At 37.8% G+C, this 72,089-nt stretch overlaps 1 long non-coding RNA gene across 1 annotated transcript; it reads left to right on the forward strand.

The window, feature by feature from the left end:
* The first annotated feature begins 2,485 nt into the window (after window positions 1-2,485).
* Window positions 2,486-30,812, forward strand: LOC118152830 (uncharacterized). The gene is made up of 3 exons (XR_004741734.2): window positions 2,486-2,584; window positions 27,627-27,786; window positions 29,498-30,812. It is a non-coding gene; the product is annotated as an uncharacterized LOC118152830 (long non-coding RNA).
* The last annotated feature ends 41,277 nt before the right edge of the window (window positions 30,813-72,089 follow it).

The following is a 72,089-nucleotide window of genomic DNA, read 5'->3' on the forward strand; positions in this document are numbered from 1 at the left end:
CAGGGATTTAAAAACTTGCCAAAGATAAAAGCTAGGAAGAGCTAGAATTGTTATTTAAACAGAGATCTGTCTGACTTCAAAACACTGACTTTTTTGTAGTTGACCATTCTCTCACAGTTGTAATGATTTTCTCGTATTCTCATTTATCACAGTTCAGAGGCAGATAATGGTAAATAAAAAACAAAATGGACTCAAATGCATCACGTATGAAAGGTTATCAAGAAACTAGTTCATCAGAGGAGTTTGTATGTTCCTTTTTTCTCTAGATCTTGAGAAAGAGCTAAAAGAATCATTTTTCTTTCTTGGATTTATGAGGTCTAAGTCCAAGAATAGAGCAGCGCTTTCTCAGATCCCTTCAGCTCTGTACTTCCGTGTTGACTACCTCTTCTAGCTGCATATTCCATAAAGCGCAGCTAGGACAATTACTTGAAGGAATAAAAGTGAGTGATGATAGTTAATATGCAACCTTCTATACAAAACCATTTTTCCCCTAAAATTTCCAATGACAGTTGTCTTAAAATTAGGGGATATAATGGGATGAGAATCAGCTGGCTATTAGAGAACTGCATGTTCTTATTGGTTTAGTTCTATTAGTTTCCTCAACTTTCAATATATCCTGAAATGGCCCGATTGCCCTAACTTGTTGCCCTAAATGACTAGCCACACTCGCTGGGGTTGTCAGGAGTTAGTAATGTTTCTGTATTGCCTTATGTCAGATTTGTATATGTTATCCTTGTGCTTTATGTAAATCATGTTTCAAACAAAATATTATTAAATATCTTGGCCTTTTTCCTGAACTGGTAATGAAACACTCAAGTATGCTTGCCTACAGTTATTGAGTTAGATGAACCCATATCAGTATATATACATGTTTTTATTGCAGGATATTTTTACAAATATGAAACCAATCTATTTAAGTTTTTCCCTTTATGTAAATTTTCTTTTGCATCATTTCAAGGCTGAGCTATAATCTAAAACTTCAGTCCAAGATTGCACACGGCTCTGACCCTACAGCAAAGCAATGGGCTTAAAATGTAGGCTTTAGCCAGGTGCGGTGGCTCTTATCTATAATCCCAGCACTTTGGGATGATGAGCCAGGCAAAGTATGAGGTCAGGAGATCGAGTTCATCCTGGCAAACATGGTGAAAACCCATCTCTACTAAAACTACAAAAAATTAGCTGGGCATTGCAGTGCACACCTGCAATCTCAGCTACTCAGGAGGCTGAGGCAGGAGAACTGCTTGAACTTGGAGTTGGAGGTCGCAGCAGAGATTGCGCCACTGCACTGCAGCCTGGTGACAGTGCAAGACTCTGTCTCAAAAAAAAAATGTGCTTTGGGAAGAGTGGGGCTAGTATTTGCTAAGTTCCTTGGTCATTCCCTACTTCATCTAATTCCTTCCTGCAGCAAACAGTGTCCAGAAGACCTCCCTCATGGAATCATCCAAATTTGTGGAGAAAATATTCACATTTATCATTAAGAGTTAGCTTAGAAGCCTGCCTTTGGAAGGAAGAAAATAGAGCAAAGAGGAAAAGCCATCCTTTTCATTCCAGGGGATTTGGGGAAGAGAAGGAGAAGAAACATTAGCTCTCGAAAATGTATTTGCTTTCCCTAATGTTTTGGTTTCAAATAGCATCTTGTCTTCCCTGGTGAAAAGGTACTGTTTGAGAAGCAGTTAATAGGCAAGAGCTGAGCTGGTTCCATTTCCTACTTCATGGGGCATAAAAATAACAATGTGAAGAAAGGATAAACACTCATGGAAAGCTAGCACAGTATGGACACCTAGCATTCACAGTGTTGCTTTTAAATTCTTAGAGTTTAGATTCTCTGTGGGAGTCATTCACCCAGCCATTAGCAGGTACTGACAGACTTTAGGGAGGTTCTGGGGTTCACCCTCCAAACCTCAGTCACTCAGAGGAAACGGTTAAGACTAGTGTACCAAGGGAATTCCTGAAACTGCTTTATTTAATTAGCTAATTACCAGCATGAGGCCCAGTCTAAGCCCTCAACTGAATTTCTAAATCTATGGGCATTGCAGTGGTGCCCACAGGCTAGATTCAGTGGTCCTCCACCCTGGCTGTATGTTAAAACAACCTGGTAAGTTCCAAAGACACTCAAGCTCAAGCCGAAACTAAGACCATTTAAACCAGCATCTCCAAGGGTTGGGGCCCTGGCACCACTGCTTTTCAGAATCTCCCCAGGTAATCACAATGTGTAGCTAGGGCTGAGAATGACTTTGTTAGCTGCAGATTACTATTATTCCAACAGTGGCGAGCAATTTTCACTCACTGACCTCATGTCTGACTCAGAGATTCTTAATTTTCACTCAGGAAGATCATATTTTAAGCACAGAAGAATCTTTTATACACAGAAGTATACATGGCATATTTATTTCATGTTTAAAGGAGTTAAATTATGACAAGAGCACAAATTGAGGCATTCTATTACATCACAAAATAAGAATTGTTCTTAGTTCACACACATGCTCTGCTCTTTGCAAGGTGAGGCTTAAATCAAGATCCTCAACCTTGGCGCTATTGAGATGCTAGTCTTTTTGCGGAAGGCTACCCTGCACATCGTAAGATGGTTAGTATTTTTCTTGACTTCCTCTTGCTTGGTTCCATTAGCATCCCCCTCCCAGTTGTGAAACCACATCCAGGCAATAGAACAACATCATAGTGATCCAGACATTTGCTTAAACCGGGGAAAGGGTAGGAAAAGGCGAAAGTAGGCAAACACTAATCCTGGAGGTTAATCCATTACAGTCAAAACTGCTGTCAAGATAAGTAAAATTTCCAGTCTAGCCATCCTTGACAGCTACTTCCTCCTGAGAATATTTTCTCTTTCATTGTGACTGTCATTGGTTTTCAGGAATGCAACTGTTGGTAACTCAAGAAAGTGAGGTGTCAGATTGAGGGCTGTTTAGAACTCCAGGTATGGTCTGGAAAGAAGACATTACGATGCGGATTAACAGGAGCTTTGAGTTTTCATAATTTTGCGTAACTCCTTTTCTCTCTCTCTTTTTTTCTCACTCTTTTTTTAGATGTCAAGCATGTACGTAATTAAAACCAGCCAGGCTCTAGTTAATTCTGTGACACCGCAGAACATATTTTATCATTAGTGATTATTCAGTGTAAGAAATTAAGCTGGCAAAGCTCAATTTATGAGAAATGCATCAGAATCATGAAAAGAATCTTGTGATACAAATTTCTGTAAATATGTTGTAAGGAAGACAGTCTCTTTTTAACATAGATGAGTTCTATCTTTGAATATTATTAAAATTCCAAATTGAGGCCGAGTGTGGTGGCTCACGTCTGTAATTCCAGCACTTTGGGAGGCTGAGGGGGGTGAGTAACAGGGTCAGGAGTTTGAGACCAGCCTGGCCAACATGGTGAAACCCTGTCTCCACTAAACATACAAAATTAGCTTGGCGTGACGGTGCATACCTGTAGGCCCAGCTACTTGGGAGATTGAGGCAGGAGAATAGCTTGAACGCGGTAGGCAGAAATTGGAGTGAGCTGAGATTGTGCCACTGCACTACAGCCTGAGCAACAGAGCGAGACTCCATCTCAAAGACAAAATCAAAACCAAAAGGAAGAACCTTGGTCTAATGGCCACAGAGGCTCAGTTTGCAGTTACTATCTAGCACAATTTGGGGCCAATCATACTTTCTATCCTGGGAATAATTAGCCTGGGAATCAGAAGTAGAGTAAATCTCTATTGCGGCTGCACTTGAGTGGTGTAAAATGGGTTGGTCATGTACACAGCATATCCCACATGTCAGAGATTCCTTTTCAGTGCCTAGCTAAGTACTTGATATACAATAGGATACAATAGGAGCATCTTTTTTTTTTTCTTCTTCAGAGAGTACTAGGTGCTAGGCAGTGCTAGAAGACTTTTATATGTATTAACTCATTTAGTTCTCACAGAACACTGTGAGAGATAGGTTTCACAGATGAACAAACTCAATTACAGAGAACTTAAATACCTTGCCCAAGACTAAGCAGCTAACTGGTAAGAGGTAGGCAAGCATCAGACAGCCTGGCTCCAAAGTCCAAGTTCTCAGCCACTATCCAGTTGCTTCTACCTTTCAGAAGGGTAAGAAGAGAGGAAGACAGAAACGGGAGGAAGGAGAGGGAAAACTCATCCAAGTTTTTTTTAAGCCCCCCTACATCCACAGAGTTAACAATAGTGGATTCCACTACTTGCAAGCAACACTGATGGTTCATCACCCTCTGCAATGACTGAAACTTTGCTAAGGCCCATCTGAATGATGTCATGTGGCAGTGCTAAGCACCCAGAGCAAGGAAGGGGCATGACCCCTATTTCTACCTAAAAGCACCTCTTTGGTCCTTCAGTTGTCAGGACTATAACACATTTTTTCTTTGTGTAATGACCACCAGCACAGAGAGAAATGTTGGAAAATGTTTGAAAGGAGGCTACTTTTGTGATGTAAGGATAGACATAAAAAACATGTTACTGTGAATGAAAATGTGATTCAGCAGAAATCCAGGAAGACTTGTGCCCAAACATTTTAGTATTTGGAAATTTGGTAACTGATTTCCAGACGTATTTCTGGAATGTCAAGGGTCTTACGAAGATATGTCTTATTAGTCAATTAGCTTTGAATGCTTAGCATTTAGAATTCTTTCCTCCCATATGAGACTCTGCTTTTAACTGAGAGTCTGGCAAACTTTGTAGGTGGAAAACTCAAATTACATTTTTACTCATTTTACATTTGAAATTTTTCATTCAAAAAGGAAATAGTAAATGGTACAAAAATCAGATCCAAGTAGCTTAAGATTAAATCGAAATAATTTTAGAGAAATGATAAAATTTTAATAAAATGTATTTCTTTGTTTAGATATTGTTTTATTATACTCAGTCATTTTATGGCTTTGTGGGGACACTCTAATGTTACAAAGAAACACACATGCTTTTTAATAGCAACAAGTAACAAATCTGTAAACTGAGAAATGTTTAACCATGAACCCCCCCGCCCACCACTGTCTCTCCCTTAGTCTCCTCTCAACAGACCCCAGTGTGTGATGCTCCCCTCCCTGTGTCCATGCATTCTCATTGAGCAATACCTACCTATGAGTGAGAACAAACAGTGTTTGATTTTCTGTTGTTGTGTCAGTTTGCTGAGAATGATGGTTTCCATATTCATCCCTGTCCCTACAAAGGACACGAACTCATCGTTTTTGATTGCTGCATAATATTCCATGGTGTATATGTGCCACAGTTTCCCTGTCTAGTCTATCATCAATGGGCACTTGGGTTGGTTTCAGGTCTTTGCTATTGTAAACAGTGCTGCAATGAACATTCATGTGCATGTGTCCTTACAGTAGAATGATTTATATTCCTTTGGATATATACCCAGTAATGGGTTTGCTGGGTCAAATGAAATTTCTATTAAGTCCTTGAGGAGTTGCCACACTGTCTTTCACAATGGTTGAACTAATTTACACTCCCACTAACAGTGTAAAATTGTTCCTATTTCTCCACATCCTCTCCAGCATCTGTTGTCTCCAGATTTTTTAATGATCGCTATTCTAACTGGCTTGAGATGGTATCTCAATGTAGTTTTGATTTGCATTTCTCTAATGACCAGTGATGATGAGCATTTTTTCATGATTGTTGGCCTCATGTATGTCTTCTTTTGTAAAGTATCTGTTCTTATCCTTTGCCCATTTTTGAATGGGCTCGTTTGTTTTTTCTTGTAAATCTGTTTGTGTTCTTTGTAAATTCTGGATATCAGCCCTTTGTCAGATGGGTAAACTGCAAAAATGTTTTCCCATTCTGTTGGTTGCCGATTCACTCTAGTGACTGTTTCTTTTGCTGTGCAGAAGCTGTGGAGTTTCATTAGGTCCCGTTTGTCTATTATGGCTTTTGTTGCCAATGCTTTTGGTGTTTTGTTCATGAAGTCCTTGCCTACTCCTATGTCCTGAATGGTTTTGCCTAGATTTTCTTCTAGGGTTTTTATGGTGCCAGGTCTTATGTTTAAGTCTTTAATCCATCTGGAGTTGATTTTAGTGTAAGGTGTCAGGAAGGGGTCCAGTTTCTGCTTTCTGCACATGGCTAGCCAGTGCACCATTTATTTCCTTTCCCCATTGCTTGTTTTTGTCAGGTTTATCCAAGATTGTATGGTAGTAGATATGTTGTGTTGCTTCCGATGCCTCTGTTCTGTTCCATTGGTCTATATCTCTGTTTTGGTACCAGTACCATGCTGTTTTGATTACTGTAGCCTTGTAGTATAGTTTGAAGTCTGGTAGTGTGATGCCTCCTGCTGTGTTCTTTTTGCTTAGAATTGACTTGGCTATGCGGGCTCTCTTTTGGTTCCATGTGAAGTTCAAGGTGTTTTTTTTTTTCCAGTTCTGTGAAGAAAGTCAATGGTAGCTAGATGGGGTAGCATTGATTCTGTAAATTACTTTAAGCAGTATGGCCATTTTCACAATATTGATTCTATTTAATCATGACCATGGAATGTTTCTCCATCTGTTTGTGTCCTCTTATTCCCTTGAGTGGTGGTTTGTAGTTCCCCTTGAAGAGGTCCTTTACTTTCCTTGTTAGTTGTATTCCTAGGTATTTTATTCTTTTTGTAGCAATTCTGAATGGCAGTTCGTTCTTGATTTGGCTTTCTTTCAGTCTGTTATTAGTGTATAGGAATGCTTGTGATTTTTGCACATTGATTTTGTATCCTGAGACTTTGCTAAAGTTGCTTATCAGTTTCAGGAGATTTTGGGCTGAGATGATGGGATCTTCTAGATATACAATCATGTCATCTGAAAATAGAGACAATTTGACTTCCTCCTTTCCTAGTTGAATACCCTTTTCTTTTTCTTGCCTGATTGCTCTGGCTAGAACTTTCAGTACTATATTGAATAGGAGTGATGAGAGAGGGCATCCTTGTCTAGTGCCAGATTGCAGAGGGAATGCTTCCAGTTTTTGCCCATTCAGTATGATATTGGCTGTTGGTTTGTCATAAATAGCTTTTATTGTTTTGAGAAACGTTCCATCAATACCGAGTTTATTGAGGGTTTTTAGCATAAAGGGCTATTGAATTTTGTCAAAGGCCTTCTCTGCACCTATTGAGATAATCATGTGGTTTTTGTTTTTAGTTCTGTTTATGTGGTGAATTATGTTTATAGACTTGCGTGTGTTGAACCAGTCTTGCATCCCTGGGATGTTTCCTACTTGATCATGGTGGATAAGCTTTTTGATGTGCTGTTGCAATCAGCTTGCCAGTATTTTATTGAAGATTTTTGCATCTATGTTCATCATGGATATTGGCCTGAAATTTTATTTTCTTGTTGAGTCTCTGCCGGGTTTTGGTATAAGGATGATGTTGGTCTCATAAAATGATTTGGGAAGGATTCCCTCTTTTTGGATTGTTTGAAATAGTTTTAGAAGGAATGGTACCAGCTCCTCCTTGTGTGTCTGGTAGAATTCGGCTGTGAACCCATCTGGACCTGGGCTTTTTTTGTGAGGTAGGCTCTTAATTGCTGCCTCAACTTCAGACCTTGTTATTGGTCTATTCATAGTTTTGGCTTCCTCCTGGTTTAGGCTTGGGAGGACACAAGTGTCCAGGAATTTATCCATTTCTTCCAGGTTTACTAGTTTATGTGCATACAGTTGTTTGTAATATTCTCTGATGATGGTTTGAATTTCTATGGAATCTGTGGTGATGTCCCCTTTATCGTTTTTTATTGCATCTAGTTGGTTATTCTTTCTTTTCTTTTTTATCAGTCTGGCTAGTGGTCTGTCTATTTTGTTGATCTTTTCAAAAAACGAGCTCTTGGATTTATTGATTTTTTGAAGGGTTTTCCGTGTCTCTGTCTCCTTCAGTTCTGCTCTGATCTTCGTTATTTCTTGTCTTCTGCTAGGTTTTGAGTATTTTTGATCTTGCTCCTCTGGCTCTTTCAATTTTGACAATAGAATGTCAGTTCGGGATCTCTCCACTCTTTCCATGTGGGCACTTATTGCTATATATTTTTCTCTAGAGACTGCTTTAAATGTGTCCCAGAGATTCTGTTATGTTGTGTCTTCATTCTCATTGGTGTCAAAGAACTTCTTTATTTCTGCCTTCATTTCATGTTTATCCAGTCAACATTCAACAGCCAGTTGTTCAGTTTTTATGAAGCTGTGTGGTTCTAAGTTAGTTTCTGAATTCTGAGTTCTAACTTGATTGCACTATGGTCTGAGAGACTGTTTGTTATGATTTCCGTTGTTTTGTATTTGCTGAGGGGTGATTTACTTCCAATTATGTGGTCAATTTTAGAGTAGGTGTGATGTGGTGCTGAGAAGAATGTATATTCTGTGGATTTGGGGTGGAGAGTTTTGTAAATGTCTATCAGGTTTGCTTGTTCCAGGTCTGAGTTCAAGTCCTGGATATCCTTGTTAATTTTCTGTCTGGTTGATCTGTCTAATATTGACAGTGGAGTGTTAAAGTCTCCCACTATTATTGTGTGGGAGTCTAAGTCTCTTTGTAAGTCATTAAGAACTTGCCTTATATATCTGGGTGCTCCTGTATGGGGTCCATATATATTTAGGATTGTTAGCTCTTCTTGTTGTATTGATCCTTTTACCATTATGTAATGGCCTTCTTTGTCTCTTTTGAACTTTGTTGCTTTAAAGTCTATTTTATCAGAGATGAGAATTGCAACTTCTGCTTTTTTTTGCTCTCCATTGCTTGGTAAATCTTCCTCCATCCCTTTATTTTGAGCCTTTGTGTATCCTTGCATGTGAGATGGGTTTCCTGGATACAGCACACCAATGGGTTTTGGATTTTTATCCAATTTGCCAGTCTGTGTTTTTTGAGTGGTGCATTTAGCCTATCTACATTTAGGATTAATACTGTTATGTGTGAATTTGATCCTGCCATTTTGATGCTAGCTGGCTGTTTTGCCATTAGTTGATGCAGATTCTTCATTTTGTTGATGCTCTCTAGCATTTGGTATGTTTTTGGAATGGCTGGTACTGGTTGTTCCTTTCTGTGTGTAGTGCCTCTTTCAGGAGCTCTTGTAAAGTAGGCCTGGTGGTGACAAAATCTCTGAGTACTTGCTTCGCAAAGGATTTTATTTTTTCTTCACTCATGAAGCTCTGTTTGGCTGGATATGAGATTCTGGGTTGAAAGTTCTTTTCTTTAAGAATGTTGAATATTGGCCCCCACTCTCTTCTGGCCTGTAGGGTTTCCACCGAGAAATCTGCTGTGAGTCTGATGGGCTTCCCTTTGTGGGTGACCCGACCTTTCTCTCTGGCTGCCCTTAGCATTTTCTCCTTCATTTCAACCCTGGTGAATCTGATGATTATGTACCTTGGGGTTGCTCTTCTTGCGGAATATCTTTGTGGTGTTCTCTGAATTTCCTGGACTTGAATATTGGCCTGCCTTGCTAGGTTGGGGAAGTGTTCCTGGATAATATCCTGAAGAGTATTTTCCAGCTTGGATTCATTCTCTTCGTCACATTCAGGTACCCCTATCAAACATAGATTAGGTCTCTTCACATAGTCCCACATTTCTTGGAGACTTTTTTCTTTCCTTTTTGTGCTTTTTTCTCTAATCTTGGTTTCTTGTTTTACTTCATTGAGTTGATCTTCGACTTCTGATATTCTTTCTTCTGCTTGGTCAATTCAGCTGTTGAAACTTGTGCATGCTTTGCAAAGTTCTCGTGTTGTGTTTTTAAGCTCCTTCAATTCACTTATATTCCTCTCTAAGTTGTCCATTCTTGTTATCATTTTTTAAAATCTTTTTTCAAGTTTCTTAGTTTTTTTGTATTGTGTTAGAACATGTTCTCTTAGCTCATGGAAGTTTCTCATTACCCACCTTCTGAAGTCTGATTCTGTCATTTCATCACACTCATTCTCCATTCAGCTTTGTTCCCTTGCTGGTGAGGGATTGTGGTCCCTTGTAGGACGCGAGGTGTTCCGGTTTTGGGTGTTTTCCTTCTTTTTGTGCTGGTTTCTTTTCATCTTTGTGGATTAATCCACCTGTCATCTGAATAGTTGCTGCCTTTCCAATTGGGTTTCTTACAGGACGTCCAGAATGTTGATGATGAAGTATTTCTGTGTCTTAGTTTTCCTTCTAACAGTCTAGCCCCTCTGCTGTAGGACTGCTGAGGTTCACTCCAGGCCTTGCTTGTCTGGGGAACACCTGTAGCAGCTGCGGAACAGTGAGGGTTGCTACCAGTTTCTTCTTCTGCTATCTTTGTCCCAGAATGATGCCCACCAAATGTCAGCCTGATCAGTCCTTTTTGAGGTGACTCTTTGGATATACGGGTGTCAGGGTGCTGCTTGAGGAGACAGTCAGTACTTTATTGGAGCTCAGGTGCTGAGCTGTAAGCACCATTGTTCATTCAGGGCTGCTAGGAAGATACGTTTAAGTCTGCTGCAGCAGAACTCATAAAGCCCCGTTTTTTCCTCAGGTGCTCTGTTCCGGGGAGTTAGGGCTTTATTTATGAGTATCCGTTGCACTGCCTTGCCCAGCAAGGAAGCAGTCTAGTCACTGCCTGCCTGCTGAGGCTATGCTGAGCTGCTGTGGGCTCCGCCCTGTTGCCGTGTGTAATTCCCTGTAGTCCTGTTTATATGGGTGTGGTTAGAACTGCTGTGGCAATGGTGGCCTGCCTCTGTAATGGCGGACTCTGTCTGTTATGGTGGGTTGCCTTGGTAAATGGCAGGCTGCATCAGCAATGGCAGAGTACTTCCATAGGGGTCAAGTGCCTTGGTAATGGCTGACACTCCTCCCCCACCGGGCTGCACCATCCCGGGCTCAGCTGTGCTTGCTGTGAAAGTCTCAACCCTGAGTGTTTCCAATTGCTGTTTTGTTTGTTTTTGTAGGGGGGACCCGCTGAGCCTGATCACCTGGCTCCCTGCCTCAGAGCCCTTTTTTTTTTTTTAAGTTGAACAGTTGACTCTCTCCCAGGTGTTTCAGTCACCTGCTGAAAGGGCACCAGGATCTGTGTGATTTCCTGTGCACTGACCCACTGTGCCGGCTGAAACAGCATCACTGCCCAGGAATCTCCTGGCCTGGCGTGTTTAAGTCCCGTTTAGTCAGATGAATGTGCTAATCTGCCTTCCCAAATCTCAAATTGCCAGTTTAACAGGGCAATCAGACCAGTGTATTTTGTACAGAGTGCCGCTGCACTGTGGCGCCAGCTGAAACGGCCGTACTGGCCAAAAGGGCCGTGCCAGCTGAAACAGCCACGCTGGCAGCCCATGGGGTTCCTACACCTGGGAATCTCCTGGTCTATGGGCAATAAAGATCCATCTGGAAATGTGGCATCCACTCACCCACTGCACTTTCACTGGGAGCTGCAATCCTGAGTTGCTCCTATAATGATCGCTATTCTAACTGGCATGAGGTGGTATCTCAATGTGGTTTTGATTTGCATTTTTCTAATAACCAGTAATGATGAGCATTTTTTCATGTTTGTTGAAAAAATGTCTCTTTTGTTTCATATGTCTTCTTTTTGAAAGAAAATAAAAATGTCTTTGAAAAGAAATGAAGAGAAAATGAATATCTTCTTTTGAAAAATGTCTCTTTTGTCTCATATATGTCTATTTTTAAAAAGTATCTGTTCATATCTTTCTTCCACTTTTGGATGTGTTTCTTTGTTTTTGTTTCATAAACCTGTTTTAGTTCTATGTAGATTTCAAATATTAGCCCTTTGTCAGATGGGTAGGTTGCAAAAGATTTTTCCCATTATGTTGGTTGCCGGTTCACTCTAATGATTGTTTCTTTTGCTGTACAGAAGATCTGGAGTTTAATTAGATCCCATTTGTCTATTTTGGCCTTTGTTGACAATGGTTTTGCTGTTTTAGTCATGAAGTTCTGGCCTATGCCTGTGTCCTGAATGGTTTTGCCTAGGTTTTCTTCTAGGGTTTTTATGGTGTTTGGTCTTACGTTTAAGTCTTTAATTCAACTGGAATTAATTTTAGTGTAAGGGGTCCAGCTTCTGCTTTCTGCACACTGCTAGCCAGTTTTCCCAACACCACTTATTAAACAGGGAATCCTTTTCCCATTGGTTGTTTTTGTATGGTTTGTCAGAGATCAGATGATTGTAGATGTGTGGCATTGCCTTCATGGTCTCTTTTCTGTTCCATTGGTCTATATGTCTGTTTTGGTACTAGTACCATGCTGTTTTGATTATGTATCTTTGTAGTATAGTTTGAAATCAGGTAGCATGATGGCTCTGGTTTTCTTCTTTTTGCTTAGGATTGTCTTGGCTATGCAGGCTCTCTTTTGGTTCCATATGAAGTTGAAGGTGTTTTTTTCCAGTTCTGTGAAGAAGGCCATTGGTAGCTTGATGGGGATAGAGTTGAATCTATAAATTACTTTGGGCAGTATGGCAATTTCACAATATTGATTATTCCTAACCATGTGCATGGAATGTTTCTCCATCTAGTTTGTGTCCTCTCATTTCTTTGAGCAGTGGTTTGTAGTTTTCCTTGAAGAGGTCCTTTACATCCTTTGTTAGTTGTATTCCTAGGTATTTTATTCTCTTTGTAGCAATTGTGAATGGGAGTTCACTCTTGATTTGGCTCTCTGTTAGTCTGTCATTGGTGTATGAAGTGCTTGTGATTTTTGCACATTGATTTTGTATCCTGAGACTTTGCTGAACGTGCTCATGAGTTTGAGGGGATTTTTGGTCTAAGATGATAGGGTCTTCTAAATATACAATCATGTCGTCTGCAAACAGAGGCAATTCGACTTTCTCTTTTTTAATTGAGTACTCTTTATTTATTTATTTTTCTTGCCTAACTTCTCTGGCTAGAACTTCCAATACTATATTGAATAAGAGTGGTGAGAGAGGGCATGCTTGTCTAGTGCTGGATTTCAAAGGGAATGCTTCCAGTTTTTGCCCATTCAGTATGATATTGGCTGTAGGTCTGTTGTAAATTGCTTTTATTATTTTGAGATATGTTTCTTTGAAACCTTGTTTATTGAGGGTTTTTAGCAAAAAGGAATATTGAATTTTGTTGAAGGCCTTCTTTGCATCTATTGAGATAATCATGTGGTTTTTGTCTTTGGTTCTGTTTATGTGGTGGATTACATTTATAGATTTGCTTATGTTGAACCAGCCTTGCATCCCAGGAATGATTGTGATGGATAAGTTTTTGATGTGCCATTGCAGTTAGTTTGCCAGTATTTTATTAAGGATTTTTGCATCTATCTTCATCATGGATATTGGCCTGAAGTTTTTTTTTTTGTTGGGTCTCTCCCGGGTTTTGGTATCAGGGTGATGTTGGTCTTATAAAATGATTTCAGAAGGATTCCCTCTTTTGGTATTGCTTAGAATAGTTTCAGAAGGAATGGTACCAGCTCCTCTTTGTATGTCTGGTAGAATTCAGATGTGAACCTGTCTGGACCTGGACTTTTTTTGGTTGGTAGGTTATTAATTGCTGCCTCAACTTCAGACCTTGTTATTGGTCTATTCAAGGTTTCACCTTTTTCCTGGTTTAGGCTTGGGAGATTGCAAGTGTCCAGGAATTTATCCATTTCTTCCAGGTTAACCGGTTTATGTGCATAGAGTTGTTTGTAGTAATCTCTGATTGTAATTTGTATTTCTTTGGAGTCAATGGTGATATTCCCTTTATCATTTTTTGTTGCATCTACTTGATTCTTCTCCCTTTTCTTTTTTATTAATCTGGCTAGCAGTCTGTCTATTGTGTTGATCTTTTCAAAAAACCAGTGCCTGGATATACTGATTTTTTGTAGGGTTTTTGTGTCACTATCTCCTTCAGTTCTGCTCTGATCTTAGTTATTTCTTGTCTTCTGCTACTTTTGAGTTTTTTTGATGTTGCTCCCCTAGCTCTTTCAATTTTGACGATAAGGGTGTTGATTTTAGATCTTTCCTCTCTTCTCTGGTGGGCATTTATTGCTATAAATTTCCTTCTAGACACTGCTTTAAATGTGTCCCAGAGATTCTGGTATGTTGTCTTCATTCTCATTGGTTTCAAAGAACATCTTCATTTCTGGCTTCATTTCATTGTTTATTCAGTCGACATTTGGGAGCCAGTTGTTCATTTTCCATAAAGTTGTGCAGTTCTGAGTTAGTTTCTTAATTCTGAGTTCTAATTTGATTTCCCTGTGATCTGAAAGACTGTTTGTTAGGATTTCTGTTCCTTTGCATTTGCCTGGAGTGATTTACTTCCAATTATGTGGTCAATTTTAGAGCAGGTGCCATGAGGTGCTGAGGAGAATGTATATTCTGTAGATTTGGGGTGGAATGTTCTGTCGAACTATTAGATCCATGTGGTCAGATCCTAGTTCAAGTCCTGGAAATCCTTGTTAACTTTCTGTCTCATTGATTTAATATTGACAGTGGAGTGTTAAAGTCTCCCACTCTTATTGTTTTGGAGTCTAAGTCTCTCTGTAGGTCATTAAGAACTTGCTTTATGTACCTGGTTGCTCCTGTATTGGGTGTGTATATATTTAGGATTATTAACTCTTCTTGATGCATTGATCCTTTTACCATTATATAATGCCCTTCTTTGTCTTTTTTTTTATCTTTGTTGGTTTAAAGTCCATTTTATCAGAGACTAGAATTGCAACTCCTGCTTTTGTTTTGCTCTCCATTTGCTTGATAAATATTCCTCCACCTCTTTATTTTTAGCCTATGAGTGTCCTTGCATGTGAGATGGGTTTCCTGAATACAGCACACTGATGGGATTTGACATTTTATCCAATTTGCCAGTCTGTGTCTTTTGATTGGGGCATTTAGTCCATTTATATTTAATGTTTATATTGTTATGTGTGAATTTGATCCTGCCATTTTGATGCTAGCTGGATGTTTTGCCCATTAGTTAACACATTTTCTTTATTGTATCATTGGTCTTGATTATTTGGTATGTTTTTGGAGTAGCTGGTACTAGTTGTTCCTTTCCTTGTTAGTGCTTCTTTCAGGAGCTCTTGTAAGGCCGAGCTGCTGGTGACAATCTCTCAGCAACTCCTTTTCCATAAAGGATTTTATTTCTCCTTCGCTTATGAAGCTTAGTTTGGCTGGATATGAAATTCTAGTTTGAACATTCTTTTCTTTAAGGATGTTGAATATTGACCCCCACTCTCTTCTGGATTGTAGGGTTTTTGCTGAGAGATCCTCTGTGAGTCTGAAGGGCTTCCCTTTGTGGGTAACCCGACCTTTCTCTCTTGCTGCCCTTAGCATTTTTTCCTTCATTTCAATGCTGGTGAATCTGATGATTATGTGCCTTGAGGTTGCTCTTCTTGAGGAATATCTTTGTGGTGTTCTTTGTATGTCATGGTCTTGAATGTTGGCCTGACTTTGTAGGTTGGTGAAGTTCTCCTGGATAATATCCTGAAGTTATTGGATTCATTATCTCCATCACATTCAGGTACACTGATCAAGCATAGATTAGGTCTTTTCACATGATCCCATGTTTCTTGGAGGCTTTGTTATTCCTTTTCACTCTTTCTTCTCTATTTTTGCCTTCTTGTTTTATTTCATTGAGTTGATCTTCAATATCTGATATACTTGATTCTGCTTGATCTATTTGTCTATTGAAATTTCTGTATGCTTCATGAAGTTCTCATGTTGTGTTTTTCCACTCCATTAAGTCATTTATATTCTTCTCTAAGCCATTTCTTCTAGTTAGCATCCCATCTAACCTTAGTTCTAGGTTCTTAGTTTCTTTTTATTGGGTTACAACATGTTCTTTTAGCTCTGAGAAGTTTGTTATTACCCACTTTCTGAAGCCTGTTACAGTTAATTCATCAGATTCCTTCTCCATCCATCTTTGATCTCTAGCTGGTGAGGAGTTGTGATCCCTTGGAGGAGGAGAGGCATTCTAGTTTTTGGTGTTTTCATACATTTTGTGCTGGTTTCTTCCCATTTTAGTGGTTTTATCTACCTGTAGTCTTTGTAATTGGTGACTTTTGGATCAGGTCTCTCAATGGACTTCCTTTTTTATTGATTTATTTTCTCCTGCTTCTTAGTTTTCCTTCTTACAGTCAGGCCCCTCTGCTGCAGGACCACTGGAGGTCTACGCCAGACCCCGCTTGCCTGGGGATTGCCTGCAGGGGCTGCAGAACAGCAAGAGTTGCTGCCAAATTATTCCTCTGCTATCCTTGTCCCAGAAGGGTACCTGCCAGATGTCGGCCTGAGCTCTCCTTTATGAGGTATCTCTGGGTATATGGGGGTCAGAGAGTTGCTTGAGGAGACAGTCTGTCCCTTCTAGGAGTTCAAGTGCTGTGCTGGGAGCTCCATTGTTCTGTGAAGAGCTGCTGGGCAGGTACCTTTAAGTCTGCAGCAGCTGAAGTCATAACTGCCTGTTTTCCCAGGTGCTATGTCCTAGGAAGGTTGGATTTATTTGTAAGTTCCTGTTATTGCTGCTGCCTTTTTTCATAGGTGCCCTGCCCCATAGAGAGTAGTCTAGTCACAGTCTGCCAGCAGAGGCACTGCTGAGTTGCCACAGGCTCTGCCCAGCTGCTGTGTGAACTGCCTTGGTAGTGGGGGACGCCCTTCCCCCGCTGAGCTGGATGGTCCTTGGTCTAGCTGTATTTGCTGTGAAATTCTCAATCCAGAGCCGTTCAGATTGCTTGTTTTGTGGGGGTGATACCCGCTGAGCCAGATTGCCTGGCTCCCTGTCTCAGCCCCCTCCCTTTCAGTTGAATGGGTGGTTCTGTATCCCAGGGGTCCTGGGCACCAGTTGAAACAGCTGCCCAGATTTGTGTGAGTTTTAGTGTGCTGACCTGGCACCAGTTGAAACTGCCATGCTGAAAACTCATGACACTTTTCAGCCCAGGAATCTCCTGGTCTGTGGGCAGTGAAAACTTGTTGGGAAATGTGGTGGGCACTCACCCTCTGCGCTATTCTTGCTGGGAACTGTACTCTGGAGCTGTTCCTATTCAGCCATCTTGGATCTCCCCCAGTGGCACAATCTTAGGTCACTGCAGCCTCTGCCTCCTGGGTTCTAGTGATTCTCCTGCCTTAGCCTCCTGAGTAGCTGGGATTACAGGGACATGCCATCACACCCAGCTAAGTTTTTGTATTTTTATTTAGGCGGGGTTTCACCATGTTGGTCAGGGTGGTCACAAACTCCTGACCTCATGATTCACCTGCCTCAGCCTCCCAAAGTGCTGGGATTACAGACATGAGGCACCATGCCTAGCCTAAACCAAGGTTCTTTAGTGCAGCAGTCCCATCCCTTTTGGCCTCAGGGACCAGTTTCGTAGAAGACAAGTGTTTTACCCAAAAATAAAAATCTACATGTCTTTATCATGTTGGGAAAGATGTCCATTCTCCAAGGCATTAGTTTTCCTTGAATAGAATGAAATCTCACTTAAGCAACAAATAAGACAAATGTCATTAATTTAGATAGACAGTTGTGCTAAAAGAGTCCAAATGAGTAAATTTTAAATTCCTATAAAAGTTTTTTCTTCTTTGGAAATTTTTTGTTTCCTTCAAACCATAATTGATAGTGTCTCCTTGGAAACAATCCTAAGAGATGAGTTCAATTATTGGGAACCATGCAGTTTAAAGTTAAAGTAATATGTTGGCTGTTCCTATTAATTAATGCCAGCCAGTCTTACTAGTGAAGAAATCTTGAGGCTGGGCCCAGTGGCTTATGCCTGCAATCCAAACGCTTTGGGAGTTCAAGGTGGGAAGATTGCCTGAGTTTGAGGCATTATAGAGAGACTCTGTATCTAAAAAAAAAACAACAATTAGCTGAGAGTGGTGGCATGTGACTATAGTCCCAGCTACTTAGGAGGCTGAGTTGGGAGGATTGCTTAAGCCCAGGAGTATGAAGCTGCAGTGAGCCATGATTGCACCACTGCACTCCAGTTTTGGCAACAGTGACACCCTGATTAAAGAAAATAAAAAAAAAGAAAAAAGAAAACTTGAGTACCTTTTTACTTTTCTACCCTGTTGTAGCTGAATCTAATAGAAAGACATTCTAAGAACTGTGAGCTGAGATGTTTGTTTCTCAGTGTAAGGTAATATATTGACATTTTAATTTTATTTATTGGTTTCTTGAGCTAGGTTAATGTAGCTTCACACCCAAAAGAGACGGTCAGCTTACTAAGCCTGCAAAGGTTTGTGCAAAATTCTTTAAAGTTGCATTATGAGCTCACGTCTCCCTCACAATATCCCAACAATATATTGACAACTTCTTAAAACAGGATCAATAGTATGCAGTTCTACTACTCTCTTTTACTCACAAGATGCAAGGCACTGCCCTAATGGTCTTCAAAATGAGAAAGTGAAATAGACTTGGCTCCCAATGGATTCACAATTCAGTTAGGGAAATTTAAATTGACTTCACTACTCACCACAATGTAACATATTACACTGTAGATACAGCAACCATTTGGGAGCACAGGAGGAAACAAACGTTTACAAGACAGAGGGGTGCAGGTACAGCAAAGTGACCACTGAATGGCCAAGGCTCTGTCTCAGCACAGTGGCCACAACAGCAGGGGAGCAGGGGAGGTGGCTTTCCACCAAAGCCTGTTAGTGACTTGGGGATGCACAAATGGGAGGAAGGGGGCAAAATATTCAGCTACCATTTCCCTGGAAGTCTGTATTAATCCTGCTGATAACAAAAAAAATTTACTTAATTTTACTATTTTTTTACTACTGAGAGGCCAATATGTTTGAAAGTAAAGAGACTTGGCTTCCTGGTCCCACTCTAAGATGGGAGCTTAAACCTATAGAATGTGACACCACTCTAGGCAAAACAGAATTCTTAGCAAAGAAATAATTGATGCTAAGGTAAATTTATTGATTGTGAGTTTATCTACTTAGATAATTAAGGCATTGCTTATGGTGAACAAGCTAATTTACTAGCATGTGTTTACTTTATGATATTGCATTATGCATGTAACTGAACATGAATGGCTGAACTTTTTTGGCACAATTTCTAGAAATTAGCATTTAAATCCTTGTTTTTTTTTTTTGTTTTGTTTTTAATTGACAAAGCAGGTTTTCTATAGAGCGTATTTTATGTTGAAATTTAGATATCAAGTCTTCATTGCATTAATAATAATTTTACTTTTCGGAAAGTGCCTACAACTTTCAGATTCACTCATCACTATGATTTGAATTAGAAACTCAGAAAATAGAGATGATACCTTTACAGAATCATGGTAATAGAGTAACAGCTACCTAAACTTGGCCTTAATACTGGATGATCATTTATTATTATTATTATTATTTTAATTTATTAATTTACCTTCAGGTACATACTATATCTGGCATTTCTCCCCATGTTATTCCTCCCCACCCCCCCATCCCCTGCTGTCTCTCCCCTACCCCGCCCCAACTGCCCCCAGTTTGTGATGCTCCTCTCCCTGAGTCCACGTGTTTTTGTTGTTCAACACCCACCTATGAATGAGAACATGTGGTGTTTGGCTTTCTGTTCTTGTGTCAGTTTGCTGAGAATGATGGTTTCCAGACTCATCCAAGTCCTTACAAAGGACACATCATTTTTTATCACTGCATAGTATTCCATGGTGTATATGTACCTACAAAAACTCATCTTTTTTATGGTTGTATAATATTTCATGGTGGGTATGTACCACATTTTCCCTGTCCAAATGTCGATGGGCATTTGGGTTGGTTCCAGGTCTTTGCTATTGTAGACAGGGCTATAATGAACATATGTGTGCATGTGTCTTTATAGTAGAATGATTTATAATTCTTTGTATATACACCCAGCAATCGGATTACTGGGTCAAATGGAATTTCTATTTCTAGATTCTTGAGAAATCGCCACACTGTCTCCACAATGGTTGAACTAATTTACACTCCCACCAACTGTGTAAGAGTGTTCCTATTTCTCCATTTCCTCTCCAGCATCTGTTGTCTTCAGATTTTTTAATGGTTGCTATTCTAACTGGTGTGAGATGATATCTCAGTGTGGTTTTAATTTGCATTTCTCTAATGACCAGTGATGAGCATTTTTTCCTATGTTTGTTGTCATATATATTTTCTTTTGAAAAGTGTCTGTTCATATCCTTCACTCACTTTTGAATGGAGTTGTTTGTTTCTTTTTCTTATAAATCTGTTTTAGTTCTTTGTAGATTCTGGATATTAGTCCTTTGTCAGATGGGTAGATTGCAAAAATTTTTTCCCATTCTGTTGGTTGCCAATTTGCTCTAAAGATGGTTTCTTTTGCTGTACAGAAGCTCTGGCATTTAATTAGATCCCGTTTGTCTATCTTGGCTTTTGTTGCCATTGCTTTTGGTGTTTTAGTCATGAAGTCCTTGCCTATGTCCTGGATGGTTTTGCCTACGTTTTCTTCTAGGGTTTTTATGGTGTTAGGTTTTATGTTTAAATCTCTGATCCATCTGGACTTAATTTTAGTGTAAGGTAACAGGTAGAGGTTCAGTTTCTGCTTTCTGCACATTGCTAGCCAGTTTTCCCAACACCATTTATTAAACATGGAGTCCTTTCCCCAATTGCTTGTGTTTGCCGGGTTTGTCAAGATCAGATGGTTATAGATGTGTGGTGTTCCTTCTGGGGTCTCTGTTCTGTTCCATTGGTCTATGTCTCTGTTTTGGTACCAATACCATGCTGTTTTGATTACTGTAGCCTTGTAGTATAGTTTGAAGTCCGGTAGTGTGATGCCTCCTACTGTGTTCTTTTTGCTTAGAAATGACTTGGCTATGAGAGGACTTTTGTGATTCCATATGAAGTTATGAAGTTTAAGGTAGTTTTTTCCAGTTCTATGAAGAAGGTCATTTGTAGCTTGATGGGGATAGCATTGAATCTATAGATTATTTTGGGCAGTATGGCCATTTTCATGATATTGATTCTTCCTAACCATGACCATGGAATGTTTCTCTATCTGTTTGTGTCCTGTTTTATTTTGTTGAGCAGTGGTTTGTTGTTCTCCTTGAAGAGGTCCTTTACATCCTTTGTTAGTTTTATTCCTAGGTATTTTATTCTCTTTATAGCAATTGTGAATGGGAGTTCACTCTTGATTTGGCTATCTGTCTGTTATTGGTGTATAGGAATGCTTGTGATTTCTGCACATTGATTTTGTATCCTGAGACTTTGCTGAAGTTGCTTATCAGTTTGAGGAGATTTTGGGCTGAGACAATGGGGTCTTCTAGATATACAATCATGTCATCTGCAAATAGAGACAATTTGACTTCTTCCTTTCCTAATTGAATACCCTTTACTTCTTTTTCTTGCCTGATTGCTCTGGCTAGAACTTCCAATACTACATTGAATAGGAGTGGTGAAAAAGGGCGTCCTTCTCTAGTGCCTGATTTCAAAGGGAATTCTTCCAGCTTTTGCCCATTCAGTATGATACTGGCTGTAGGTTTGTCATATATAGCTTTTATCATTTTATAATACATTCCATCAATACCTAGTTTATTGAGAGTTTTTAGCATGAAGGGCTGTTGAATTCTGTCGAAGGCCTTCTCTGCATCTATTGAGATAATCATGTGGTTTTTGTCTTTGGTTCTGTTTATGTGATGGATTATGTTTATAGACTTGCATATGTTTATAGACTTGAACCAGCCTTGCATCCCCAGGATGACGTCTACTTGATCATGATGGATAAGTTTCTTGATGTGCTGTTGTAACCTGTTTGTCAGTATTTTATTGAAGATTTTTGCATCAATGTTCATCATGGATATTGGCCTGAAGTCTTCTTTTTCAGTTGAGTCTCTGCCTGGTTTTGGTATCAGGATGATGTTGGTCTCATAAAATGAGTTAGGGAGGATTCTCTCCTTTTGTATTGTTTGATACAGTTTCAGAATGAATGGAACCAGCTCCTCTCTGTATGTCTGGTAGAATTCAGGTGTGAACACATCTGGACCTGGAATTTTTTTTGGTTGGTAGGCTATTGATTGCTGCTTCTACTTCAGCCCTTGTTATTGGTCTATTCAGAGTTTCAACTTCCTCCTGGTTTAGTCTTGGTAGAGTACAAGTGTCTAGGAATTTATCCATTTCTTCCTGGTTCACTGGTTTCTGTGCATAGCATTGCTTGTAGTAATCTCTGATGGTAGTTTGTATTTCTGTAGGGTCAGTGATGATATTCCCTTTATTGTTTTTTATTGCATCTATTTGATTCTTCATCCTTTTATTTTTAATTAATCTGGCTAGCAGTCTATTTTGTTATCTTTTCAAAAAACCAGCTCCTGGATTTATTAATATTTTGAACGGTTTTTGTTTCTCTATCTCCTTCAGTTCTGCTCTGATCTTAGCTAGTTCTTGTCTTCTGCTAGCTTTTGAGTTTTTTTGATCTTGCTCCTCTAGCTCTTTCAATTTTGATGATAGGGTGTTGATTTTAGATCTTTCCTCTCTTCTCTGGTGGGCATTTATTGCTATAAATTTCCCTTTCAACACTGCTTTAAAGGTGTCCCAGAGATTCTGGTAATTTGTGTCTTCATTCGGGTTGGTTTCAAAGAACATCTTTATTTCTGCCTTCATTTAATTGTTTATCCACTCAGAAGCAAGTTGTTCAGTTTCTAAGTGGTTGTGCGGGTTTGAGTGTTTCTCAAACTAGATCCTGAGTTCTAGTCTGATTGTGCTGTGGTCTGATAGACTGTTTGTTATGATTTCTTTTCTTTTGCATTTGCTGAAGAGTGATTTGCTTCCAATGATGTGGTCAATTTTAGAGTAAGTGCAATGTGGTGCTGAGAAAAATGTATATTCTGTGGGTCTGGGGTGGAGCGTCCTGTATATGTCTATTAGGTCTGCTTGGTCCAGCTCTGCATTCAAGTCCTGGATATCCTTGTTAATTTTCGGTCTCACTGATCTGTCTAATACTAACAGTGGAGTGTTGAAGTCTTCCACTATTATTGTTTGGGAGTCTAAATCTCGTTTTAGGTCATTAAGAACTTGCTTTATGTATCTGGGCGCTCCTGTGTTGGGGGCGTATATATTTAGGATAGTTAGCTCTTCTTGTTGCTTTGATCCTTTTACCATTATCCAGTGACCTTCTTTGTCTCTTTTGATCTTTGTTGGTTTGAAGTCAATTTTATTAGAGACTAGGATAGCAACCCCCACTTTTTTTTGTTCTCTATTTGCTTGGTACATCTTCTTCCATTCCTTTGAGTCTATGTGTGTCTTTGTACGTGAGATGGGTTTCCTGAATATAGTACACTGATGGGTTCTGACTTTTTATCCAGTTTGCCAGTTTGTGTCTTTTGACTGGGGCGTTTAGGTCATTTACATTCAATGTTAATATTGTTATGTGTGAATTTGATCCTGACATTTTGTTACTGACTGGTTTTCTTTCCCATTAGTTAACTCATTTTCTTCATTGCATTTTTGGTCTTTGCCAACTGCTTTGCTTTTGCAGTGACTGGTACTTGCTCCTTTCCGTGCTTAGTGTTTCTTTCAGGAGTTCTTGTCGGGCAGGTCTGGTGGTGACAGAATCTCTCAATAATTGCTTGTCCATAAAGGATTTTATTTCTCCTTCACTTATAAAGCTTAGTTTGGCTGGATATGAGATTCTGGGTTGAAAGTTCTTTTCTTTAAAGATGTTGAATATTGGCCCCCACTCTCTTCTGGCTTGTAGGGTTTCTGCTGAGATCTGCTGTGAGTCTGATGGGCTTTCCTCTGTGGGTGAACTGACCTTTCTCTCTGGCTGCTCTTAGCATTTTTTTCCTTCATTTCAGTGCTGGTGAATCTGATGATTATGTGCCTTGGGGTTGCTCCTCTTGAGGAATATCTTTGTGGTGTTCTCTGTATTTCCTGGACTTGAATGTTGGCCTGACTTTCTAGGTTGGAGAAGTTCTCCTGGATAATATCCTGAAAAGTGTTTTCCAGCTTGGATTCCTTCGCTCTATCACATTCAGGTACACTGATCAAGCATAGATTAGGTCTTTTCACATAATCCCATATTTCTTGGAGGCTTTGTTCATTTCTTTTCACTTTTTTATCTTGTCTCGTCTTCTCTTTTTATTTCATTGAGTTGATCTTTAATCTCTGATATTTTCTTCTGCTTGATCGATTTGGCTATTAAAACTTGTCTTTGCTTCACGTAGTTCTCATGCTGTGCTTTTCAACTCCATCAAGTCACTTATGTTCTTCTCTAAGCTGGTTACTCTAGTTAGCATTATGTCTAATTGTTTTTCAAGGTTTTTGGTTTCTTTGCATTGATTTAGAACATGTACCTTTAGCTCAGAAAAGTTTATTATCCACTTCTGAAACCTGTTTCTGCCAATTCATTGCACTCCTTGGTCAAGTTGTGATCCTGTGTTGTTGAGGAGTTGTGATCCCTTGAAGGAGAAGAGGTGTTCTGGTCTTTGATGGTTTGATCTTTTTTGTGCTTCCCCCCCCCCCATCTTTGTGGATTTACCTGGCTGTGGTGTCAGGAAGCTGCTTGATGAGGTTGCATGTCTGCTTGTGGAGGCACTACTGGGTTTCTAGGGACTCCTTCAGTTTACTCGGGAAGCTTCCGTGCCTGTTTTTGTTTATACTCGGAGATTAGACCTGCCTCTTCCGCTGACCTGTCGGCACTGCTGGGTTGTCAAGAACACCATCCCATTGCTACGTAGGCTTTCTGTTTTTTTGTTAAAACATGTAGCCCAGTCCCACCCCTCTAGTGGTGGGTTGTACCCTTCCTCCACTGGGCTGGATCATTCAGGGTTCATCTCAGACTGTGGCACTGGCTGCGCAACCCACTAGAGTCGGAGCTTCAACCCTCTGGGGTTTGTGGTGGAGGGTAGGGACCCACCCAGCCGCACCAGACAGTTTTCCCCTTTCAGCTTCCTCTCTCTCCAGTCATGGGGTAGGGACCTGCCCAGCTGTTCCTGCTTACAGCTCCCTCTCTCTCTGGGTTGGGGAAGGGGGTGATGGCTCAGTCCGAGGGCTCTTATTTAACTCCATGCTTGTAATTCCCGGTGCTTGACTGGCAAAGATCCCCTGTTCTTTATATTGCTGAGGCTTTGTGGGAGGTGCTATATCTGGACCAGAGTGCCAGAAGGCAGCCTCCGACTTGCCAGTCAGATGTACTTTCTGGGTGAAACAGTACCCCTCCCGACATCGGTCTGCCCTGAGTGGGCTTTGCTCACCATCAGACCAGACCCATTGAAATGCACCTGGTACCTTGGTTGGAGCTAGGAGATCTCTGGATTTCTGGGTCTCTCTCGCTGGGTGTTGTGCACTGGAGTTGTGTCTAATCAGCCATCCTGGATCTTCTGATCATTCATTATTACTTAGAATGTAAATACTTGGTGGTAAGATGGTAGACTATCTATTGAGAAATGAAATAAAGATAGATCCAAAGTTACAACTCCTTCAAGTTACCATGTCTGTCCCAACAGTGACTCAGACACCATGTGAAGAGAGAAATTAAAACCTTATTCTGAACTAATTTCTCAGTCTGTTCACCAAAAGAGATTTGGCTCTTGACTACTGACCTTCAGGCTTTATTCTTCCATTTTTTTCCCTTACTTTGTCATGCAGTCTCAAAGTTGATTTGTCCAGCTATTATCTGGGTTCCTTTGAGAAGAATTCTGCTAAGAATTTTCTACTAAACATTGCTTTAGGAAACATCTCAAATTGCTGCAGTACAAAGAAATTACTAACCAATAAACATGACTTCAATATTTTTAAGTTATGTTAAGAGATAGATAGCTTCCTCTCATACTAGGTTTTGAATTGTCCAGTTTCTGATTCAGTTTAGAACAGTAAATTTGAAAACACCAAGCTTATACATTTAGTCTGTTCTCATGTTGTTACCTGAGACTGGGTAATTTATAAAGAAAAGAGGTAATTAGCTCATGGTTCTGCAGGATAACCTAGAAGCATGGCTGGAGAGGCCTCAGAATATTACAATTAATATTTTATAAATTATTAACAAATATTACAAAATATTAACAAATGAGAATGACAGATAAAGTGTCTTTGAGGAAGGCAAAGAAGGCAGCACCTCTTACACGGCTGGTGCAGGAGGTATAGAGAGCAAGCGGAGGTGCTACATGCTTTTAAACAACCATATCTTGGGAGAGCTCACTCACTTGCATGAGAACAGCAAGCAGGAGATCTGCCCCCACAGTCCAGTCACTTCCCACGAGGCCCCTCCTCCAACACTGGAGTTTACAATTTGTCATGCAATTTGGATGGGGACACAAATCCAAACCATGTTAATAACCAAATACATTATTTCTATGTTGAGAACACTGTGCCTCTAAAGTTGAAAGCAATATTAAAAAAAAATTTTTTTAAATAGCTTTTATTGGATTTTCAGCTACATACAAATAGGATTTGAAATGCATGCAATTCCATTTTAAAAACCATAAAAAATAAATTCCACATGATTTCTTAATCACTTTCTACTTTTGCCTGTAGTTATAAGAGAGTATAAAATAGTTGAAAATTAGTGAGGATGATAATGATCATGATGACGATTTAGTGTCATGTAGAAATAGAAAACCTAATGTGCCAGTTGTAGACATTTGACACCCTGACTTTGACCAACACATTTGGATGGTGTCAAAGGATGTTTTTGGATACCCCACAAAGAAAAATCAGCAAAATGTCTATGAATGCTAAACTTAGTTCCCCTAACATGGGGAACTTTAGGGCATGATATATATCTGATTCATCTTGGAATACCTCCATAACGCCTATTCCAGAAGTCAACAAATAAGAATGACAAAGTTTTAAACTTATATCAGCATTCCAGAATTAATATTGACAAATTCATATTGGCGTGTAACAGATTTTGGAAACAAAGTACTATGCATGTGGGTGTCAAAAAGAATAATGCACATTTCTGAATGACTGAAGGATAGCAGATGACTTCAAAGCCACTAGCAGACTGTTTACTTTTTCTGGGATCAAGGACCCTGCATGGATAAAAGGCAAAGGAAGTCATCCACCTTGAAAAAAATTTTTTTCTTAAAATAGAGGTTTGCTATCTAAAGCTCCTTTAATTCCTAGGTTTAGCTCTATGAAATCATTCTCTTTGATGTTTAATCATCCCAAATCCTATAATAATAATTTGGGGAAAAATAGGTTGCCATGGAAAACAGAGTGGGGTAGGGTTATGAGTCTAGCATTAGGAAGATTTGACCTGGTTATAAAATTCATTCATGGAAGCACTGTGGTTAGAATTCATGGGAAACCACCCAGCATTATGCTTGCTTAAAGGAAGTAACAGGATATAGAGAGAGGTGCCTTCAAACAAAGCTGTTATAAATCTGCAACAGACAGTCTTAACACCTAAATTACTTAAACTAAAGCAGATGTTTTATGTATATTAAATTTGATGTTGATTTTTGTTTGTTTATATGTTTAGGTTAACAAAAGAAAGCAGAGACATTGGAGGAAAGTATACAAATAGTTCTAGATATGCTTTTCTTAAGAAAGAAATATTGTAATATAGGTGAAGGGCAGAAATACTCAACTGCTAATGAATGTAATTCCTCCACATTCTCTCATTTTACTCACCTTGTCTCTCTCATTTGCCTCAGATTTCGCAGTTGTAACAGGGATTGTGGTTTACATGAAAAAGTAGATTTTTTTTTCCTTTTAAATGGACATATATATCTTCAGATGTAAAACTTTAGAATTTCAAAATATGATAAAAATTTTGTCACTTTATAGGTTTTGATTTAATTTATTTTAAAAGTTTCACTATTCTTTTGATAGTAGCTGACAGATCCAATCCTGTTCCCATATGCTTTCTGCTATTTTAAAAGAAACAGTACACAATTGCCTCAGAGAAGCACCATGTGTTTCCAAAGTGTGAATCTGAAAACCATCCATCTGGGCATGTTGGCATCTTCCTGAGTTGTATGTGATTGAAAGAAATGTATTCAACATTTTGCAACTCTTTGGCTGCATGAGAAAGAGAATAAGGTAAGGAGATCTTTTCCCATTTCCAGTTGTTGAGAATCAAGTCTGCTCCTTTAGATTGGAATACCTTGCCCACTCTTCTGCCTGGATAGCCCCAAGCGTTCATCAAGATTCACAGCACCAGTTGCCTCCTTAGTGAATTCCTCTGTCACCCTAGCTCTGTATTTGTCACATAACTAACTCTATGCATACTCATATGAAAATGATTATTTACTTTGATTAAAATTATTTCTTCAGCTGTTGCTTCTCCTATAATCTATGAACTCCTAAAATGGAAGGCAGTTGGTCTTTAATGCAATTCAATTCAACGAATAATATTACAATGTTCCAGATACTAATCTAGAGGCTGCAGAAACAATTCTGAATAAGAAGAGAGCATTTTTGCCTTCTAGAATTCACAGTCTAGCTGGGGAGATAGAAATTGAGCAAGTAATTAGAATTAAAGATGATGCTTGGTAAGGAGTTAAGATAACTGCATCTGAAATCTCACGTAGATGAAAACAAAAAGTTTAAAGTTTAAACTTAACTTGAATATTGTTTGTATTCATGGTAGTTTTTGTCTTGCATGGCTTAGACATTTAGATTAATTTTCTAGATTGTTAAAATTATTGTATATATTTCTTGTGAAGGTATAGAACAGTCACTAAATTATGGGCCAGGCATATTGTTAGGTTTATGTGTGTATATACACACATAAGTTATATTATATATAACTTATAAATAATATTCACTTATAGTGAATTTATAAGCCCTCTATACCTGTTACTTTGTTTTATTTTGAAACTTAATCCTAAAAGTAAAGGTTTTTCTCAAATCACTTAAAAAGCAGATAAATTATATGGAATGAGTATAGCTTCAAATATATGATATCAAAATATGGCCACATATTCATCAAATAAAACCAATAACTTTATGATAAACTAAGAAACTGAGAAATATTGCCACAAAACATTAAAGGCAGAGTGAATTCCGATATTTTGATCATGTTAGAGTTGACTTGTCATTTTAGGCTGGCCTAACAGAATACCATAGACTGGATCACTTAAACAGCAGAAATGTATTTCTTACAGTTAAGAAGACTGGAAAGTCTAAGATCAAGGTGCTGCCAGATCCAATGTCTGGTGAGGGCACTTTTCCCTGTGGTGAGGGTTTGTAGATGACTGACTTCTCATTGTATTTTTACATGGTGGACAGCAGAGAGGGAAGAAGCTAGCTCTCTTGTGTCTTTTATAAAGATATTAATCCCATTCAGAGAGGCTCCACCCTTTTGACCTAAGTATCTCCCAAAGGTGCATCCTCCTAATACCAATATTTTAGAGGTTAATATATCAACATGTGAATTCTGGAGAGACATAAACATTCAGTCCATGGCAGAGTGTGTAACTGGTTCCATTGATAAAAGAACAATTCAGTAAAAACAAAAAAATAATAATTCCATCAGATTTTGGTTAAGTTGATTATCATAGAATTTGGCTCATTAATAAAATAACCTGTTTCTACCCTAAATGGGAATACTTTGATTAATGTTTCTACTTATTAGTGACCAAATTCCTCAAGAGAAAGCACTGTCTCTACTTTTTTCAAACCTCATTCATAGTATCTGGATTAGGATTCTACACAATATGAGAGCTTCGTCAAAGTTGAGTAAATCAACTTGGACCTCATTATTAAAATGCAACAACTTTAATTAATAGACACCCTTTTATTGATACAGGTGTCTCCTGCTATGGAAATTTTCTCTTTTAATGGAAATTATTTTGCTATCAAAACTCTAGAATTGAATTGAAGCACTACTCTTCAGACCAGAAAAATGTTGCAGAATATGCATTTCAGCACTTTTTGGAGGGCCGTAAGTCTGTACGCTGTTGGTAGGAAGAAACTCTCTTCTCTCCAGCAGAAATGAGAAAAAAGGGGAATTGTTACAAAATTAACATGGGACCAGCTTAAGAGATGTACTGAGAGGAAAAGAGAGATTAGAATATCAGCCAGGAGGCAATAATATAGAAAAAGTAAAGTTTTCATATCTTGACAAAAGAAAATGTTTACTTTGTCAAAAAGTTTTTTACATTGTATATTATGAATAAATTTGAAATTCAAATTATTGTCCAACCATGATGAATATATTTGCTACTCTGACCAGTTTTTAGAATGCTGTGATGAGAGTTGTGTGATCTCCAAGTTTGTATAATAAAGAGAAAACCCTGAAAATCTTTCACTTTGTCATGCCTGCGCTGAGGGCAGATGACTCACTGTATGAATTCAAGTTAAATCACTTAACCTTTTTCTCTTATTCAACCCATCTGGGAAGCTGAATACAAGCACTTCACCATGAAACAGATGGCGAGTGAGTCTAAGCTACATTTTCCCAGATTAAAAAAAGAAGAAAAATGTGTTATAAGGACTAAACGAACCAAATGTGGAAAAAAATCCAAGGATTACATGGAAGAGAGCTATAAGCTGGATCAGACCTTTTCACCTGTAAAAAAACAGTATAATGCTCACAAAATAAGTCCTAGGAGATGATTTGGGTACAAAATCAGTAAAATCTTTTCATAAGCATCATATGTGTAATGGGGTCATTAATGATGGTATTTATAGTAAGTAAAATGCTATTTGTTTGCTTGTTCATTTACCTGTATGTCTCAGAAACAAATTCTATAACTTTAGGATACTTTTAGGTTATCCATTTGATAACTGTAAAGATAAATGCTAAGAAAAACATCTTGAGAAAATTTATGAGACCCACCTAGATTGTAGCTCCAATGAAATTTAACATGTTTGAAAATAAAAACTTTCCAATAAGTTCTAGGATAATTGTTTTCTAATCTATTCTTTAAATGCATATAAATTGCTTAGAAGTAAGGCAAGTTATTGTCCCTTTCTAACTTTGGATTTTAATTTTATTATGAATAAAATTATATTAAATTCAAATGTATTTACATGTGAATATATCTGTCACATTTTATGGAAAGAAAATGTTTGTTGCAAAGAAAGATATTTTGATGAATAAAGTAGAACAATAAAAAGTATCTGCATCTTATTTCCTGACCAGTTGGGATAAAGTTGGGGAAAATTAGCTTACCATTTAAAAGACATGGTTTGTAGATGAGGCTGGATACAAAATCTGAGAAATTCACATTATTGACTTCCAGATAACACAGCTTAAAATCCAGACTGTCCCTATTGAAGTAACAATGACATTCTTCAAAGAAAAAAAGAAAAATTCTAAAATTTGTATTTCACCACAAAAGATCTCAAATAGCCAAAGCAATCCTGAGCAATAAGAACAAGCTGGAGGCGTCACACTACCAGACTTCAAAATATGCCATAACGCCATAGTAGCCAAAATAGAAACATAGACAAGTGGAGCAGAATAGATAACCCGGAATTTAATCCATGTATCTACAGCTAACTGATTTTTGACAAAGATGGCAAGAATATTCATTGCGGAAAGGACAGTCTGTTCAATAAATGGTGCTGGGAAAACTGGATATCCATATACAGAGGAATGAAATTAGGCTCCTACCGCTCACCCTGTACGAAAATCAACTCAGACCAGAGACACTGGAAGAAAACAGTAGAAATATTTACCACATTGGTCTGGGAAAAGGTTTTATGAATAAAACCTCAAAATTACAGGCAACAAAAGTGAAAATAAACAAATGGTGTTATATCAAACTAAATAACTTCTACACAGCAAAAAAGAAAATCAGCAGAGTGAAAAGACAACGTAGAGAAGGGGAGAAAATATTTGCAAACTATTCATCCGACAGGGAATTAATACCCAGAATATACAAGTATCTCAAACATCTCAACAGCAAAAAACCAAACGATCCCATTTAAAAATGAGCAAATGATCTGAACAGACATTTCTCAACACCATACAGATGGTCAATAAAAGTACTTTTTAAACATGCCAACATCACTAATTATCTGGGAAATTCAAATAAAAACCATAATGTATCATCTCACCCTAGTTAGGATGATTAATTTCAAAAGAACAAAAAATAACAAGTACTGTTGAGGATGTAGAAAAGGAAACTCTTATACACTGTTGGTAAGAATTTAAATAAGTGCAGCCATTATGGAGAAGAGTATGTAGGTTCCCCAAAAAACTGCAAATAAAATTACCATATGACCTGGGAATCCCACTACTGAACATTTATCTAAAGGAAAGGAAATCAGTATATGGGAGAGACATTTGCATCCCCATGTTTCTATGTTTATTATAGCACCATTCATAATAACCAAGTTGTGGAATCAACCTGGGTGTCCAACAGCAGATTAATGGATTAAGAATTTACAGTATATATATATATACACACACACACACAGTGGAATACTATTCAGCTGTTAAAAAGTATAAAATGCTTTCATTCACAGCAACATGGATGCAACTGAAGGACATTATATGAAGTGAAATAAGCCAGGAACAAAAAGTTAAACACTGCATGTTCCTATGACTCCTAAAAAAGTTGAGTCATAGAAGTCAAAAAGGCTGGAAAGGGTGTGGGGCATAGGAGGATAGAGATTTGTTAAAGGATACAATGTTACAATTGATAGAAAATAAATTCTAGAGTTCAATACTAGATGTAGGATAAATATGACTAATAATATATAGTTTCAAATTGCTAGAAGCAGGGTATTGAATATTCCAAACACAAAGAAATGATCAGTGTTTGATATGATGGATATGCCAATTACTTTGATTTGATAACTATATATTAATCAAAACATCACTATCTACTCCATAAATATGCATTACTATCATACATCAATTTTAAAACAATCATTTACAAAAAATAAAAGAGACTGGACTTTGGGTCTAGGGACTGCCTCTAAACAGAGGCTCCACTGTGGTTGAGGCAAATGATACCTCACTAACCCAATGCAAACGTCCTTTGACTGATTCTCAAAAGCCTCTTTATAAAGCAATATAAAAATATGTATGTTTTTCTTTCTTCAAGGAATCACTTTTTATTGAAGTTAGGTCATATTACTATTACCAAGAAATATATATGAGGCATTTGCTCATTATACATCATATCCAGCAAGTTTCCAATGCTTAGTATAATTTAGACCAATATTGCCTTTGATGGGGAAACCTTGTTTCCCTTAGACAATGCATATTGGTTTTCCATAACTATCTTGAATACCTTCATATGTCTTCCTTATGGTCTAAATACTGAATATAGACTTCCTATTAATTAGTACTACATGTCTCCATCTTTCTTTCACTAATGCTGAGACATGGCATGATACTTCGGTTGCATTAGGCTAAGAATCATTTCCAATTAATCACTATAATGAGAAGCAAGTTAATGCCCATAACTGACAGTGGGCAAGTAGTCAAACTCTCTTAAAAAAGTATATTTACATTTATATAGCCCATAATGGAATATGCAAAACATAAGCTTCATATAAACACTTTCAAATAATTTTTACTCTCTCCTTAAATCTAGCATAAAAGCATCTTTGTTGTTGTGTCTGTGATAAACATAACTAATGATGTCTTACAGAGACATTATCATTTCTCTTTGAATATTAATTTTCTTTGTATGCAAATCATACATTATTGTTCTTCCACACTGCACAGCAAGAATGGCAATACAAAATGGATGTATTATGAACACATCAGAAAGCTCTAATTGCTGGCTTCAAGTTTATGTATTTCATAGTTGAACTCACCTTGTTACTCTTGGTGGTTGGAAATGGTCTCCAAATAGACAGTAGATTAAGAAGGAGGATGTGAAACATCACCTGCTTAAATGAGAATTGTCTAGATTATTATCAAAGCTCAAATTTTATTTCAACTCCGCTATAGTATACTGTCACTTAAATTATAGCATTTTAGAAGAGACAACCCAATGTATGATTACTGACGTGACTGATGGTTCTATCAAATGAGAAAGTGCCTTTTCATGCTCATCTAGACAATTGCTGGTAACATTCTCAACATATGGTAAAGAAAGACAAAGGAAAGAAAAGAAAACAATTTTGGTATAGTTTCTATTTTTTAGGCACTATGTCAATAGCTTTTATTTTATTATCTCATTTAATCTCCTAACTCCCTCTTTGGTAAATAGATGAATAAGCTACAGTAAATTTAAATTACTAACTCAGATTTTGTTCTTTCTACTACTACATTATGTCATCTGCCATAAGGAGAAACTTACAGCTGTACACTCAGTAATGATTTTAGACCTCTTTACAGTGTAATATCTTCTTAAAGACAAGTTTGCTTTTTTTCCCTAATCTCAACCTAAGTTCCTAGTGCTCCAAGGACTTCAATAGTAACATTGCATTCAATACCCTGTGACTTTTCAGAGAGAGTTAGGATTCACCAGGAATAGTGCTTAGAAATTTTGTATTTCGACTCAAGCATAGAGGAAGAAATAGCAAGCATTTCCTTGGCCCTTTTAAAAAAACGCTCCTTATTTTCCAGTGTGTTGGTATTTTTATGTATGTGTCAATAATAATTTTAAATATATCATATTTTCTTAAATAACTGTCTTCCTTTAGTCTGAGTGCAATTTTTTGCTTAAATTTATTCTCTTGATTATGTGTGAAAACCATAAAGCCTCCAGGCTTTCATTTACAGGCTCCTTCAGCTACTGCTTTTTGTCTTTTCTTCTCTTAGAGTTTGCTTTACTCAAAGGTAAACTTCAACTTGTCTTTAAAATTGCAACAAAAGAAGAAGAAGTCATACAGCATTATTTATTATCTTGTTATAGCTTTCATATGTATGTTTCCTTTTTATTTTTATTGAATGGGGGTCTCACTATTTTGCCCAGGCTGGACTTGAACTCTTGGGCTCAAGCAATCCACCTACCTTGGCCTCCCAAAGTGCTGGGATTACAGGTGTGAGCCACTGTGCCCTGCCAGACATTATACTTTTAAACTAATATACAGCTAGAGTATTATGTACTGTCTGAATAATAGAAAATGAGGTTTTAATATAAGTGCTTTTTAACTTTAAAAAATCATTTTAAAAACCAAAAAAGTTAAGCCTTAAAGGAATAATAATCAAACCCTATAAAGTTACAAATAGAGTATGTTTCTTTTTTAAAAAAAACTGTAATTTAATTTTATCTTATTTTAAATTATAGGGTACATGTGCAGGATGTGCAGATCTATTACACAGGTAAATGTATGCCCTGGTGGTTTGCTGCACTTATCTACCCATCTCCTAAGTATTAGGCCCAGCTTGTCATATGCAATATTTCTTAACATCTAGGGTAATCAATAAACAATTGTTGAATCATAAAAGATGTTAACAGTCTAATGAGAACTAGATTTCTTTATGAGTTGGCCATAAAAACATATTCAAGAAAATGAATGTTTTCTCATTTTTAGACTAGAGCATCTCTGACAGCTCTCTTCCCCACAACAATTTAAATAATATGTAAATCATTTATGTACCAATTATGTTTTCAGTCAGTCTGTTTTCAAATATAGTCCCTTGAGATAGTTTTAAAGAGAATTCTACAGTAAAATAAGTTTTGCAGAAGTTTTCAGTACTCAGTAACTTCTTGGAGTTTCACATTGCACATTCATTCATTCATCTAATATTGACTTTGAGAGGATCTGTGGTAAAGAAGCTATTTACCTTTATTGGTCATGAAACCCTTTGGGGGCTTATTCATATTCTATGAAACTTTCACTTCTTAAAACAGACATTGGAAAATTTTGATGCAATCTTTTGCAAGTGGAAAGATTTCTGTAGGCTATAATGTTTAAGTAGCAGAGTGCTTAATAATTATTCTTGTATATAGAGGACAGTTACAGAGATATTGATTAAAAGTGACAGAACATTAAAAAATGCTTACCATTTGACTTGTAGTTCATTAATCTAGTTAAATGTTCCTTAGCAGAAAAAATTAGTAGCATTCGACTGCATTTTCCAGTAGTACCTGATGTGCTATTTTTGGTTTCTAAATAAAACAACATTCAACTTTCAGAACAATATGACCCCTTAGGTCTCACCTTTCTTTAGTCTAAGCATGCTAAACTTATGGGAAAGGCTTCCAAGGGCTTCTTATCACTTGACAACTGAGAATCAGGCCATCAAGGCAAATAGCAAATGACAACCTCTTTTCTGCCCTCCCCATGAAACTGGCCACAAAGATTCCAAAGTGAATCTATTACAAATAAGCAGGCTTTTGTGGTTGTTGATGGTCTTGCATTTCATGATTTTGTGTGTCATTTTTACTTACAAGTATAGAGGACTAAGATCTAACCTCCTGCCCTTTTACTCTGTAACTAAGGCAATATGTTCATACACAATATAATAACTTGTGTTCACTTCAGAGAGTTCATTCAGCTACCTATATAGAATTTTCAAAATACCATTAAAAATTCAACTGTTTTTCACTATACACCTATTAGAATGGTCAAAATAATCGTAAAAATAAAATACTGGCTGTGCCAAATCTGGCAAGTATGTGTAGAAATAGATCTCCCATGAATTACTGTTGTGAATGTAAATGAGTATAGCCACGCTAGGGGTTTGGTGGTTACTTATAAAATTTAACATACATTTATCACATGACCCAATGACCACACTCCTGGACTTCTATAGACATGAAAATTGATGTTCATGTAAAAACTCATAGATGATGTTCACAGTAGTTTTAATTGTCATAGCTCAAAACAAGAACAAGCAGACCCAACCCAAATGTCCTGCAATGGGTGAAAGTAATCCATAGCATGGAACATTATGCAGCAATGAAAAGAAAACAAACTATTGATACTCTATTTGCAATAATATGAATGAATTTTGAAGTGTTTTTAAATATAAATAAAAGCCAACATAAAAATGTTACATACTGCATGATTCCATTTATACAACATTCTTGAAATGATGGAACTATAGGAATGGAGAACAGATCAGTGGTTGAAGGCATTGGTGAAACTACAAACGGGTGCAGCATAGTTCCGTATCTCAATTGTGATAGTGCTCATATCAATCTATATTTGAAATACAATTTCACAGACTTATACTCACACATATACAAAAAAAGGGAGTGAGTACGTACAAAAACCTCTGAAATCACATAAGGGCTATAGTCCAGTTAATTGTATTATGCCAATGTCAATTTTGTGGTTTTGATAATGCATTATAGTTACATAAAATGTTCCCATGAGAAGTAGCTAAGAAATGTGTATAGGAACCTTTCCGTACGATTTTTATAATTTCCTGGGAGTTTATGATTATTTCAAAATAAACATTTTTTTAAAACTTTTAAAATTGTATCTTTTTAGGAAGGCAGGTGTCTTGAGCCATTTATGCAAATCATAAACTCTCTGACCAATCTGAAGTTCTGTCCTTGCCTAAAATATTCTGATCATAAAGTTTTCTATCATGAAACTCAGAGGTAAGAAGTGTTGATGTTTTTGGTTATATGAAGCTAGCTGAGGTCTCACAAAGAGCAAATGTTAATAATTTCAACTTAAGTGTAGAAGGAAATGTTACCTAAACAAAGATATAAGGAAGGTTTTAACTGCAGTTTCATGGGCAACACCTTTTAAGCTATGAGAAAATTGCTAATGTTTTATTTGATATGAATTCATAAGTGAAATGCAGAGTAGAAGGGTAATAAAAAGATGTAGGGAACGGCCTGAGTAAGTCCTTGTATAATTCCAAACCAACGTCAAATGTATAATTCTAGGTGTGAGACATGGTGGGATTTATCTGTGACATTATATGAAAAATCTTAAATTCCTTACTGGTGACTTCAAGGTATAAAACTACAGCATTGATAAAAAACAAAAATGGCAGGCTACATCTAGGAAATGGGATGAAACTGAACACATTCCTTTAGTGACTTCTAGAAAGATACCTATATATTTACAAAATTTACCCTGGTCACATTTTCCTTGTGTAAAGCTGTAGATGCCTAGTATAGTGGTAAAAAAAAATAAACAAATTGCTTAAAATACTTTTTCATGATCCAATCATGATTAGATATGCAGTTATCTTTCTCATGTTGCATCGTTTTACCCACTATGATCTATACAATGTCTCTGCTTTCCTTTAGGTGCTTGTTACCAACGACTTGTTGAAAACCTTCACTGAAATGTCTTAGAGGCCTTGTATACCATGCCTCAATTTTAGTATGTTGTCATTGAGTGTAGTGTTTGCTCTTGCAAATGTATTTCTCTTCCACAGATCTCAGTCTTGGGTAATGGTACAAATATCCACTCAATCCCTAAACTAAACTGACCTATCTCCTTCATCTAGCTCTGCATCTCAACACCAAATGCCCTCAACTTGCTCTCACAAACATTTTCAGACTCAGATTCTATTGGTCACTGTAATTGCTGTCTCCACCTGAGCATGTTATCCCTCTTGGGTTAAAACCCCCATTGGCTCCTTGTGTTGTTGTATTAATTTTCTATGGCTGCCGTAATAAATTACCTCAAATTCATTAGGTTAAAACTGCACTGGGTAAAATCAAGGTGTTAGCCAGGGTACATTCCTGGGGAGGACTGATTTCCTGCTCATTCAGGTTGTTGGTAAAATTCAGTTCCCTTTGGTGGTGGGGCTAAGGTCCTCATATCCTTACTGACTATTGGCTAAGGGAATGTTCTCTGCATCCAGAGGCCACCCAATTCCTTAGTTTGTGGCTCCCTTCCTCCATCTTCCAAGCCGGCAATGGTTGGTTGAATCCTCCCCCTGCTACATCTCTCTGATCATTTGTTTATTGTTGCATCTCTGTTTGACTTAGCCAGGAAAGACTCTCAGCTTTTAAAGATTCCTATGAGTAGATTGGGGTAATCAAAGATAATCAAGGGTAATCTCCCCATCTCAAAATTCTTAATCTTAGTCACGTCTGCAAAGTTTCCTTTTCCACATAAAGTACCATATTCACAGGTTCAGGGGATTAGGATGTAAACATCAGGGGATTAGGATATAAATACTGCCCATCTTTGGGGGCCATTAATTCTGCCTTCCACAGATATGAGTGAGTTTTAGGAAAACCAGTAAGTCAGGAACCGTCTCCTTCTAAGTCAAGAACCAATGGGGAGAGAAAATATGCACGAGTCAGACAGATCAAAGGGCACAGAAATGTCACGTTTTATTTCTGGTAAGGCTGATTGAGGAATTTAACTTTAGATTCAGGATAAATGGTCTAATAGCTCACCTCTGAATCAGGCTTTACCACTGAGTCACTGGCAATAGGGGCAGACAGAACATTATCCTGTGAGCTTTACCTGTAAATGAGAAGTGTGTTTTAGCTGCACACTCTTAATTCCTTCCCCAAATCTGTCTTCCTGTAGGCTTCTCTTCTGGAGAGGAGTGTGAGCAGGTGGAGTGAGAAAACATTGGAAGTTCCTCTGCAGGGAAGCATGAGACATGGAGACTTAGAGTGTTCTCTTATAACAGTCTACCGACTGTGTGTGTGCTATAAAAACTGTATGTTTCAGAGTCCAGCCCCACCTGCTATTCTGGCCTTATCTTCTGTTACTGCCCTGCTTGTACCCTGCCAGCTTTTCTTATTGTTCTTGAGTAGCTATGTCCCACATAATTCCCCTTTCTCCTATTTTCCATCTCCTCTACCTAACTGACCCTCCCAGTCACTGTGTGGAAAACTCTTACTCATGCTTGAAGACAACTTCCTATGTCTCCTTCTCTGAGGAAAGCTTTCTGTGCCTCTTCAGACTCCCTTCTAATATGATGCCTTCTTGTTATGTATTTCTGATATCCAACATAATATTTGGATTTAAAGCATAATGGGACCTCATGAGATGTTTTTGAATGAATCTCATGTTTTGAATAAAATCCATAATTAAATTTCTGTTAATTTCTTCCTCTAAGAGAAGGAATTGTCTTACTCATCTTTTTAACCCCAGCTTTATCTCCCATGCCTGATTTGTACAATATTCTCCATAAACTTTTCATTTAAAAAAGGCAAATTAATTATTTAAATATTTCTGTCAAAAGCAGAACATATCATTGGAAATGTTCATATAATTACAAACAGATTCTATTTGGCCTATTAGCTCTCAATTTTTAAAGGGAACTTTTGATATGTAAATTCAGAGCCCTTCCAGTGGCCAATGAGATCCTAAACTGCCCAGTGTCAGGACATTTCTCTGATCTGATTATCAAATACTCATTTCTAGCTCTTTCTCCCATTTTGTTTTTATTTATAGTGGGGATAACTATATACTTAACATTACACTAATGTTATGTTTGCTACATTATATGTTGGTTTATTTTCTTTCTGTCTAAATGAATTGTAAGCCCACAAGCGTAGCCATGTTGCTTTACTGAATAGCTCTAACAGTACCTGCCACGTAATAGGCGTTAAGTAAATACATGTTTAATGAATGAAAGAATGAAGAAGACAATGTGAAATGAGAGAAAAAGTAGGACTTTGAAATAAGAGAGGGCTGATTAAAACAGTAATTCTCCAATTTTTTCATCTACCTGGACTCAGAGAAATCATTTGATGTCTAATATCTGTCTTGCATGGATGGTGGGTTATTGGCAATAGTGTATAGTGTATATATTATATACCTGGCACTTACTAAGTGTTCCAGAAATGTTGGCTGTAACTATGTCATTTGCTTTCATAAAGATTTATAAAAATTATTAATGGAGATCAATTTTCTTAGTGCTGACTGAGTTTGTTTCTGTGTACTTCTTAACAAAGAATGAAGTGAAATTCTAGGGTGCATATCCTATTGTTATCAGTAGAGTCAAATATCCTTAATGGAGTATCATAATAGCTACCAAACTTATTAGGAATGCCATGAAAGGATTCTAAGCATTCCCAAGCAAGAAATATTTCAAAGTCATCCAAAAAGCTCTCCAAGTTAGCTCTTCCCATTCCACCCCAGAATACAGGGCAAGAGGACAGTTTTAAGACAGCTGTGGGCTTTTGCAAGGCCAGAATGCTTTTGTGTGTCTGTACCATATAACCTAATTCATAAAATAAAAAACCTAACCTTTCCATTTTCACATTGTTTTGTTGCATCAGTGTCCATACTAGATTTTATAATAAATTCAGTTACAGTTCTAAGTAGATGGTAATACAGACATTTTCATCTTACATTATTTTGAATGTAATCATTATCTTGTATTGATATCCTATGGATTTCAAAGAAACTTTGTATTCATTGCTTCTGTTAGATAGGCAGCTGTATACTGTGCACTGCAGGCATATCATCTTGATTAACCTTGTACCACCCTGTAAACTAATGTCAGTTTTCACTCTTTGTTGTTGAAGCTGTGGCCCCAAACATCCTTGACTTCCTCTGGGCTACAAGAGCCAAAATCTAGTTGGTGTGTAACGTAACAGAAAGAATATAGTATTTCTTTAAAATTTGGATCAGTTCTCAGCTGTGTAACTGGTTTTATGTCTTTGCAAATCTCTAAATCTTAGTTTTCTCATCTTTAAAATGGAGTTAGTCCCACAAAGCTAAATGCCAATATTTAAATGAAAAACCTAAAGATGTAGTAGTTTTGGAATGTGGATACTTTATACATTTAACATCATGTGACTAGAACATAAGTCTCTGACGGAACTCACTGGTCTTTTAACATACTCCCAGATTTTTCATGTAAAAAGCATATTATATATTCATGTAATAGTCCATTTTCTCTGCTTTGTTTTCAACTCTTATAATTGAATCTTGTAAAGGAAATGGTCTTCCTGCTTTTCTGAATCATAGTCAAATCATTTGGTCATTGATTCATGTATTCAACCCCTCTTATATGCCAGACAGTATTCTAGGCATTGGACTTATGGTGTTGAATGACACAGCCAAGGCTTATATTCTCTTGAGAGCACCCAAAACTATGAAATTACCTAACTAAATAAAAATTTAGATATCTGGATTAGGATTTGTGCTATGACAAAAGTGAAACGATGTAATGAGTTAGAGTAACTTGGGGCATACATATACTGTATTTTAGGGACACCAGTCTTAGCGAAGACTTAGAGAAGACTTCTCCGGTGGCTCAAGCCTGTAATCCCAGCACTTTGGGAGGCCAAGGCGGGTGGATCATGTGATCAAGAGATCCAGACCATCCTGGTCAACATGGTGAAACCCCGTCTCTACTAAAGATACAAAAAATTAGCTGGGCATGGTGGCGAGTGCCTGTAATCCCAGATATTTAGGAGGCTGAGGCAGGAGAATTGCCTGAACCCAGAAGGCAGAGGTTGCAGTGAGCCGAGATGGCACCATTGCACTCCAGCCTGGGTAACTTGAGCGAAACTCCATCTAAAAAAAAAAAAAGAGAGAGAGAGAGAAGACATCTCTAAGACAAACTAAAACCAGGATAAGGAGTCAGCTCTGTGAAGTTTTAGGGAGAAAAGAAATCAAGGCAAAAGGAAAAGCTGGACAGGTATGACCCTGAGGGAAGAAACAAAAGAAGCCTTGCATGGACCACTGTGACAAGGGAGAGGTAATAGGAAATCAGGGCAGACAGAAAGGCAGGGTCGGATCAGATAGGGCCTTTGGGGCCACAGTAAGGGTTCTGGATAGTATTCTTTATATTGTGCAATATCACTCAGGAAGCTAAGAAAACAATGTTTTGCGAAGGGCAAGGATGGAAACCACAAGATGAATTAGAAAGCTCTAGTGATCAAGACAAAGCAATAAAGGTAAGAGAAGGTAAGAGAAGAGAAAAGGATGAAGGGTGGGTGCTCCTCCAGAAAGGGTGGTCAGGGAAGGTATCTCTGAGGAAGCTTTGACATTTGAGAAGGAACCAAGTTAAGTGAAGAGGAAAAGCATTTCAGGTTCCTGGATTAGGCAGTAACAGTGTGGATAAGGAGAAATGGATGAAGGATACAGAGGCAGCAATATCTGCAGATGGATTCAATGTGTGTATGGGTGTTATGGAAAGAGATAAATCCTAAGTCTCGAGTAAACACATAAATAGTGGTTCCACTGACTCAGATATAAAAATCTAGGAAAGGAGATTTTTGAAAAGATGAGTAAATTAAAAAAAATATATATCCAATTAAAAAAGGGCAAAGGACCTGAATAGACATTTTTCTCCTCCCTCCCTTCTTTCTTCCTTCCTTCCTTCTCTTGCTTTCTTTTTCAATAGGGTCTCACTCTGTTGCCTGGGCTGAAGTGCAGTGGCACAATCATAGCTCAGTGTAACCTGGAATTTCTGGGCTTCAGTGACCTTTCCACCTTGGCCTCCCAAAGTGCTAAAATTACTGGGATGAGCCATCATGCCCAGCTCTGAATAGACATTTTTCCAAAACAAAGGTGTACAAATGGCTAACAGGTATATAAAAATGTACTCAACATCACTAATCATCAGGGAAATGCACATCAAAACCACAATAAGCATCACTTTACACCTGTTAAGATAGCTATCATAAAAAAGACAAGAGATAACAAATTTGGTGAGAATGTAGAGAAAAGAGGACCCTTGCAAACTGTGGATGGGAATGTAAATCAGTATAGCCATTATGGAAAACAGTATGGAAGTTCCAAAATAAAAAAAAACCCCAACAAATAGAACTACCATATGATCCAGCAATCTCAACTCAATGTATGGCTGTGTATACAGCCAAAGGAAACAAAGTTAGTATCTCAGAGAAATAGCTGCATCTCCATGTTTATGGAAGCATTATTCATGATAGCCAAGAGGCAACAACCTGTCTGTTATGAGGAATGAATATGGAAAATGTGACCTGGATAGATTAGACAGATTATTTAGACATGAAAAAAGGAAATCCTGCCATTAGCAACAACATGGATGAACCTGGAAAGCATTATGCTAAGTGAAATAAGCCAGGCAGAGAAAGACTAATACTAAATAGTACCCATTATATATAGAATCTAGAGGGTAAAAGTTGAACTCATAGAAATAGATATTAGGGAGACCAACTCAAGATGGCGTGGTGAGAACAACCCAGGATTGAAGCTCTTGGTGAATGCATGGAGGGTGAGTCAGGACCGCATATCCAGACGGATCTTTGTTGCCCACAGAATGGGGAAATTCCCAGGTATAAAAGTGACGTGGGACACCAGCGAAGTGGTTTTGGCCAGTGCAGCCGGCAGCCGGTACAGCTGGTGGCCGGCGCTGCAGCACAGTGGTGCTCCACAGCGCTCTGCACAAAGCACACTGGTCCGGGTGCCCTGTTGAACCGGTAATCTGAGACTTGAGAGGGCAGATTGGTATATCCATCTGATTGAACAGGACTTGGACAATGAGCCAGGCTAGGATATTCCAGGGAAACGGCGTTTGGACGGGGGAGTGGGACAAACAAAACAGCGATTCCAAACGCTCCAGGTGGAGAGTTTTACTGCGAGCACAGATGAACCCAGGATGGTGCAGCTTGGTGGGGGAGGGGCGTTTACCATTACCGAGGCAACCTGCCCCTACTGAGGTACACTCCCATTGCTGACGCAGCCGGCCATTGCCGAGGCAACAAGCCACAACAGAGAGACTCCACTGCAGAGTGTAGCCCGTGGCAGCAGGGCGGAGACTGCAGCAGCAGGGCAGAGCCTGCAGCAACAGGGCAGACCTCACACAAGCAGGGTGGAGCCGTGGCAGGCAAATAGTGACTACACTGCCTCCTAGCTGGGCAGGACAGTGCAATGGATACATAAAGAAAACCCCAACCCCCCGAGACAGAGCATCTGAGAAAAAAAGGGTTTTTTAAATGAGTTCTGCTGCAGCAGAATTAAACATAGCAGCCTAACAGCCCTGAATGAACAACAGAACTCACAGATCACCACTTGAGCTCCTATAAAGTACAGACTGTCTCCTCAAGCAGCTCCCTGACCCCTCTATATCCAGAAGACTGACATTTGGCAGGCATCATTCTGGGACAAAGATAGCAGAAAAAGAAACTGGTAGCATCCCTCACTGTTCCATAGCCGCTATAGGTACACCCCAGACAAGCAGGGCCTGGAGTGGACCTCAGCAGTCGTACAGTGCAGGGGCTAGACTGGTAGAAGGAAAACCAAGTAACAGAAATATTTCATCATCAACAATCTGGGCACCCAATCAGAGACCCAATCGACAAGTCAGCAACTACTCAGATGACAGGTGGATAAATCCACAAAGATGGGAAGAAACCAGCGCAAAAAGGAGGAAAATACCCGAAACCAGAACACCTCGCCTCCTACAAAGGACCAAAACTCCTCACCAGCAAGGGAACAAAGCTGGACAGAGAATGACTGTGACAAAATGATGAAATTAGACTTCAGAAGGTGGATAATGAGAAACTTTTGTGAGCTAAAAGAACATGTTTTAAATCAATGCAAAGAAACTAAGAACCTTGAAAAAAGATTTGAAAAAAGATTTGAGGAAATGATAACAAGAATGGATAACTTAGAGAGGAATATGGATGAATTGAAGGAGTTGAAAAACACAATACGAGAACTTCGCGAAGCATGTACAAGTTTCAACAGCCGAATTGACCAAGCAGAAAAAAATAATATCAGAAGTCGAAGATCAACTCAATGAAATAAAATGAGAAACCAAGATTTGAGAAAAAAAGCGCAAAAAGGAATGAACAAAGTCTCCAAGAAATGTGGGACTATGTGAAGAGACCTAAACTACATTTGATAGGTGTACCAGAATGTGATGAAGAGAATGAATCTAAGCTGGAAAATACTCTTCAGGATATTATCCAGGAAAATTTCCCCCACCTAGCAAGACAGGCCAACACTCAAATGCAGGAAATACAGAGAACACCACAAAGATATTCCGCAAGAAGAGCAACCCCAATCATCAGATTCACCAGGGTTGAAATATAAAAGAAAATACTAAGGGCAGCTGGAGAGAAAGGTTGGGTACCCACAAAGGGAAGCCCATCAGACTCACAGCAGATCTCTCGGCAAACTCTACAAGCCAGAAGAGAGTGGGGGCCAATATTCAACATTCTTAAAGAAAAGAACTTTCAACCCAGAATTTCATATCCAGCCAAACTGAGCTTCAGAAGTGAAGGAAAAATAAAATCCTTTGCGAACAAGCAAGTACTCAGAGATTTTGTCACCACCAGGCCTGCTTTACAAGAACTCCTGAAAGAGGCACTACACATAGAAAGGAAAACCCAGTACCAGCCATTCCAAAATCACACTAAATGCTAAAGAGCATCAACATAATGAAGAATCTACATCAACTAACGGGCAAAACAGCCAGCTAGCATCAAAATGGCAGTATCAAATTCACACATAACAATATTAACCCTAAATGTAAATGGACTAAATGCACCAATCAAAAGACACAGACTGGCAAATTGGATAAAAATCCAAAACCCATCAGTGTGCTGTATCCAGAAAACCCATCTCACATGCAAGGATACACAAAGGCTCAAAATAAAGGGATGGAGGAAGATTTACCAAGCAAATGGAGAGCAAAAAAAGCTGGAGTTGCAATTCTCATCTCTGATAAAATAGACTTTAAACCAACAAAGATCAAAAGAGACAAAGAAGGCCATTACATAATGGTAAAATGATCGATACAACAAGAAGAGCTAACAATCCTAAACAAATATGGACCCAATACAGGAGCACCCAGATACATAAGGCAAGTTCTTAACGACTTACAAAGAGACTTAGACTCCCACACAATAATAGTGGGAGACTTTAACACTCCACTGTCAATATTAGACAGATCAACCAGACAGAAAATCAACAAGGATATCCAGGGCTTGAACTCAGACCTGGAGCAAGCAAACCTGATAGACATTTACAGAACTCTCCACCCCAAATCCACAGAATATACATTCTTCTCAGCACCACATCACACCTACTCTAAAATTGACCACCTAATTGGAAGTAAAGCACTCCTCAGCAAATGCGAAACAACTGAAATCATAACAAACAGTCTCTCCATAGTGCAGACCATAGTGCAACCAAGTTAGAACTCAGAATTCAGAAACCAACCCAGAACCACACAGCTTCATGGGAAACTGAACAACTGGCTCTTGAATGTTGACTGGATAAACAATGAAATGAAGGCAGAAATAAAGAAGTTTTTCGAAACCAATGAGAACAAAGACACAACATACCAGAATCTCTGGGACACATTTAAAGCAGTCTCTAGAGGAAAATATATAGCAATAAGTGGAGATATAGCATTCTCCATATGAGGAGAATGAAGATGTCCAAAATTGAAACCCTATTGTCAAAATTGAAAGAGCTAGAGGAGCAAGATCAAAAGAACTCAAAACCTAGCAGAAGACAAGAAATAACTAAGATCAGAGCAGAACTGAAGGAGATGGAGACACAAAAAACCCTTCAAAAAATCAATAAATCCAAGAGCTGGTTTTTTGAAAAGATCAACAAAATAGACAAACCACAAGCCAGATAGATAAAAAAGAAAAGAGAAAACAACCAAATAGATGCAATAAAAATGATAAAGGGGAAATCACCACAGATTCCACAGAAATTCAAACCATCATCAGAGAATATTACAAACAACTCTATGCACATAAACTAGTAAACCTGGGAGAAATGGATAAATTCCTGGACTCCTGTGTCCTCCCAAGCCTAAACCAGGAGGAAGCTGAAACTATGAATAGACCAATAACAAGGTCAGAAGTCGAGGCAGCAATTAAGAGCCTACCACACAAAAAAAGCCCAGGTCCAGATGGGTTCAGAGACGAATTCTACCAGACACACAAAGAGGAGCTGGTATGATTCCTTCTGAAACTATTCCAAATAATCCCAAAAGAGGGAATTCTTCCCAAATCATTTTATGAGACCAACATCATCCTGATACCAAAACCCGGCAGAGACTCAACAAGAAAAGAAAACTTCAGGCCAATATCCATGATGAACATAGATGCAAAAATCTTCAATAAAATATTGGCAAGCCGATTGCAACAGCAAATCAAAAAACTTATCCATCATGATCAAGTAGGATTCATCCCAGGGATGCAAGGCTGGTTCAACATACGCAAGTCTATAAGCGTAATTCACCACATAAACAGAACCAAAAACAAAAACCACATGATTATCTCAATTGATGCAGAGAAGGTATTCAACAATATTCAACAGCCCTTTATGCTAAAAACCCTCAATAAACTCGGTATCAATGGAACGTATCTCAAAGTAATAAAAGCTATTTACGACAAACCAATAGCCAATATCATACTGAATGGGCAAAAACTGGAAGCATTCCCTTTGGAATCCGGCACTAGACAAGGATGTCCTCTTTCACCACTCCTATTCAATATAGTACTAGAAGTTCTAGCCAGAGCAATCAGGCAAGAAAAAGAAATAAAGGGCATTCAAATAGGAAAGGTGGAAGCCAAATTGTCTCTATTTGCAGACAACATGATAGGATACCTAGAAGACCCCATTGCCTCAGCCAAAAAACTCCTGAAACTGATAAGCAACTTCAGCAAAGTCTCCATATATAAAATCAATGTGCAAAAATCACAAGCATTCCTCTACACCAATAACAGACTTAAAGAAAGCCAAATCAAGAACGAACTGCCATTCACAATTGCTACAAAAAGAATAAAATACCTAGGAATACAACTCACAAGGAATGTAAGGGACCTCTTCAAGGAAAACTACAAACCACTGCTCAACAAAATGAGAGGACACAAACAGATGGAGAAACATTCCATGTTCATGGTTAGGAAGAATTAATATTGTGAAAATGCCTATATTGCCCAAAGTAATTTACAGAATCAACGCTATCCCCATCAAGCTACCATTGACTTTCTTCACAGAACGGAAAAAACCACCATGAACTTCATATGGAACCAAAAGAGAGCCTGCATAGCCAAGTCAATTCTAAGCAAAAAGAACACAGTGGGGGGCATCACACTACTGGATTTCAAACTATACTACAAGGCTACAGTAATCAAAACAGCATGGTACTGGTACCAAAACAGAGACATAGACCAATGGAACAAAACAGAGGCATCGGAGGCAACACAACATATCTACAACCATACAATCTTTGATACACCTGACAAAAACAAGCAATGGGGAAAGGATTCCCTGTTTAATAAATGGTGTTAGGAAAACTGGCTAGCCATGTGCAGAAAGCAGAAACTGGACCCCTTCCTTACACCTTATACTAAAATTAACTCCAGATGGATTAAAGACTTAAACATAAGACCTGGCACCATAAAACCCCTAGAAGAAAATCTAGGCAAAACCATTCAGGACATAGGAGTAGGCAAGGACTTCATGAACAAAACACCAAAATCATTGGCAACAAAAGCCAAAATAGACAAATGGGACCTAATCAAACTCCACAGTTTCTGCACGGCAAAAGAAACAGTCACTAGAGTGAATTGGCAACCAACAGAATGGGAAAACATTTTTGCAGTTTACCTATCTGACAAAGGGCTGATATCCAGAATTTACAAAGAACTCAAACAGATTTACATGAAAAAAACAAAGAAGCCCATTCAAAAATGGGCAACGGATATGAACAGACACTTTACAAAAGAAGACATATATGAGGCCAACAATCATATGAAAAAATGCTCATCATCACTGGTCATTAGAGAGATGCAAATCAAAACCACATTGAGATATCATCTCACGCCAGTTAGAATGGCAATCATTCAAAAATCTGGAGACAACAGATGCTGGAGAGGATGTGGAGAAATAGGAACACTTTTACACTGTTGGTGGGAGTGTAAATTAGTTCAGCCATTGTGGAAGACAGGGTGGCGATTCCTCAGGTCCTTAGAAATAGAAATTCCATTTGACCCAGCAATCCCATTACTGGGTATATATCCAAAGGACTATAAATCGTTCTACTATAAGGACACATGCACACGAATGTTCATTGCAGCACTGTTTACAATAGTAAAGACCTGGAACCAACCCAAATGCCCACTGATGATAGACTGGATTGGGAAAATGTGGCACATATACACCATGGAATATTATGCAGCAATCAGAAATGATGAGTTCGTGTCGTTTGTAGGGACACGGATGAATCTGGAGAACATCATTCTCAGCAAACTGACACAAGAACAGAAAATGAAATACTGCATATTCTCACTCATAGGCGGGTGATGAAAAACGAGAACACATGGACACAGGAATGGGAGTACTAAACACTGGGGTCTATTGGGGGGAAAAGGGGAGGGCCAGCAGGGGGGGAACTGGGAGAAATGCCAAATGTGGGTGAAGGGGAGAATGGAAGCAAAACACACTGCCATATGTGTACCTATGCAACTGTCTTGCACGTTCTGCACATGTACCTCAAAATCTAAAATGCAATAAAAAATTTAAAAAAAAGAAAGAAAAGAAATAGATATTAGAATGGTGGTTGCCAGGGCTGAGAGTGTGGGGAATGGAGAGATGTTGGTCAAAAGAAACAAAGTCTCAGTTATAAGAGGAATAAATTTTGAAGATCTAATAAACTGCACGGTTGACTACAGTTAATAATACCATATTATATGTTTGAAATTTGCTGAAAGAGTCGAACTTACATTTTTTTATGTCCTGCTGCCTAAAAAAGGTAACTAGGTGAGGAAATAGATGTGTTAATTAACTTGATTGTAGTAATCATGTTGTAGTATATACTGTACCAAATCAACATGTACACTTTAAAGGTGTGCAGTACTATTTCTCAATTGCACCTCAATGCAGCTGAAAAAAGAATTTGTTTTAAGATAAAAATTTAGCTATCAGATAGCCACGAAGAAAGCAGCAAACCTTCATCACAGCTTCCTCGGTTGTGATGGTTCCATTTTCCAGAGGAAGTTAACCCTTAGTGGGTTCACCTGGTCTGCTGCTGTCCTGGACTGACAAAAGAAACTCCTTGTTGAGGGTTCCGCTGGGAAAGCTCAGTGAGTATTGCACCTACCCTAGGTTCTGTGAAGGTGGAGGTCAGGACCACAGCATAAACCTGGAGTGTCTCCTTGAGAATCAGTTTACTCACAGTTTGAGGAGAAATACAAATACAGATATGTTGTGGAGTAGAGTGAAATGGCTGCATGAATTTTAACAATGAAATAAACCCTGAAAAGTTACGATACAAAGAAACATAATTGTGTGTGTAATGGTTTAGGTAGAAGACATACAGAAATTCAAGGATAAAAATGCATAATATTGAAATGTAGAAAATGGGAATTATTCATCCTCCCTTTTAGTTTGGCTGCTTAAAAAGAGAAAAATTAGATGAAGTATGAAAAATTGTATAAACTAGAAACAGAATTTTTATTATAAACTATATTGATATTGAGGCATTCCCAGGATTTAGATGCAAAACAATGCTTTTCCATCAGAATTTTAATGTGCATAATTACTTGCCTAATTATTTCACTTCATTTTCTCTTTACTTTTCTTATTTCTATAACCCTAATTTAGAGATCAGTTGTATTCCGTTTCTACAGTTTAGCAAATAATCTACGAATTAATTAACCAATGCATTAATTTTATTGAAGGAAAATTAATCCAGGCATTTATTTGGCATTATATACAAATGAAGTTGATCTCCTTTGTTTGATTTTTATTTAATTTGATGATCTCCAACTGAGATATTAAAATATTTGAGGAACATGGGTTTTAATCTTGTAAATTCTCTGGGCAAATGTCACCACTTATTCCTAGATCTAATTCCATAGAGCTAGGCTTTGTAATGGCAGTGTAGGTAATCTGTTATTCTGATATATCAGCATTGTCCCATCTCTATTTAAACAGGAATGGAAGTCATTATGTACTTGTCTCCCTTAAAAGAAAAGCCTGATGGACAGATTTTGATCAGAGTAGCAATGTTTAAATTATTGAGACATAAATAGCTTGGGTAAAAAAAATATGAAGTGGCCCCAAAGATTAACATATTACTAAAATGATTCCACATCCACCTCATTAGACAGTTCAATGATAATTTTTCTATTGTAAGTACACTGCCTTTTTATTCACAGTGGCATTAAGGAAAAAGGAATAATTATATTCTCTTGCATTTTAACAAAAGATTTTACGATGACAAAACAGTTTACTCAAAATAGCAGTTGAGGGGTCTGTTATAATTCTATTGTTACTTTCAGAGCATGTGCCATGTCACATGCAAGATGCCAAGAACACAGAAAAATATTTTTAGCTGGGTAAAAATATGTGACATTTAAGAAAGAAATGGTAGTACCTTGATTCACTTGTTAATTAAGCATTTGAATATTTTCTATACACAATTGTTTGAAAGTTATGGAATGTGAGAAAGATTCAATTCTTGCCTCTATGGGATCATATTTTTAGGTAACTAAGATACATAATTCTTTATAGTTTGTAATACATGGGAGAAAAAGAGAAAGGCAAATGGTAGATAGATCAAATGTATTCTTGGCCTCATTAGGGAAAGGCTCCAATATTAGTTTTAACATGGCAAAAGATAATACCCTGGGTTAGTCATTAAGGAAATACATGCCTTAAATGAGATAAATAAATTTGCTTGACTAGAGGTTGAAAATAAGAAAAAAATATTGTAGGATATGGTAGAAACTTAGATACTTCAGAAGAAATTAAACAGGGGTTTGGAAAAAATTCATGGCAGAAATTGTCAACTAATTGGCAAGTTCTTTCAGCAATATTCAAGATACAGGAGTGTATGGTAAGATAGAAATAGATAAGATTCTGAGAGCCTAAACTCTGAACATAGACAACAAAAGCAAATATTTTAATATTTAGAAAATCTTAGAAAATCCATTCATATGTGGATATCAAAGCTATAGTTAGTAAACGATTATATGCCATGGCCACTCAGTAAAATAGAACCTCAATAATTTTTAAAGTAAAAACATTAGAATTTAATGCTGCAAGTTGTTATCTATCTTCTAAAATGAAGACAAAATTAATTTCAGAGCATATTTTCCCATTGTTATAGAAAATACAACATTGGAAGTGGACATTTTAGAATGTGTATGTATGCAAGTAACCATTCATGTCCTTAGAGAAGAGCTGAAAGCAAGGAATTAAATCAAACATAATACCACAGGCAGATGGCTATTTACGTAGCTTAGCAATGAAAATTGGGTGTTTTGTTAGGAATTATGTCTCTCGAAAATCTTCTCTGATGTCTCTGCAAATTTCTGATAAAGGCATATTTTTTTCCCCAGTAGTGAGTCTTGATTGCTTTTACATGAATATTGGATCTTGCACTTAGGAAGTATGTGTGCGTGCCCTTGCTTAAATAGCTGCCTACAGATGGTGGACAAGGAGACCCTGAAATCTCAAAGCAAGGCATGGAAACCTGATGATGTTCCTTTCATCTTATGACCACATGCCAAAGGAAGCAGACTGAGTTTATGTACCCCAACCTACATAGAGGTAGGGATGTCACACGTGTAAAGATATTTAAGAAAAATAACCTGGAATTTAGTGAATGTATTGATATCAAACTCTTATATTCTGATGGCTTTTTGGAACAATAACAACCCTGGGCACAGAAGGATTTATTATTCTGGTAGGCAGAATAATGACTCCCCAAGATGTCCACATCCTAATCTCCAGAACCCGGGAATATGTCATGTTGCATGGCAAGGGGGAATTAAGTTTCCAAATGAAATTAAGGTGCTAATCAGCTGACCTTAAAATAAGGTGATTATCCTGGATTGTTAGAGTAGATCCAATGAAATCACAAAGGCCTTTTAATGAAGAAGAGGGAGGCAGAAACACCTGAGAAGAGGTGGCAATGGAAGCAAGGTTGGAATGATGTGAAGTAAGAAAGACTCAACCAGCCTTTGCTCGCTTTGAAAATGGAGGAAGGCACTGCAAGTCAAGGACTGTGGGCAGCCTCTAGAAGCTGAGAAAGGCAAGCAAATTAATTCCTGTGGAGCCACCAGAAGAAATGCAGCCCTGCCAACACCTATGTTTTAGTCCATTGAGACCTGTTTTGGCTTTCTGACCACCAGAACTGTAACATAATACATTCCTGTTATTTTAAGCCACTAAGTTTGTGGTGTTTGTTACAATAGGAAACTAATAATATCTCAATTGCGGTAGGTGTACCAAAGGTCAATCATCTTGAAGGAAACTCAGTGAAGGAGCGAAAAAGATTTAAGGGACAAGCCTAAGATTGCATATTTCCCTCTTCCTTGCAGTAGGAGCTCTTATCCTGGATTCCATGGAGATAAGCAGAGTATACTGTATGGTGGAGAATAAGCCAGCCTTTGCCTTACAGAGTCAGGGCCAGAATAAGGCACAGAAGTAAACTGAAAAGAGACCCCAAGCCATGGCCACAGGTGGGTGAAGGTTCCTTTTTTTATTACAGAAACTTTAGAAGAGTTTCATTAATCATGACTTATTAGTCTTTGCTGTGCAGTGAGAAATTAAGCATGCTCACTACAGAGAGCACATTATTTTATTTTATTTCTTTGTCCCTCTCCCCAGGTAAAGAGTGGGAAGGGTGATGGCAGTCATCAGCAAAGAACATGTCAGGCAAAGCACTGATACCACATTCTTTACAAGAAGAATGTGCAGTTGCAGCAATCACACAGAAATGGGACAGGGAGGATGGGCAGGAGATCATTCAGGAGTTCCTGGACATGTTTTGGATGTTCTTGCAGAAAGAGCTGGGTTATGAGAGGACAGTACTTATCTGGAGGTCAGCCCTCAGCTATCATAATGTGAGTTCTAACAATGAATATAGGAGTCCTGACTCAGAGTAATAAATGAAAACATTAAGTAGCCTTAATTGAGTTCGGAATTAAATTGAACAAGATGGGCAAGAATCAGAAAAAGCCAGAACTGAGAAACATATGAAGAAAGCAATCCAAGTAATACAACCGCAAATCAGCAATATGAAAGTAAACTGATTATTAATTTTCAGGCATATTGACGACCTTAGCTGATAGAAACTACTTTTTGAGTATTCAGAAACAGATCAAAACATGCAAGAATATATATAAGTTGGTATATGGCAAGCATGGCATAAATAGTCATTGAAAACTTTTAAATAAATGATACTGGGACAATATTTCTCTATGTAAAAAATATAAATTAAAACTACTTTTTTTACTACAATGTAAAAAATAAATTCAAATTGAATTTAGCATATGAAAGTAAAAAGCTAAACTTTAAATCTTTTACAAGAAAATATAAGATAATATATTGGTTTAGGGAAAGATTTCTTAGACAACTCACAAAAGCACAAAGATTAATGGAAAATATTAATAACTTTGATAGCACTGAAATAAAAGTATTTAGAACATTAAATTACCAGCAATGTGGAAAAAATAAAAATTGTGAAAAAATAATTGCAAGCATATAAATGACAGACTTGTAAATTGAATATATAAGGGATATATAAAATACCCAAGACATCTCATAAAATAGACAAAGTTTTGAATAGGTGTAATTCATATAAATAAGTACTTAGAAACAGGGCAATGAAGTGAGACCTTATCTTTACTGCTAAAATAAATTAATTGGGTGTGGTGGTGTGTTCTTGTAGTACCAGCTACTTGGGAGGCTTAGGTGGGCTGTTTGCATGTGTGCGTGAGTTCAGGGGCTATAGTGAGCTGTGATTGTAGTGAGCTATGATTGCACCACTGCACTCCAGGGACAGCGAGACCCCCATCTCTAAAATAACAAAAACCTTGGTGTTTTATACATATATATATATGAATAAAATACACACCATGATTCTCAAAATCATAAGTAATCAGGCCAATGCAAATAAATGAAAGTAATATAAAGGTAAATCTGTCAGTATGGAATGTTAGTAAGACTATCTAAGAATGGTAAATCTCCCAAGTTGCTGCTTGGAATTGAAATTATTATAATTACTTTGAAAATTATTTGACAATATGTAATAAAGATGAAGATATGTGTATTTGTGTCCCCACTCCTCCCCACAGAAAAACACTCTGATATGTGCACAGCAGACATCTATAAATAGTTTTTGTAATGGTATTGATGCAATTATAAAATTATAAATTACCTAAATGTCTATCAGTAGAAAAAGAAGTTATCTGTGCTTTAGTATAAATGCAGTATTATAAAATACGAATGAATGAATTGGAGTCCTATTTATCAGATGGGCATTTAAAAAAAAATCAGGTCACAGCAAGGTAGAAACAGTTATTACTTTCTTATATATAAAGTTTCAAAACTTGCAAAATGATTATACATATTGCTTTTAATGATGCATCTACATAGTAAATCACAAAACCGTACAGGACAATTTAAAAACATGGTCTGACACATGTATTTCTAAATGTTTAGTTTTTTTGAAACTAAGTGGTGAGTTTACAAATATTTGTTATATTTCTTCCTTTTTTTAAATCCTTTAAATTCTGGCATACATGTGCAGAATGCAGAGGTTTGTTACATAGGTGTACATGTGCCATGGTGGTTTTCTGCATCCATCACCCCATCATCTACCTTAGGTATTTCTCATAATGCTATCTCTCCGCTTTCCCCCAACCCTCTGCTATCACTCCCGTAGCCCCCCAACGCCTTGACAGGCCCCAGTGTGTGATGTTCCCCTCCCTGTGTCCATGTGTTCTCATTGCTCAACACCCACTTATGAGTGAGAGCATGTGGTGTTTGGTTTATGTTTTTTTTCCTTTTTCCTTTTTTTGAGGTGGAGTCACTCTCTGTAGCCCAGGCTGTAGTGCAGTGGCACAATCTCAGCTCACTGCAACTTCTGCCTCCTAGGTTCAAGCGATTCTGGCTACCTCAGCCTCCCAAGTGTTATATTTATTTTTATACTTAACTTTCCTAGTATTTCATAATTTTAAAATTCAATAGAAAAAGCAAAATAAAGATGACTATGCTTTGGCTCATTGAGAGACATATTTTACACACATGAGACATGATGATATGAGCTAGTATATATGCTTGAAATTGGAATAGTGCTCGGAGAGGACTGCCCTTCATAAACAGGGCGGCATAATGTCAATTACCCACACTATAGGTTGAGCATCCCTAATCTCAAGATCTAAAATCTAAAATGCTCAAAAATTGAAAGCTTTTTGAGTGTAGCATGATGCCACAAGTGGAAAACTCCACATCTTATCTCTTGACAAGTTATGATCAAAATGCAGTCAAAACTTTGTTTTACACACAAATTTGTTAAACGTATTATATAAAATAAGCTTCAGGCTATATGTGTGAGATATATATGAAACGTAAATGATTTTTGTATTTCAACTTGGGTTTCATCCTCAAGTTATCTCATTATGTACATGCAAATATTTAAAAATCTGAAAAATATGAAAAGTCCAAAACAGTTCTAGCCCCAAGCATTTCAGATAAGGAATATTCAAACTGCATTACGAATGTTAAGAGGCTACATAGTGAAATAGCAATTATGTGACAAGTTTTCCATTCAAATAGATATAGATTTTGAAAAGTTCTTAAAAAGCTCAAGCTCATTAAAATAATTTTATAAGGTGAATGAATGTAATTTCCTATAAATCAGCATTGAGACGGTCTTCAGTAAGATTGGATTATACTATAGCTTCATGCTTCAAGGGTTTTGAAGGAAAGCTTTTTACCATGCTCCATTAAAAGGAAAAAAAATTAAAGTCTTTACTTCAGTTCCTATTGCCTGAATCCCAAGGGGACTTTTTTGGAGAATATAAGATTTAATCCCAGATGGAGCTATATATTAAAATGCAATGATGAAATCTGTATGAGTTAGTTTTTTATTTTATGCTTTCTTGAAAAGAGTTATTTAAATGTACACATTTTCTTCATATTTTTTCTTCTGATTTCCCAATAAAAAGAAAATTTTCCTCTAGAACAACGATTGAAATAATAATTGGAAACTTCTGGGTAAATAAATGATACTACATGATTACTCATTGGTTTTTTAACACTTAGTATGACATTTGTACAACTTAAAATCATTCATGAACAAAATTTTAAATTTTATTTTGAGATTTTGTTTGCTAGTACTTCTGTTTTAATCATATTTAAAACTTTGAATATAGGAGAAACTTAAAATTAAATTTTGTATGTAAAACATACTAATATACTAAGATGACATTTATGTTCAATATCATCTTAGTCAAAAAGTTAAAGAAATATCAGTGATTGCTTAGAAAGGAATACATACACATATGAAATTGAATCTATCATTTAACCAATATTTAATGGGTACCTACTATCTACCCAGAACTATGAAATAATAACTAAATAAAAATACCAGCCAGTTGAGCACAGTGTGCTAAACCCAAGTTTTAAAGCCTAGAGCTATTTCACCCAGTCATCTGCTAATCAACTAGATACCTGATTTATTAAAATAGAAACCTAAAAAAACTTCTTGTTTAATCATTGACATCATACTTACAGACTTCTTGTGCTATTGGGTACAAATACATTAGCAACAAATTGTAGCCATATATTAAAGCAAAAATAGTTGTAGCCATTAGGGGAGAAGAAAGGCCATGTGGGGCCATTGAGAGTGGAATGTCAAAGAACGGGGAGAAACCACAGACTACAAGGAAATTTCCACTTAAAGAAACAGAGAAAGAGTTTCTGGAGTTAGGCAGCTGGAGTGAGAATTTTTTTTGAATGAACCTCATGCTAGTAGTTTGCACATCACATACTAATATTGTGTAAGATATCAAATTTATTATTAGATCAACATTAGAAAAACTTCATGATTCACCCCAAGAACCAGAGATAACTATTGCTGGCCAGTCTTGACTCTATAAACACAATTGCTCCATCCTCGTGTTTGCCGTCACAAATACCACCAGGTCCCCGCTGGTAAACTCATCACTCTATATTTAAAAAACAAAACGTTATCATTGGCAGAATTATGGATGACCAAAAGGAAAAAAAAAAAAAGTGCAAGTCACAGGAAAGCCCAAACAGACGGGCCATTTATTCAGTCCAGTAGCAACAATGAATGGTGCTCCAGTTGCCAATATAGATAGAGACGTTTTAGATGCTCCAAGTCAAGGAAACAGAATGGAGAAGGCAACTGAACTCTCCTACTCTGATGATCTCAAACACAGAGAAAGTGAAGATATAGTAGGCACATAAATTTAAGTAATATCATATATTGTTGTATTTAAGTCAGATCACTCTTATTAAAATAAAAGGGTAAAATAAAACAGAGCTCTAGCCCCGCCCCTAACCCTTCACCTATCAATTTCCAACATTCTAAGGCTGGTCTGTATCCTACACAGGCTTACGAGGACGTTTATTTTTCTCTTTATTTATTTTAATTACATATTGGTGTCAGTAAGTGAAACAGCAATTGTCTGAAATAAGAAATATGAGTTCTTTTAAAAAGAATTTTAAAAATAAGGAAGAGGAGCAAGAGAACAGGAATGAGGGAGGCAGAAAACAAAATTGGAGCAGTGACACACTGGTGGGTGGGTTCTGAATGTAATGAGAGATATGTCAATCATCGGGCTGGCTAAAATATCTGTGCTTCAAATTTCTCTCTCTACAAACTATTTTAGGGTCTCCAAACTGAGAAAAGGGATTGAAACAGAAAGAGAGAGAGGAAATATAGAGGGACTGTGTGTGTGTGTGTGTGTGTGTGGTTGAGGAAGGAGGTAGACAGAAAAAAGCCTCTAAACTTTCAAGGTCTTGAAAAGATTAAATATTTAGATACAGGTTTGAAATTTAGTTATGCCATTTAAAAAATAATTACAAACTATGGGAAATTTGAAGGTTAACTTCTAGATATCAATGTAAACTTAAAGGCAGCACAAGAGGCAATTCTAGTAAATTGAAAATTGGTGACCTGGCCAGATAAATCCCTCAACTCTGGGAGGTCAAGGTGAGAGGATCACTTGAGCCCAGGAGTTCAAGATCATCAGCCTGGGGCAACAAAGTGAGACCCCATCCCTGAAAAAAATAAACAAATAAACAAAATTTGACTTGGCATAATGGTGCATTATGGTTTGACTGTGGTTCTAACTACTCAGGAACCCGGGAGGTTAAGGCTGCAGTCAACTGTGATCATGCCACTGCATCCAGCCTGGGCAACAGAGCAAGACCGATCAAAAAAAAAAAGAAAGAAAAGAAAGAAAGGAAAAAGAAAAGAAAATTGTTCAGACTGTTCTGAGTTTATACTACAGTATTTTTCTGGTCAAATTCAGCCTGAGACCCCAGATGACTTAAGCCCAACTTGAATCAGAAGGGACTGAAAACCATTGAGAAAAGGTTAGAAGTCATCCTTTAGGAAAAATATCTATGTCACAAAGGGCTAATTCCAATAGGAATAAGAAACCAGTATGGGCAGTTATTCAGTAAATCTATCACCAGTTTAGAGAGATCTCATATATAAGTATGTTTTGATGAATAAAGGACTGAATAAAGATGGCACAAAATATCTGCCTTGCCAACATTTTGATCTTAGACTTCTAATCTAAAGAACTGTGAGAAAATATATTTCTGTTGTTTAAGCCACCCAGGCTGTGGTCCTTTGATATGGTAGTTGTTAGTTTGCTAGGTCTCCTTCACCTCAGGTTTCATAGTTTTTGGCCACAACCACCTCTACAAGTTAGTTACAGACCACATGCACGTTTTCCACGATTGTCTTAACAATAATGCCATAAATCTAAAAAAAGTTGCAGTCTCTATGGCTATTAGGGACTAAAACAATGTTATTATTAGAAGACTTCCCCAAATAGCAAGAAATAAATTCTGACACTAAGTTCTAGTTCTTTTTTCAGTACTCAAATAGGGATGATTAAAATAAATGGAAAAAAAATTTAGACCTAATAATAATTCTTTGTTAGGTTTAATTACCTAATAAAACTTATTTCATTTCTTATCAATGATCTGTTTACTTGAGAAAACAGATGAAAGAAAAAATCTGTTTACTGGATCATTGATAAGAAAAGAAATAGATTCATTCTTAGGTAATGGCTCCTTTTTAATCACCACCTGCTTTTGTATTTGTGTTTCTTTGTGTTGGTTTTGTGTTTGCTTTAGAAAAAGAAGAGTAAGGCCAGGCGCAGTGGCTCACGTCTATAATCCCAGCACTTTGGGAGGCTAAGGTGGGTAGATCTTGAGGACAGGAGATCGAGACCACACTGACTAACATAGTGAAACCCCATCTCTACTAAAAATTCAAAAGATTAGCTGGGTGTGGTGGTGCATGCCTGTAGTCCCAGCTACTCAGGATGTTGAGGCAGGAGAATTGCTTGAACCCAGGAGGCAGAAGTTGCAGTCAGTTGAGATTGTGCCATTGCACTCCAGCCTGAGCGACAAGAGCCAGACTCCATCTCAAAAAAAAAAAAAAAAAAGAGTGAACTCACAAAATAACATTAACCTGATGGGTGGGGCCAAGATGGCCAACTGGAAGCAGCAGTGATTGTAGCCTCCCATGCTTCCCGTCGAAAAGATCCATAACAGCTTGTGAATCCTGCACTAGCAGCCAAGGTATCCAGGTGTCATTAGGACTGACTAGATGGCTGACATGACTCACAGAGAGGAAAGAAGAGTAGTGTTGTACAGCAGCCCACCTAAGAGTCACAGGGGTAGGCTGTGGCCATTCCCAGCCAAGGGAGGTGGTGAGTAAGTGCCACCCAGCCGGGGAAACCATGCTTTTTCCATGGAACTGTGCAGCCAACAGATCAGAAGATCCCACTCAGAAGTCCACACCACTAGGGCCTTGGGCCCCAACCATGGAATAGCAGATTTCAACATCCATTCGGCTAGAAGTAGCCTAAGCCTGCCAAGTTTCTGGGGGTAGAGGTGGTCATAACCACTGCTGTGGCTGTGATTCTTGGGGGTTGGGTGGCAGCCAACACTGTAGCTGCATGGCCTCCCTGTAGGAACTCCAACTCCAGCCAGGGTTCAGGGACAGAACTCTGATCTCCCAGGGCCTGAGTTCCTAGAAGGAAGGGTAGCCATAGTCTCTGCAGGACCAGCAGACTTAGTCTTTCCTCCTGCTAGCTCTGAGGAGTCTGGGCAGACCAGATGAGTGGGTTTCCCCTAGTGCAGCACACCCCCTCTACCACAGGACAGCCAAAGTGACTTGTAAAATGGGTCCTCCTCCCCATGCCACCCGACTGGGTAAGAACCCCACAACAGGAGTTGTCAGACACCCTATAGAGGAGTGTTCCTACTGGCATCACATCAGTGCCCCTCAAGATCAGAGATCCCAGAGAAAAAAGCAGGTGCTCATCTTTGCTGTTCTCCAGCCTCCTTGAGTAACATCTCCAGACACAGGAGCAAACCAGATAAATAGGGCCTGAAGTGAACCCCCACCAAACCACAGCAGTCTTACAGAGGAGGGACCTGAGTGTTGAAAGAAAAACAAAACAGAAAGCAACAACAACAGCATCAACAACAACAAAAAAGTCCTCACAAAAACTTCATCCATGGGTCAGCAGCCTCAAAGACTGAAACTAGACAAACTCATGAAGATGAGAATGAATTAAGGAAAAACTGCTGAAAACTCAGATGGCCAGAGTGCCTCTTCTCCTCCAAATGATCACAACACCTCTCCAGCAAGGGCACAGGGATGGAGTATGAGATGGACAAACTGGCAGAAGTAGGCTTCAGAAGGTGGGTAATAAAAAACTCCACTGAGTTAAAAGAGTATGTTCTAAACCACTGCAAGGAAGCTAAGAACCTTGATAAAAGGTAAGAGGAGCTGCTAACTAGAATAACTACTTTAGGGAGGAAAATAAATGACCTGATGGAGCTGAAAAATGCAGCATGAGAACTTTGGGAAGCATACACAAGTATCAATAGCCAAATCGATCAAGCAAAAGAAAGAATATCAGAGATGGAAGACTATCTTCCTGAAATAATGCAGGCAGACAAGATGAGAGAAAAAAGAATGAAAAGGAATGAACAAAACCTCTGATAAATATGGGACTATGTAAAACAAACTGAACCTATGACTGATTCGAATATCTGAAAAAGTCAGGGAGGATGAAACCAAGTTGGAAAAGATACTTCAGGATATTATCCAAGAGAATTTCCCCAACCCAGCAAGACAGGCCAACATTCAAATTTAGGAAATACAGAGAACCCCACAGATACTCCACGAGAAGATCAACTCCAAGACACATAATCATCAGACACTCCAAGGTTGAAATGAAGGAAAAAATGTTAAGGGCAGCCAGAGAAAAAGGCCAGTCATCTACAAAGGGAAGCCCATCATACTAATAGTGGATCTCTTAGCAGAAACCCCACAAGCCAGAAGAGAGTGGGGACCAATATTCAACATTCTTAAAGAATTTTTAACCCATAATTTAATATCTGGCCAAAATAAGCTTCATAAGTGAAAAAGAAATAAAATCCTTTACAGACAAGCAAATGCTGAGGGAATTTGTCACCACCAGGCTTGCCTTGCAAGAGCCCCTGAAGGAAGCACTAAATATGGAAAGGAAAAACTGGTACCAGCCACTCCAAAACACATGAAAATATAAAGACCAATGATGCTATGAAGAAACTGCATCAACTAATGTGCAAAATAACCAGCTATCATTGTGATGACAGGGTCAAATTCATACATAACAATATCAACCTTAAATGTAAATGGGCTAAATGCTTCAGTTAAAAGACACAGGCAAATTGGATAACGAGTAAAGACCCATGGGTGTGTTATATTCAAGAGACCAATCTCATGTGCAATGACACAAAAGCTCAAAATAAAGGGATGAAGGAAAACTTACCAAGCAAATCAAAAGCAGAAAAAAGCTGGGTTTGCAATCCTAGACTATGACAAAACAGACTTTAAACCAACAAAGATCAAAGAAGGGCATTACATAATGATAAAAGGATCAATTCAATAAGAAGAGCTAACTATCCTAAATGTATATGCACCCAATAAAGGACTGCCCAGATTCATAAAACAAGTTCTTAGAGACCAACAAAGAGACTTAGACTCCCACATAATAGTATTGGGAGAATTTAACACCCCACTGTCAATATTAAACAGATCGATGAGACAGAAAATTAACAAGATATTCAGAACTTGAACTCGGCTCTAGATAAAATGGACTTAATAATTACCTACAGAACCCTCCACCCCAAAACAACAGAATATACATTCTTCTCAGTGCCACAAGGAACTTACTCTAAAATCCACCACATAATTGGAAGTAAAACACTCTTCAGCAAATGAAAAAAAAAACAAAACAAAACACCCTGAAATCATAACAAACAATCTCGCAGACCACAGTGCAATCAAATTAGAACTCAGGATTAAGAGACTCACTAAAAACCACACTACTACATGGAATTGAACAACCTGCTTCTGAATGACTACTGGGTAAATAATGAAATTAAGTTAGAAATCAAAAAGTTCTTTGAAACCCATGAGAACAAAGAGACAATATACCAGAATAACTGGGATACAGCTAAAGCAGTGTTAAGAGTGAAATTGGTAGCACTAAATGCCCACATCAGAAAGCTAGAAAGATCTCAAATTGGCAGCCTAACATCACAATTAAAACAACTAGAGAAGTAAGAGCAAATAAACCCAAAAGCTAGCAGAAGACAAGAAATAACTAAGATCAGAGTAGAACTGAAGGAGATAGAGATACAAAAAGCCCTTCAAAGATATCAATGAATCCAAGAGCTGTTTTTTTAAAAAAAACAATAAAATAGATAGATGCTATCTAGATTGATAAAGAAGAAAAAAGAGAAGAATTAAATAGACACAATAAAAAATGATAAAGGGGATATCACCATTGACTACACAGAAATATAAACTACCATTAGTGAATACTATAAACACCTCTATGGAAATAAACTAGAAAATCTAGAAGAAATGGATAAATTATTGGACACAGACACCCTCCCAAGACTAAACCAGGAAGAAATCAAATCTGTGAATAGGCCAATAACAAGTTCTGAAGTTGAGGCAGTAACAAATAGCCTATCAACCAGAAAAAAGCCCAGGACAGATTACTTCACAGCCAAATTCTACCAGAGGTACAAAGAGGAGCTGGTACCATTCCTTCTGAAACTAATCCAAACAATATAAAAAGAGGGAATCTTTCCCAAATCACTTTATGAGGCCAGCATCATCCTGATAACGAAACCTGGCAGAGACACAACAACAACAACAACAAAAATGAAATTTCAGGCCTATATCCATAATGAACATTGACGCAAAAATCCTCAAAAAAATACTGGCAAACTGAATCCAGAAGCACATCAAAATGCTTATCCACCACAATCAAGTAGGTTTCATCCCTGGATGCAAGGCTGGTTCAAAATACACAAATCAATAAATGTAATCCATCACATAAACAGATCCAATGATTGTCTCAATAGATGCAGAAAAGGCCTTGATAAAATTCAACATCCTTTTATGCAAAAAACTCTCAATATGCTAGGCATTGATGGAATGTATCTCAAAATAATGAGAGTTATTTATGGCAAAACCACAGGCAGTATTATACCAAATGGGCAAAAGCTGGAAGCATTCCCTTTGAAAACTGGCACAAGACAAGGATGCCCTCTCTCTCCTCTCCTATTCAACATAGGATTAGAAGTTCTGGCCACAGCAATCAGGCAAGAGAAAGTAATAAATGTATTCAAATAGGAAAAGAGGAAGTCAAATTGTCTCTGTTTACAGATGACATGATCCTATATTTAGAAAACCCCGTTGTCTCAGCTCAAAAACTCCTTAAGCTGATAACTTCAGCAAATCTCAGTATACAAAATGGATGTGCAAAGATCACAAGCATTCCTATACACTAACAATAGACAAGCAGAGAGCCAAATCATGAATGAACTTTCATTCACAATTGCTACAAAGAGAATAAAATACCTAGGAATACAGCTAACAAGGGATGTGAAGGAACTCTTCAAGGAGAACTACAGACCACTGCTCAAGGAAATTAGACAGGACAGGAACAAATGGAAAAACATTCCATCCTCATAGATAGGAAGAATCAATGTTGTAAAAATGGCCATATTACCCAAAGTAATTCATAGATTTAATGCTATTCCCATTAAAGTACCATTGACTTTTTTTTACAGAATTAGAAAAAACGACTTTAAAATTCATATGGAACCAAAAAAGAGACAACATAGCCAAGACAATCCTAAGCAAAAAGAAGAAAGCTGGAGACATCATGCTACCTTTGTTTAAACTATACTACAAGGCTACAGTAATCAAAACAGAATGGTACTGGTACCAAAATAGATGTATAGACCAAAGGAACAGAATAGGGACCTCAGAAATGAAATAAGACCACACATCTACAACCATCCGATCTTTGACAAACATTACAAAAACAAGCAATGGGGAAAAGATTTCCTATTTAATAAATGATGCTGAGAAAACTGGTAGTCATATGCAGAAAACAAACTGGACACCTTCCTTATACCTTATTACAAAATTAACTCACAATGGATCAAGGACTTAAATGTAAAGCCCCAAATCATAAAAACCCTAGGAAAAAAACCTTGGCAATACCATTCAGGACATAAGCATAGGAAAATATTTTATGATGAAATAATCAAAAGCAATTGCAATAAAAGCTACAATTGACAAATGGAATATAATTAAACTAAAGAGCTTCTGCAAAGCAAAAGAGACTATCATCAGAGTAAACAGGCAACCTACACAATGGGAGAAAATGTGTGCAATTTACACAATGGGTGAAAATTTGTGCAATTTATCCATCTGACAAATGTCTAATATCCAGAGTCTACAAGGAACTTAAACAAATTTACAAGAAAAAAACAATTCTATGGAAAAGTGGGCAAAGGATATGAACAGTCACTTCTCAAAAGAAGACATGTATGTGGCCCACAAACATATGAAAGAAAGCTCAACATTACTGATCATTAGAGAAATAAAAATTAAAACCACAATGAAATACCATCTCACACCATTCAGAATGGCAATTATTAAAAAGTCAAAAAACAGCAGATGCTGGCAAGGCTATAGAGAAATAGGAACACTTTTACTTTGTTAGTGGGAATTTAAATTATGGAAATTAAATTTAATTTAATGGGAAATAAATTAAACCATTGTGGAAGACAGTGTGGCAATTCTTCAAGGATCTTGAACCAGAAATACCATTTGATTCAGCAATTCCATTACTGGTTATGTACACAAAGGAATATAAATCATTCTATTATAAAGATACATGTACACATATGTTTATTGCAATACTCTTCACAATAGCAAAGACATAGAACCAACACAAATGTCTATCAATGATAGACTGGATAAAGAATATGTGGTACAAGGCTGAGCACAGTGGCTCGTGCCTGTAATCCCATCAATTTGGGAGGCCGAGGCAGGCGGATCACCTGATATCAGGAGTTCAAGATCAGCCTGGCCAAAAGTGTGAAATCCCATCTCTGCTAAAAATATAAAAATCAGCTGGGCCTGGTGGTAGGTGCCTGTAAACCCAGCTACTTGAGAGGCTGAGGCAAGAGAATCACTTGAACCCAGGAGGTGGCAGTTGCCATGAGCTTAGATCACGCCATTGCACACCTACCTGGCAATAAGAGTTAGACTCTGTCTCAAAAAAAAAAAAAAAAAAAAGAACGTGGTACATATACACCATGGAATACTTTGCAGCCACAAAAAGAAATGAGATCATGTCCTTTGCAGAAACATAGATAGAACTGGAAGCCATCATCTCAGTAAACTAACACATGAACAGAAAACCAAAGACCGCATGTTCTCAGTGATAGTGGGAGTTGAACAATGAGAACACATGGATGCAGGAAGGGGAACAATACACATTGGGTCCTATTGGAGTGGGGATGAGGGGTGAGGGAGCATCAGGACAAATGGATAATGCATGTGGGGCCTAGAACCTAGGTGACGGATTGATAGGTGCAACAAACCATCATGGCACATGTATACCTGTGCAACAAACCTGCACGTTCTGCACATGTACCCCAGAACTTAAAGTAAAAACAAACAAACAGAAAACCTATTGATAAAGTAATATCTCACTATAATTATTACTATTTTAAAAATTATTCATAAAATAAGACATACTTAGAAAGGTTAATACATTTGATATTTCATTATTGAATGTTTATTGCACATTCTGGCATTTTCTTGTAGGTGTTGGAGGTGCTGCACTGCAAAAGATAGGCTTGCTCCATGAAGCTTTAAACTCCATTAGAGAAGGCATACATTTAGTCCTCATGAAGTGCTATGGACACTTAAGGACCTCCATTTACTTGATGGAAGAGGAGAGGGGTTAGCAAACTAGACTTTCTTTCCATAGAAGGCTGGATAGTAAGTATTGTAGGCTTTCGTGCCACATAGAATATGACAACTACTTAACTCTACCTTCATTATTTTGAAAGCACTCATAAAAAATGTGCAAACAAATGGCATTTTCCAATAAAACTTTATGGATAATGAGCTTTGAATTTCTGATAGAGTGATGTACCGAATAACAATATTTGGGTTGACAACGGACTACATTATACCACAGTAATCTCATGAGATTATAACAAAGTTGAAAAATTCTTATCACCCGGTATTTACCATACTTTTCATATTTATTTTAAAGTTTATTCCTTTTACTTATTTAAAAAGTTGACTATAAACAGTCACAAGCAGGTCCTTCAGGAGAAGGTATTCTAGAGGAAGGCAATGTTATCATAGGAGATGACAGTGCCATGTGTGTTATCATCTCTGAAGACCTTCAGTGGAACAAGATATAGAAGTGGAAGGCAGTGATATTGATGATCCTGACCCTGCGAAGGCCAAAAAGACTTATGTGGTACATATACACCATGGAATACTATGCAGCCACAAAAGAAATGATATCAGGTCCTTTGCAGGAACAAGGATGGAACTGGAAGCCATTATCGTCAGTAAACTAGCCCAGGAACAGAAAACCAAACATTGCATGTTCTCATGCATGCGTTTGTGTCACAGTTTTGAACAAAAACCTTAAAAAGTTAAAAATAGAAAAATGCTTACAGAAAAGAGATATAAAGAGTAAAATGTTTTTGTTCAGCTATGCAATGGGTTTGTGTTTTAAGCTAAGTGTTACTACAAAAGAATCAATAAACTAAAAAGATTAAAAGGTTTATAAAATAGTTACAGGAAGTTAAGGTTAATTATTATTGAAGAAAGAAAATTAGTATAAATTTAGTATCGTTTCTGTATACAGTGTGTATAAAGTCTACAGTAGTATATAGTAATGTCCTAGGCCTTTACATTCACTCACCACTCACTGACCCACCCAGAGCACTTTCCAGTTTTGCAAGCTCCAATCCCGGTAAATATTCTTTATCGGTGTATTACTGTTTCTCTTTTATATTGTATTTTTACAGTACCTCTTTTATGTTTAGGTGCATAAATACTTATTATGTCACAGTTGCCTACAGTATTTAGTACAATGACATGCTGTACAGGTTTGTAGCCTAGGTGTGTAGTAGGCTATCCCATCTAGGTCTATGTAGGTACACACCACAATGTTTGCTCAATGGTAAGATAACCTATGATACATTTCTCAGAATATATTCTTATCGTTAAGAGATGCAGGACTATACTTTGCATATGTCATAAAATCTTTTCCTTCTGATTCTTCTCAAGCATTTAAAAATGCAAAAATCATGCTTTGTCGATGGTCACAGGGCATTAGAGAAGATCCAAGTAAAGAGTGTCTAAACTGAGAGCTGGGAACAAGTAAAATTAATCAAGGGCAAGTCTGGAGGAGGGATGAACTAGAGCATACTCCTAGTTGAAGTTCACTGAGGAGTAATAGAAAAATTTGCATCACGGGCCAGGTGCAGTGGCTCACACCTGTAACTCCGGCATTTTGGGAGGCCAAGGCAGGTGGATAGCTTGAGGTCAGGAGTTTTAAACCAGTGTGGTCACCATGGCAAAACCCCATCTCTAAAAATACAAAAATTAGCCAGGCGTGGTGGTGCATGCATGTAATCCCAGCTAATTAGGAGGCTGAGGCAGGAGAATTGCATGAACCTGGGAGGTGGAGGTTGCAGTGAGCCAAGATCATGCCACTGCACTCCAGCCTTGGCAACACAGCAAAACTCCGTATCAAAAAAAAAAAAAAATGCATGAAAATAGTTCACTCTGTTGAAGGTATCTACCCTTAATAAAACAGTTTAGGACATACATAGCAAGGAGAACCTTTTTTGTAACTTTCAAATCACACATCACATGTGACCACCTACTCTGACTAGCAGGAAGACTTGACTGACTGTGTATGCTGAGTGTCATTTTCACTGTTATGCATTTGCCTGAGGGCCTGTGAAAGCCACAAATGATTACGTTATTTTCTTGCTACTTTGGCAAAGCAGACATATTAGTGCAGAAAATATGAGATCACAGGTGTGTGCTTATTTAACAGTGCCTTGGCAATAAGTTCCAGTTATCCTTTAGCTCTATTGGTACAATTTTTTGTAACATTGGATAAGTCACTTTCCTTCCTTTATGTCTCCATTTGTACCTGCTAAGTAAAACCAATACCCACCATCAAGTTCACCATAGTTATCCTAAAGCCCACAAAATATTCTACCATGCATATCAAAAGAAAAGCCTCAATTTTAGAGCCACTAGATAAACATCTAAGAGTAAATATTCCTATTGTACAAAGAATAACTAATTCAAATTCTGATATATTTTTTTGAGGTGGATATAATTGTTTTTGCCCAGGCTGGAGTGTGATGGCATGATCTCAGCTCACCACAGCCTCCATCTCCCGGGTTCAATAGATTCTCCTGCCTCAGCCTCCAGAGTAGCTGGGATTACAGGCATGCTCCACCACACCCGGCTAATTTTACATTTTTAGTAGAAACTAGGTTTTCTCCATGTTTGTCAGGCTGGTCTTGAACTCCCAACCTCTGGTGATCCACCCTCCTCGGCCTCCCAAAGTGCTGGGATTACAGGCGTAAGCCACCACATCAGCCCAAATTCTGATTTTAAAACATTACTGGAGGATGGGTTGATGCCAGGAGTTTGAGACCAGCCTGGGCATCATAGTAAGACTCCTATCTCTACAAAAAATGAAAATGAAAAATTAGCCAGGCATGAAGGCATGTGCCTGTAGTCGTAGCTATGCAGGAGGTTGAGACAGGAGGATCACTTGAGCCCAGGAGTATGAAGCTATGAGTTATGATCGAGCCACTGAACTGTAGCCTGGGCAACAGAGTGAGACCCTATCTCTAAAAACTTAAATTAAATTTAAAAATTAAAAATTACTGAGCGTGGTGCTATGTATTTGAAAATATGATATAGTTTTCACTATTTGACTGCTCTCAAAACACATGTATTAGATATTTTACAAGATTTTTCAGTTTCTTTTTAAACTGATGTGGAAAATAAAGTAGATTAATAACATTCAATTTTAATCAATATCAATTTTTTTCCATGTGCTAAAATGCAATGGTAATCTAGCAAAAAAATAGTGAGCATGTATTTGGTGCTGGGTTCAATACTTGAGTGGAGATGAGGCAAAAAAGATTTTCCTGGTAATCAAGCCAGCCCTGTGTTCTTGCAATACTAATTTAATATAACCACAGTCACTAAGGTGTTAAGTGCTATCAAGGGTTTGAATCCACAAAGGTTAGTAAATAAATAAATAAAGCAGCCCTTCTGCTCGTTAGGAAGCCATCCAAAGCCCAGAAGAGAGAATCAAGTTCCTAATTTTTGAGTCGGCCACTTAAAAAAAAAAAAAAAGGCAAAGCTAACACATTCCTTCCTACAGCTTTTCCCATTCTGGTCTTTCTGGAAAGAAATTCCTGCAGGATTGTTTTTTGGAATTACTACCAGTAAGTTCTATCATACAGTCAGACCTAGAAAAAAATTATTTCAAACATGAGATTGAATAAATGATCATGGCAGTTGTTGTTCCTAATTAAAATGATTTATTTATATGGCATGCTGTGTAACTGAAGAATGCAAAAAGTGAAAAGAAAAAAAGAAGAATATCCTGGTAGTCAAGTAGATTTGTGTAAGTGGAATAAAAGCATAAGAATAAGCCTCCATGAGTGAGTTCTACAACTGAGCCATCTATTTAAAAAGGCTTCATTTTTGGCAGCATCATTGAGTAGTGAACAGGGATTTACCAGAAAGTTGTTGATCACAATAATCAAATTCTACAACAAAAATTCACAGATTGGACATCATGCTATTGACCATAAGACAAGTGAGAAGACACAATCTATTTTGCTTTCGATTCTCAAAAGCAACAGTTGGTTTTACGCTTTAAAACTTCCCTATTAAAATAACTTCTGAGTCTATTCTCATTGTCTCTTTCTCTCCTGGTTCCCTTCCTTCACCTCCCCTCCTGCTCCCTCCAATTCTGACCCACTCTGGTCTCCCAGCATTGTTCTGACATTTGCCTGGCAGAACATAAAACAACAAATATGTTCAATTTGAGTGGTTTCCTGCAATGTTATTCTATCAAACTGGCAATTTCCGAAAGGATTTAGAAAGGAGCATACAATTCCTCAGACACCGGGAGGTCTGACAGTGACTGCCAAAACAGTCCATGCTT

This window comes from Callithrix jacchus, chromosome 1 (assembly GCF_049354715.1).
Source record: "Callithrix jacchus isolate 240 chromosome 1, calJac240_pri, whole genome shotgun sequence".
Lineage (NCBI taxonomy): Eukaryota > Metazoa > Chordata > Mammalia > Primates > Cebidae > Callithrix > Callithrix jacchus.